The 60,948-nt window shown below is 49.0% G+C and overlaps 1 protein-coding gene and 1 pseudogene across 2 annotated transcripts; both read left to right on the forward strand.

Moving 5' to 3' along the window:
• The first annotated feature begins 8,618 nt into the window (after nucleotides 1-8,618).
• On the forward strand, nucleotides 8,619-14,292 carry LOC101388606 (cytochrome P450 2D14-like). Its single transcript, XM_004437929.3, has 9 exons — nucleotides 8,619-8,807; nucleotides 9,508-9,679; nucleotides 10,315-10,467; nucleotides 10,558-10,718; nucleotides 11,072-11,248; nucleotides 11,427-11,568; nucleotides 11,797-11,984; nucleotides 12,454-12,595; nucleotides 12,697-14,292. The coding sequence occupies exons 1-9, from the start codon at nucleotides 8,619-8,621 to the stop codon at nucleotides 12,873-12,875; spliced, it is 1,503 nt and encodes a 500-aa protein (XP_004437986.2). The 3' UTR covers nucleotides 12,876-14,292.
• A 15,666-nt stretch (nucleotides 14,293-29,958) lies between these two features.
• LOC101392566 (cytochrome P450 2D14-like) lies at nucleotides 29,959-60,571 on the forward strand (annotated as a pseudogene). Its single transcript, XR_015556348.1, has 9 exons — nucleotides 29,959-30,147; nucleotides 57,538-57,709; nucleotides 58,335-58,486; nucleotides 58,577-58,737; nucleotides 59,103-59,279; nucleotides 59,438-59,579; nucleotides 59,806-59,920; nucleotides 59,979-60,204; nucleotides 60,306-60,571. The product of XR_015556348.1 is annotated as a cytochrome P450 2D14-like (transcript).
• Nucleotides 60,572-60,948: the final 377 nt, after the last annotated feature.

The raw sequence follows: 60,948 nt of genomic DNA on the forward strand, positions 1-60,948 counted from the left end.
CACTAACCACACAGTTTAAAGGGAGAAGCTGGGGCATGAGGTGTCCACAGGGGCTTTGAAAAGCTCTAGCACATTCCTAGGAATCTGGGGGCCATGCACATGTGTAGGACTGTGTGCAGCTGTGTGCAGGCTCAGGAAAGACCTGGTGAGAGGGTGGCCCTTAGCTCTCCCCTCTGACTGACCTTGCAGTTCTGTGCAAACAGGAAGTGAAGGTTGACGTAAAGTTCTAAACTCTAAAGCCAGTGCCTGGCTGACACTTGATAGTATGTCCCAACACACACAGAGAGCATCTCTGTGTAGCAAAGACTGGGAGAGTTATAGCTTCCAGGCATTTAAGGGAATTTCTAACTAATCTCTAGCTGATCACCAAGCTAGTAGAGACTTCAGCGGCCACACAGAACAAGGAATAGAGACTTTATAGAATTAGTTCAGAAAAGTCACTAAACAAAGAAACAACTACAATGACAACAAAAACCAAAACACAAACCCTGGGTATAATGAGAATCTGATTTCTGGAGTTGCCACATTATCTGATTTGAAATGTCCAGTTTTCAACCAAAAATTACAAGACTTCAGAGGAACCAGAACATATGGCCCATTCACGGGAAAAAGCAATCAATGGAAACTGTCCCTGATCTTGGGGTTTCTGGAAACAGAATGCATATCAGCTAATTCAATATGATCACAGAACTGAGAGAAACCATGTCTAAAGAACTAAAGGAAACTGGGACTATGATGTGTCACCAATTAAAGAACAGCTGTAATGAGACAGAAATTATAAACAGACCCAAGTGGAAATTCTGGAGTTGAAAAGTAGAGTAACTGAAATGAAAGTTCACTACAGGAACTCAAGAGCAGAGTTGAACAAGCAGGTGAACATGAGGACAGTCAGCTGAGATGATCCAGGCTGGAAAAGAAACAAGGATGAAGAACAATGAGCAGAGATTCAGAAACCTATGGGGCTCCATCAAGCATACCACACACACGTAATGAGAGTCCTAGCAGAAGAAGAGAGAGACAAAGGACTAGAAGGAATATTGAAAAAATATTGAAAACAGAACACTCCCCAAATTTGATGAAAAAAATTAATCTGCACATCCAAGAAGCTCAGTGAACTCCAAGTAGGATAAAATCAGAGACCTACACCTACACGCATCAAAATCAAAACACAAAGAGAGCTGCTTCTTGCTTTGAAAGTAGCAAGAAAGATGGGAGATGCTCCTCATCGTGAACAAAGGCTCCATCCTCAATAACACTGACGTCAGATTCTAACCAGAAACCACAGAGGTCAGAAAGCAGTGGGATGTCAGTATCCCTCAGGAAGTGACTGGAGTATGTCACAGGCTTGGGAAAGGGCCTCTGGGCTCCACCAATTGTTCAGTCAGGGGATATGGGGAGCCCACCGAACAACCCTGTTGGCCCCGACACCCAGATTTAAACCTGCCATGGCCACACCACAGCCTGGGAATCTGGGCTGTGCTGCAAGCTGGGTGAGGACCCTGAGCCCCGTAGGGAGTAGCCTCCACCAGAAGAAGCCCTGCCCAGTCATCCCCGGGCCTCCATGAGAAGCAGGTGCTGGGTGTGAGTGTGTGTGTGTGTGTGTGTGAGAGAGAGAGAGAGAGAGAATCTGTGCGCCTGAGTTTACTGTGAGTTTGTGTGTTCATGTGAGTGTTGCCTGAGTGGGAGTGGCTTTGTGCATGCAGATTTCTGTGTGTGTGGGTCTGCGTGTGTGTGTGTGTGTGTGTGTGTGAGCATGAGGGTAAGAATCTGCGAATGGATCAGTGGTTTGTGTGTGATTAGGTGTGTCTGTATCTGTGCATGTCAATTGTGCAGTGTGAGGTGAATGGGATAAATGGAGACCCTCAGCCCCCTCTGTCTCCCTGCCACTCCCTGCAGGCCTGGTTCCTCTCATCATCAAGCAAGTGTCAATGACCTCCCAAGGGAAGGTGTCTCAGGAGGAGGCAGGTGAGGTAGAAGAGCTCAAGGACATGTTCTGGAGATGAGGCTGTCACCATATGAGGAGGTGAGAGGCCTAATGTGACAGGTGGGTGAGTGGGTCAAGTCCAAAGACCCCTGGTTCTTCCTCAGAACCTCTATAATGCTGAGGACACAGGCTGGGGCTCCGGACATCTCTATTACCCCCACGCCCACCCAGGGTAAGCAACTGGAAAGGGGGGAGGGACAGTACTTCTATGGCCACACCTGCGCTGATTTTCCCTAGCCCGTCCCTACACCCTCTGGCAGGACAGTCTTCCCGTCAGGTTGGCTCAGGGCAGAGGGCAAGGGCCAGTCTCAGTTCTCTTTATGAAAAGGACCCAGGCTGGTCCAACCCTCAGAGTTGGTGAGAGTGCCCTGCCTGGCCTGCTCCTATGTGCTTGGTGTGATGAGCGGTGCCAGTGTGTCCAGAGGAGCCCAGTGCCCACTGAGGAAGCCATGAGCTGCTGACCAGGGACACACTGGGGCCTCTGGCGATGGCCGTGGCCATCTTCCTGCTCCTCATAGATCTGATGTACCTGCACCAACGCTGGGCCCCATGCTACCCACCAGACCCCATGCCCCTGCCTGGGCTGGGCAACCTGCTGTAGGTGGACTTCCAAGACACAGTTTCCTGCTTTACTTGGGTGAGGAAGGTAGGGGGCAGTGGGCACAGAGGTCCTGGGGACCCCATCTAGCAGCAGACAGAGGGTGGTGGGTGAAGCCACAGGCTGGACAGGGAGCTGGGTGGAAAGGAGGCGGCAGGTTTGAGAGGTCTCCTGGGGGAGGGCATCTGTGCAGGGCCTGAGGACAGTTTGAATTTTCCAATCAAAGGTCAGAGAGGGCAAAGTCCTGGAGGGGGGTGGGACTTGGCAGTGGGTTCGGGATGCAGTGGGACAGTTATGTGAGCCTGAGTCCCTTCTGAGGACATTAGGAGGAAAGGTCTTGAGATTGCGGGAAGGTCTTCAGGTTGGGGGTGGGGGTGGGGGGAGGAGTCTGGTCATCAGCCCCACTGAAATCAGGAAATTGAGGGTGAGAAGGGACAGTGACCAGGTTAAAATCTCTTGTTGCTGTGATACCTTGGACCTCACTTCTCACCTTGGTCAACCTCAGTTTCTTCATCTGTAAAATGGGATGCTAACTTGGCCTATTGACAATGTTGGTGTCCTCTGCAAAGTGATAGCTCAGTGGTCTGATACAACATGAGGTCCTCAACCATAGAGGATGTGACCCCCAGGGTCACTGAGGCCAGATAAAGTCCTTGCACCTGCTCACTGCTGGAGGCCCAGGGGTTCCCCAAGACTAGCGCCAGGAGACTAGGGCCGGCAGTCTGGAAGGGGCCAGGCTTGACCAATGCCCTGGACCCCAAGCCTGCAGCTGGGGTGCCGCTTACAGAGGTGTTCAGCCTGCAGCTGGCCTGGACACCGGTGGTCGTGCTCAACATGCTGGCGGCCATGGGCAAGCCGCTGGTGTACCACAGCGAGGACTTGCCCACTGCTCTTAGGTTCTCACACTTGGCCTGGGGGCAGCACCCAAGGCAGCGGAGCAGGAGCAGACCACAGCCAGGCAGGGACTGGGCCCACAGCGACCCAAGACGAGGCGAGGCCTAGCCCTCCCGGGTCTCATAGGTGGGGCAGAGAAAGGCTAGGGAGTGGTGGGCCCAGAGCATGAGGAAGGAGCCTGTACCAGGGCTGAGGCAGGAGGAGTCTGAGCATGGCAGAGGACCTGGCCTGTATGGAAAGGGAGCAGGACTGTGTGAGAAATGACAAGGGGCTGGGCTGGGACCTGTCTGCACTTAGAAGGGAGGTTAAAGTAGGCGGGACTCGGGATAGGGGAGGACAAGTCATGGGAATTGACAAGGTGTGGGCCTGACCCAAGGGGGACAGGGCAGTCTGAGCAGGTTCAAAAGGTGGGGCCTGTGTCAGAGTGGGCAGGACTGGGAGAGCAGGACAGGGGAGGGCCGGGACCCACATTCACACATCATTATCACACAGAGTCAATTGTATACATTAGGGTTCACTCTTGGTGTTGTACATTCTATGAGTTTGGACAAATGTACACTGACATGTATCCACCATTATAGGATCGTACAGAGAAGTTTCACTGCCCTGAAAATCCTGTGTCTGTCTATTCATCCCTCCCTCCCCTCAGCCCCTGGCAAACACTGATCTCTTTTGCTGTCTCCACAGTTTTGCCTTTTCCAGAATGTCATATAGGTGGAATCATACAGCATGTAGCTTTTCCAGATTGCCTTCTTTCACTAGGTATTAGGGACTTAAGGTTCATTCGTGCCTTTTCATGGATTGATAGCCCTTTTCTTTTTAGTGCTGAAGAATATTCCATTGTCACCTATTCACCCACTGAAAGACATCTTGGTTGCTTCTCAGTTTGGGCAGTTAAACATCATTGTGCAAGTTTTTGCCTGGACATCAGTTCTCAACCCCTTTGAGTCAATATCAAGGAGTGTGATTATTGGATCACATGGTAAGAATGTTTATTTCAGTTATGAACCCCCAAACTGACTTCCAAAGTGGCTGTGCCATTGTCCATTCTCACCAGCAATGTATGAGACTTCCTGCTGCTCCACACCCTCACCAGCATTCGGTGTTCTCAGTGTTCTGTATTTGACCAATCTAATAGGTGTATAGGGGAGAGGTATTTTTTTAATAATTTTTAAATCGTGGTAAAACAAACACAAAACTTGCCATCTCAACCAGTAAGTATACAGTTCAGTAGTGTTGAGTACATTCACGTTGTTGTGCAAGGGGCCTCCAGACTTTTTCCCCTCGCCAAGCCCAAGCCCTGTACCCAGAAACCAACTCCGGGAGGCGGGCCTTGCCCAGCTCCCCCTCTCCTTTCGCTGCTCGGCCGCGGCCTCCTGCGACCCCGGTGCCCCCCTGAGGAACTGCAGCCACGGCCGCCCAGCCGGGGCCTCCACCTGGATCCTAGCGCTGCGCTGCGCGCGTCCGCACTGCGAGTCAGGTGAGACGGCCTGGCCCGCGACACCACAAGTGGACGCAGTTTCCACTCTTCCTTTCTGTCCCCAGGGAGGAGCGGGAATTGGGGGGTTTCCTCCGCGGGCGCTCCATGCCGCGGGGGGAGGAGCAAGGTGAGCAAAATGCCACCAAGTTTCCCAGCGCCCTGGCTGGGGCTCAGCTTCCTACCTGCTTTCTAGGGCTTTCTCTCAGGGGTTGCTCTGCATCGCCTCGGGGATCGGGGGACACGTCTCGGTGTTTGGGGGACCAGGGCCATAGGCTTCCTTCTCCGCCATCATGCTCACGTCATCCCTGAACTTTAAGTCTCAGGTCGCAGTGTCCAGAGGAGGTTTCCCTGCTGGGTGAACACTTGTGACATGTGTGGTCCCTGGGGGCGCTCACCCCTCCACCCCAGCAGCTTCACCAGAGCAGAAGCACAGCTAGGGCAGGCTGAGTGTGTTTCTAAAATAAGAAATCTCAGTAATTTACATGTAGAGCAGTAGCTCAGAGCATGTGTTTTGAGATGGACCTGCATGTTGCTCTGTGACTTTGACCTCCTGACCTGACCCCTGAGACTCAGTGTCCTCCATGCCCTGGGGACCATAGGACCACCTGCCCTACAGGGCTGTGGGGAGGACACGTGGAGTGAGCAGCAGAGCCTGGCACGTGAGTGCCTGATCAATGGAAGCTGCAATTGCACAATGATAGCAAAGGCCATGGGCCTCACGGTTGTACTGTGTGCTCGTTGTACTCACGAGGTTTCCTCAAGGCCGCACCACCCTGGAAACAGGCCCATAGTATCAGGGGGCTCTGCCTGAATTATAGGTGTGTCCGTGCCCTTCAAATCCATGGGAGGGTGTGATACATCCAAAACAAAGGATGGATAAAGACAGTCTATCCAGGGCCACTGTGTGACCAACACTCCAACGATCCTGGCCCCCCACCCCCCACCCCCTGCTGATACCACCTGATTCTCTGACAGTCCTGGGTAGAGAGTTGCTGCCCACAGGACAGGACATTCAACTGAGGCCAATGAGAGGCCGCAGGTTAGATCCAGGAAGTCTTCAGGGTGCCTGTGGGTCTTGGTCTCCTGGTCTGTTGAGTGGCCTCAATACTGGTCTCCCTGCCTCCTGGGGTCCTAGGGACTCAGTTCCCCACAGCCAGGTCCTCAGCCAGACTTGCAAAGCCGCCTCCCTCCCACTCCCCTCACCCCGCTGCACAGGAATTTGCAGCAGCCCTTTGGTCCTGGTGCCGGGTCACCGTGGCTTGCAGTGCCAAGCCAGCGAAAGTCCTCCAGAAAGTGTTCCCAGAAAGTCCTGCTCCAGCCTGGGGCAGTATCCCCACGACCCTCAAAGCCATCGCCTCACTGCTGGCCTGGTATGTCAGCTCTGTGCCTTCCAACTCCTCCTCTTGGTCATGAGCACGTTGGAGCAGGGGCCCACAATCGTCTTCCCGCCAGGCTGTGAGTGCCCAGCCCAGCACCCAGCACATGGTCTGGCCAGCAGGGCTGGAACAGCATCCAAGGCCTGACCAAGACAAAATGCAGGGAAGGCTGGGTAAACTGAGGAAGGCCCCGCTGGGCCCCAGCAAGCTACACCCTCTGGCGCTGGGCCTGGCAGGAGAGTGGGGATGTGGGTATTCAGAAGGGGAGAACAGTTTTCAGAAGTCAACCAGGAATTGCAAAGGTTGAAAGCCAAAACCAAGAGGCCACAGTCCTGGGGAGCCATCTCTGGGTGGGGGATGTCCAGAGGCACCCTGGGAAGAAGTTGGTCCTCTTACTGTTGGGGGGTGAGTGAGGGAGAGAACTGGGGGGACATGGTGGAGAGTGCCTCCTGCAGGTCCTGCTTCAGCTGGGGAGAGAATACTCTAGCTGTTTCCAGAATGAGAGCTTGCCTCACGCACCCCTGGGATGGGTGAGGGGGCCTGACCCCTACTCAGGAAATGCCCCTTCCCCACCCTCTGGGCGCCTGCCCCTTCCCATTTGAGTGGGTTTTAGCCTCAGAGTTCCCATCAGCTTCACTGATTTAAAAACTCAGCCTTGAATCCCACCCCTTTTCTTGTTGAAGAAGGAGGGTGCTGAGGCTGGTGGGAGCAGCCCTGAGGGGGTGAGAGGCAGAGCAAGAGGGAGGGCCTGGGAGCCACAATTCCAGCTGGGAGGTGGCACACACTGGCACAGGGTGGTTCCAAGGTTTGCATCTTTCCTTGAGGGACCAGAGAGTCAGGGTTGGAAGGGATGGCACTGGAGCAGGGGGGACCTGGCCCAGGGAGAGGGAGAGGGCCAGTTAAGGGGGAGACCTGAGAATCCATCCTTGTGGTCCTCAGCAGGCCTGTGAGGGTGTAAAGAAATTACATCATCCCCACTTGCTTTCCATCCTCCTGTCTTCTAGAAAGAGTTTGAGCAGCTGATGTTCAAGGACAAATGATAATGAGGAGGAGGAAGCAGGCTCCCTCCTCTGGGGACGGAGTCACATCCTATGCTAAGCCACCCTAGTACCCTGAGCTTCCTGGCAGCTCAGTCAACAAGGGCGAGTGGGGCCCACCCCACATTTATCTGAGTCAGGAAAGTGGACACAGGCACGAGGAGACTCATCACCCGGGTGGCCTCAAGAGCTAGGAGGTCAAAGGCCAATTTGTAGCAAACTTAAGAAGGGGTTTTGCGATCATTGAACTACCTGGTTGGGTGACTAGGGAGCTCTGAAAACAACCTTGCTGCCTCCCCATCCCCAGATTCAAACACGCATTGGTCGCGACTAGATGGAAACCAAGGAAGCTGAGACAGCAGCCAGCCAGGTGACGTGGGGAGAGGAGTGGTGGGCTCCGGGCAAGCACAGAGAACTAGGTGCCTGGTTAGGGGTCTGCGTGTGCACGCGCGTGTGTGTGTGTGTGTGTGAGCGCTCACGCAAGTGGTACATGAATGTGTGTGTGGTTTTGTGGGTGTGTCAATGTGTGTGTGCATGTGCTGTGTGTCAGTCTGCGATCATGTGGGTAGCGTCTGAATGTGTGAGTGGTTTGTGAGTGTGTGATCTGTGTCTGTGTGTGTTGACTGTACTAGTGTGAAGTGACTGTACTAGTGTGAAGTGAGGGACACAGAGAAATTTAATCATCCCTCCTCCCAAACCCCCACCATTTGTGGTCCCTCTGATTGTTGTGACCTCCATACAGCAACTGTCAGTACAAACCTGGGAGGTGAAGGTCACTCAGGAGGAGGCATGTGGGAAGGCAAGAATGTGTTCTGGGGATGAGGCTGTGACCACATTAGGGAATGTGAGGCTAATGTGACAGGTAGGGGGAGGATCAAGTCCAAAGACCCCTGGTCATTCCTTGGAGCTGGTACAATGCTGGGAGTCAGGGTGAGGGTGGGGACTTCCCTTTTCTCTACCCCCGACCCTGGGTAATCACGTGGAGAGGGCAGCAGGGACAGGACTTCTGTGGCCACCCCTGCCCTGAGGTTCCCTGGCCCCTCCCTGCACCCTCTGGCAGCACAGTCATCCCAACAGGCAGGATCAGGGCAGAGGGCAAAGGCCAGTCTCATCTCCCTTTACAAAGACGGTCCAGGCTGGTCAAACCCTCAGAGTTGGTGAGAGTGCCCTGCTTGGCCTGGTCCTAGGTGCCTGGTGTGGTGAGGGGTGCCTGTGTGTCCAGAGGAGCCCAGTGCCCACTGAGTCAGCCATGGAGCTGCTTACCGGGGAGACACTGGGATCCCTGGCCGTGGCCATGGCCATCTTCCTGCTCCTGGTGGACCTGATGCACCGGCGCCAACGCTGGGCCCCACGCTACCCACCAGGCCCCATGCCCCTGCCTGGGCTGGGCAACCTGCTGCAGGTGGACTCCCAGGACACCCTTTGCTTCTTTACTCGGGTGAGGAAGGTGGGGGGGGTCAGCAAAGAGGTCCTGGGGACCCCACCTAGCAGCAGACAGTGGGTGGTGGTGAAGCCACAGGCTGGACAGGGAGCTGGGGGGAATGAGGAGGCAGGTTTGAGAGGCCTCCTGGGGGAGGGCATCTGTGCAGGGCCTGGAGGACAGTCTGAATTTTCCAATCAAAGGTCAGAGAGGGCAAAGGCCTGGAGGGGATGGGACTTGGCAGCAGGTTTGGGATGCAGTGGGACAGGGCTTAAGTTATGTGAGCCTGAGTCCTTTCTGAGGACATCAGGAAGAAAGGTCTTGAATTTGGGGGAGGGGAGTGTGGTCATGAGCCCCTTTTAAACCAGGAGATCAAGGTTGAGAAGGGATGGTGACCAGGGTCAAATCTTTTGCTGCTGTGAGACCTTGGGCCTCACTGCTCACCTCTGTGAACCTCAGTTTCTTCACCTGTAAAACGGGATGCTAACCTGACCTTCTGACAAGTTTGGTGACCTCTGCCAAGTCATAGCTAGGTGATCTGATACAATGTGAGGTCCTGGACCATAAAAGACATGACCCTCAGGGTCACGAGGCCAGACCAAGTCCTTGCACTTACTGCTGGCAGCCCAGGGCTCAACCAAGGGTAGCACCAGGAGACTGGGGCCTGCAACCTGGCAGGAGCCAGACTTCACCAACACCCTTGACCCTCGGTCTGCAGTTGCAACGCCGCTTCGGGGACGTGTTCAGCCTGCAGCTGGCCTGGACCCCCGTGGTCGTGCTCAACGGGCTGGTGGCCATGCACCAAGCACTGGTCCACCACAGCGAGGACACCTCCGACCGCCCCCCTGAGCCCATCTTGGAGCACCTGGGTTTCGCGCCCCAAGCAGAAGGTAAGCGGAAGAGGGCGGACCGCGGTTCAGCGGCTAATGGGCCCGCAGTGACCCGAGACCTGCAGGGCCAAGCGGAGGCAGGGTAGCGGACCTGCGGTGCAGGGAAGAGTCACCGAATTTGAAGGGGCAGCAGGTGGGGGAAGGAGCCTGTGCCAAGGCTGGGGAGGTGGATGTGGACGGGGCCTTACTGGGAGTGGGCGGGCCCCGGGCCACTGTGAGCAGGAAAAGGGTGCCTGGGTGGCGGGAAGGAGGAGGACCAAAACAGTGTGGGCGGGGCAGGGGGCGGGGCAGGAGGCGGGCCGGGACCTTCCCTGAACCCGGGAAGGGGTTCACAGGGGGCAGAGCGAAGCATGGGCCAAGACTTACCCCCCGTAGGGAGAGCAGGAGAGAGCTGTGGGCCAGCAGAGGGTGGAACCTGTCCCCAGCCGGATCGGGGTGTAAAGTGGCCTAGCCTTGGCGGGAAGGAGAACGAGGTTAGACTGGGCGGAACAGGCTAGAGGCTATGGGAACAGGGGCGGGGGGCGGGGCATGTCTCTGGCGTAGACTGAAGGGCAGGGGAGCCCTTGAGCTAAGTGTGCACGCAGAAGCGGGGCCCAGGCACACCCGAGCCATACCCACGTCCGCCTCGCCCCCAGGGGTGGTCTTTGCCCGCTATGGACCCAGGTGGAGGGAGCAGCGGCGCTTCTCCGTGTCCACCCTGCGCAACTTCGGCCTGGGCAAGAAGTCACTGGAGCAGTGGGTGACCGAGGAGGCCTCGTGCCTCTGTTCCGCCTTCGCAGACCAGGCCGGTGAGTGCGGGGCTGAGGGACAGGAGACAGGGATGGAGGCTGGGAAGAGGAGATGGAGGCGACCCCCTGACCTGCACCGTCCCCTCCCAGGACGCCCCTTTAGCCCCAACGCCCTCCTGAATAAAGCGGTGAGCAACGTGATCGCCTCCCTAACCTTCGGGCGCCGCTTCGAGTACAACGACCCGCGTTTCCTCAAGATATTGGACCGAACACTGGACTTACAGAAGGAGAGTTCCCGCTTCCTGCGCCAGGTGCGGGGTCGAGGGGTCCAAGGAGCTCTGCAGGGGAGCTCCATGGAGGAGACCTCCGCCCTGCAATGGGCCTCCGCGGAGGTGGATTTGTCTAGAGGAGTGTTGGGTCAGCCAGCGACAGGAGAGGGCTAAGGGACCTGTACCTGCTTCACTGGAAGCCACCAGAGCCCATGAGATGTAGATTTTAGGTTTATCCTTTTGACGCCCAGGCCAGGAGAGAAGGTCAAGGTCTAAATTAGTGGAGGAACTGAGTCAGTGATGGGGACCCACTGGAGGGTGCTGGGAACTGACTGGTTGAGGTGAACACCTGAGCACAGGGAGGACCCAGGGCCCCACATCTGTGGCCCACACAGGTGCTGAACGCCGTTCCCGTGCTCCTGCACATCCCGGGGCTGGTCGACAAGGCCTTTCCGGGGCAGAGGGCCTTCATGGCCCTGCTGGATGAGCTGGTTGCAGAGCACAGGATGACCCGGGACCCGGCCCAGCCTCCCCGAGACCTGACTGATGCCTTCCTGGACGAGGTAGAGAAGGTGAACTTTCAGGGATAAGGACAGAGGGGGTGAGTTGAGGGCCCATGAGGTGACCCCGGGCAAAATGGGGCCTGTGTATCACCCAGTGTTCAGCACTCGGGCTGATGGGTGCAGAGTGGGAGGCCATTTGGGTGCCTCCTCCTTCTGCCCCAGAGCCCAACCTCTCTGCATGGCCCAGGCGAAGGGGAACCCCGAGAGCAGCTTCAATGATGAGAACCTGCACAGGGTGGTGTCTGACCTGTTCTCTGCCGGGATGGTGACCACCTCGACCACGTTGGCCTGGGCCCTCCTGCTCATGATCCTGCATCCGGACGTGCAGCGTGAGCCCAGCCTGGGCGCCTGGTGGGATGGGCCAGGGAGGAGAGGGACAGGCTGGGGACCCTGAGCATGATTTTGCCACCAGGAGCTCTGAGCTGAGGTTGAGCTCTGGCTCAGAGGTCAGAGTGACGTCCTCCCCAACGTGGGCACAGACCCTGCACAGGAGTCAGGAGGAGGTCAGGGTCCAGCCCCCTGGGGTCTGACCACTGTGGGGACGCTTGTCTGTGCAGGCCGTGTCCAACAGGAGATCGATGAGGTGATAGGGCAGGCGCGGCAACCGGAGATGGGGGACCAGGCCCACATGCCCTTCACCATGGCTGTGGTCCATGAGGTGCAGCGCTTTGGGGACATTATCCCGCTGGGCGTGCCCCACATGACATCTCGCGACATTGAAGTGCAGGGCTTCCTCATCCCCAAGGTAGGCCTGCGGCCCTCCTCACCCCAGCTCAGCTCCACCTGCCACCTGGAGCCCCAACATGGCCATTGCCAGGTGTGACCAGGACTGGAACCCAGGCCACCTAATCCTCATTTCCACAGGCAGCAACTGTCCAGCCTGGGTGGGTGTGGGGGTGAAGCAGAGGCAGGGCCGGCCCTGTCCATTCAGAGCCCCCAGTGGGGGAGGGCCATAGGACAAACTCAAATGTGCTGCAGTGTGTTGGAGGTGCCCTGCATGCAGGGACAGGTGGCGGTCAGGGCACATATGGGAGGCCATTCACCTGGGCTGAACATGGGGACGGGGAGGGTGCAGGGAAGCTTCTTTGGCTGAGATTAACTTGAAAGAGTCCAGTTGTGCACCAGGCAGAGAGTGTGGCCCATGCATGTTTGGTGGCGTGGTTCCAGGCACCCTGCCAGCCCAGACCCCACCCATGTCAGGCATCTCGTACCAGGGGACGAAACTCATCACTAACCTGTCCTCGGTGCTGAAGGACAAAACCGTCTGGAAGAAGCCCTTCCGCTTCCACCCCGAGCACTTCCTGGACGCCCAGGGCCGCTTCGTCAAGCAGGAGGCCTTCATGCCCTTCTCAGCAGGTGCCTGTGGGGAGCCTGGCTCGCTGCCCCCTCCTGAGGGAGTCTTGGAGGTGTGGACCCCACTCCCCCAGGCTCACTGACCCCCCCATACCCACCCACAGGCCGCCGCTCGTGCCTCGGGGAGCCCCTGGCCCGCATGGAGCTCTTCCTCTTCTTCACCTGCCTCCTGCAGCGCTTCAGCTTCTCGGTGCCCGCTGGGCAGCCCCGCCCCAGCGACCACGGTGTCTTTGGCATCCTGGTTAGTCCTTTCCCCTACCAGCTCTGTGCTGTGCCCCGCTAGAGGGGGACACCAAGCCCCCAACCTACTCCTCACAGAGGCCTTGATTTACAGTAAACCAGCGTGATGGCTCCAACCTGGCTTGAGTCTCACCTGGCTCCTCTTACCAGCCTCTGGCAGTGATACAGCCTCAGTAGCCTCCCCAGAGCCAGCTCCTACTCCTCCCTGATCTAGCCTTACCTGGCATTTGACCCCATTTCAGAGACAGGTATACTGAGGCTTAGAAGGTGACAGTTTACCGCCCCCCCCCATCACCCATGTAGACCCAACACTGGCTGCCCTGGTGTTGTAAGAGGTTCGGTGGTTTTGACCAGAGATCTAAAAAGGAACTTTCTAACCCAAACGAATGGACTGAGTGCACACTTTATTATATAGGGAAGGGTAAAGGCGAATAGATATGGAGAGTACAGAAAGTAGCTATATACAAAGAAACATCAGACTGGGTACTTATAACATCCAAATAAGTCAATAAAAAGAGGAAACAACATCAGATCGATCGAGAGAGAAACATCAGATCTGGTACTTACAACATCCACGCCCTTACACACCGGGGAGAGTCCCTTTAAGTGACATGGCTAGGCGGGAGTGCCGATCGAAAGACGTCCTGGGCAAGGCGTCCCCCCGACAGGCAAGACTCTCATTAGGCCTCGGTTTCCAGCAGCTTACATAGCATAAGTAATTTCCAGAGTAAGCATTTTGGTGTTCTCATGCACAAATGGTTATCAGTTGTGTACGTGCATTGAGCTCCTTGGTTATCGCCCTAGCCCAGCACAGATGGCCAGTCTGTCCCGTGCTACGACGCCAAAAGAGTCTTGTAATCTTACAAATTGCAACTATATCTGTGGGAGAAGGGCCAGTTCCCACCACACAGAAAGCCGCTTTATATTTCTTTGTGTGCTGGTGGCTGTAGGATCACGGAACAGCCAAACATGGCTGTACTCATGTCAAGACACCTGGTTGGTGACTAAGTCCATGTAGAAGCCTTGACTCCTGGGTGTCAGGAAGCGGGAGGAGTGTGAATGGGCTTCTGATAGGAGTCAGCCCGATCCCTGGCTGGATGAGCACCCTCAGGTTCAGGGATTCACTACAAGGACTCACAGGAGTCAGAAAAGCTGTTACACTCACGGTTATGGTCTTTCCAGAGAAAGAGTCCAGATAGAATCAGCAGTGGTCAAAGGCACATAGGTAGAGTTCAGGAAGAGAGGGCACAAGCTTCCAGCAGTCTTTCCGGTGGATTCGTGCCGACAGTGCTCAGTTCTCCCAGCAATGATGTGTGACACAGCAGAGAGTAGTGCTCACCAGGGAAGCTCACCCAAGTCTGGGTGTCCAGGGATTCTGTTGGGGGTCAGTCACTCAGACTCAGAGAGCCACATGGCTGACCTCAGTTACTCAGTCTCCAGCGCCTCTCAAGGTCAAACAGTGTGGCCCAAGGCCCCTGCCATCAATCACATTGTTGGCAGAAACTGTGTGTTGTGACCCCAGGCCCCAGGTACAGAGACACTCCTGTCAGGCAGGTGATCCCAAGGGTTTAGGGGATGTTTCCCCAGAGCTTGTCGAGGCCCACGCTTTTTTTTTTTGGAATGTGCAGGGATTGAAAACCCCAAACCTACTAAGTAAACTTTTTACTGCACAGGCCACCCCCCTGGCTTGGGCTCGTACAGCAAAATGGTCTTATTTGTTTGAGTATCTACATTTTGTATATTTTTGTGTGTGAGTAAACACACACAACATAAAATTTGCCATCTCCATCATTTTTGAGTCTACAGTTCAATGCTATTAAGTTCTCATGTTGTGTGCAACCATCACACTATCCATCTCCAGAACTCTTTCATCTTGCAAAACTGAAACCCTGTCCCCATTAAACAATAACTCCCCATCCCCCCTTCCCGTAGCCCCTGGCAACCACCGTTCTACTCTCTGTCTCTATGAATTTGAATACTCTAGGGATCTCATATGAGGGGAATCACACAGTATTTGTTGTTTTGTGACTGACTTATTTCACTTAGCATGATGTCTTCGGGATTCATCGATGTTGTAGCATGGGTCAGAATTTCCTTGCTTTTTTAAGCTGAATAATATTCCACTGTATGTATAGACCACATTTTGCTTATCTCTTCATCTGTCGATGGACACTTGGGTTGCTTCTATCTCTCAGCTATTGTGAATATGCTATTATGAACATAGGGTACAAATATCTCTTTGAGGCTCTGCATTCAAGTTGTGGATCTATAAACACCAGACTGTTTTCCACAGCAGTTACACTACTTTATTATCCCACCAGCAGTGCACAAGGGTTCTGATTCTCCACATCCTCGCCAACACTTACTATTTTCTGTTATTATGATGGTAGCCATCCTATGGGTGTGAGGTGGTATCTCATTGTGGTTTGGATTTGCATCTCCCAAAACGTAAGTGAGGTTGAACTTCTTTTCATGTGCTTATTTTCCATTTGTTTATCTTCTTTATAGAAATGTCTATTCAAGTCCTTTGCCCATTCTAAAATTGGGTTGTGTGTTCTGTTGTTATTGTTGTTGTTTTGAGTTTTAGGAGTTCTCTATATATTCTAGATATGAATCCCTTATCAGTTGGAATCATGCGCCACATAAGGACCTGTCAGTCAACAACAGACCACATGTAGGACAGTGGTCCCATAAGTTTAGTACCATATGGCCTACGTGTGTAGTAGACTATACCATCTAAGTTTGTGTAAATATGCTCTATGATCTTCAGACAATGACAAAATCGCCTAAGGACACATTTCTCAGAATGTGTTACTGTCCTTAAGCAACATAGGACTGCATATGATTTACAAATCTTTTTTCCCATCCTGTAGGTTCTATCAACAGGTTTTTACTTTGTTGATAGTATATTTTGGTGCACAAAATTTTTTTAATTTTCATGAAGTCCAATTTGTCTATTTGTTCTTTTGTTGCCAGGGCCTTTGGTTTCGTTTCTAAGAAATCACTGCCAAATCCAATGTTGAGAACCTTTGCTCCTATGTTTTCTTCTAAGAATTTTCTAGTTTTAGCTCTTACATTTAGAGCTTTGATCCATTTTGAATTAATTTTTGTATATGGTGCTAGGCGAAGATCCAACTTCATTCTTTTGCATTAAGATATCCAGATTTCCCAGCACCATTTGTTGAAAAGACTGTCCTTTCCCCATTGAATGGTCTTGGATCCATGTCAAAATCATTTGACTACATACAAGGGTTTGTTTCTGGGCCTTCTTTTCTCTTCCATTGGTCTATATGTCTGTCTTCATGCCACTACCACAGTGTGTTGATTACTGTAGCTTTGTAGTAAGTTTTGAAATCAGGAAGTATGAGTTTTATTCTTCTTTTTCAAGATTGTTTTGGTTATTTGGGGTCCCTTGAGATTCCATATGAATTTTAGGATTGATTTTTTTAGTTCTTTAAAGAAGCCATTGGGATTTTGATAGGGCTTGCATTAAATCTGTTGGTCACTTTAAATAGTCTTGACATCCTTATAACATTAAGTCTTCCAATCCATGAACATAGGATGTCTTTCCATTTACTTGTGTTCTCTTTGATTTCTCTCAGCAATGTTTTGTAATTTTCATGGTACAAGTATTTCACCTCTTTGGGTAAGTTAATTCCTACATATTTTATTCTTTTTGATGCTATTGTAAATCAAACTGTTTTCTTAATTTCATTATCACATTGTTCATCAAGAGCGTATAGAAATGCACTGATTTTTGTGCCTTGATTTTGTATTTTGCTACTTTGCTGAATTTTTTTTTTTGAGGTCTAAAATGGTTTTTTGTGGAATCTTTAGGTTTTTCTACATACAGGATCATATGGTCTGTCAACAGAGATAGGGTTACTTCTTCCTTTCCATTTGGGTGCCTTTTATTTCTTTTTCTTTCCTAATTTCTCTGGCTAAAACTTCCAGCACTATGTTGAGTGGAAGTGGCAAAAAAGGGCATCCTTTCTTTGTTCCTGACGTTAAAGGAAAACCTTTGAATTTTTCATCATTCAGTATCGTCTTTGTTGTGGGTTGTCATGTATGGCTTTTCTTATGTTGAGGTAGTTTCCTTCTAGTCCTAGTTTGTTGGGTGTTTTTAACATGAAAGAGTGTTGAATTTTCTCAGATGCTTTTTATGCATCAATTGAGATGATCATGTAGCTTTTCTTCTTCATTCTGTTAATTTGGTGTATAACATTGATCAATTTTCATATGTTGAATCATTCTTGGTTCCTATTAATAAACCGCACCTGCTCATAATCCTTTCCCACTTGTATAATCCTTTTAATATGCTGCTCATTTTGGTTTGCTGGTATTTTCTTGAGGACTTTTGCATCACTGTTCATAAGAGATATTGGTCTGTAGTTTTCCTTTCTTGTAGGGTCTTGTCTGACTTTGATAACAGGGTAATGCTGGCCTCCTAGAATGAGTTAGGAAGAGTTCCCTCCTCTTCAATTTCTTGGAAAAGTTTGAATAGGATTGGTGTTAGTTCTTCTTTAAATGTTGGGTGGAATTCAACAGTGAAGTCGTCAGGTCCAGGACATTTCTTTGTCAGAAGATTTTTGATTACTTATTCAATCTCCTTATTAATTAAAGGTCTATTCAAATTTTCTATTTATTTATGATTTAGTCTTGGTAGCTTTTGTGTTTCAGGAATTTGTCCATTTCATCAACAGGTTGTTCAATTTGTTGGCTTATAATTGTTCACAGTACAGTCTTATAATGCTTTTCTTTTTTCTGTAGAATCAATAGTAATGTCCCCACATCCATTTCTGACGTTAGTAATTTGAGTCTTCTCTCTTTTTTCTTTGTCCAATTGGCTAAAGGTTTCCCAGCTTTGTTGATCTTTTTGAAGAACCAACTGTTCATTTAATTGATATTCTCTGTTATTTATCTAGTCTCCATTTCATTTATCTCTGCTCTATAATATTTCCTACTAGCTTTGGATTTAGTTTCCTCTTCTTTTTCTAGTTCTTTAAGATGCAGAGTTAGGTCATTGATTTGCGATCTGTTTTAATGTAGGCATTGACAGTTCTGGACTTCCCTGTGAACAGGACTATTGCTAGATTCCATAAGTTTGGGTATATTGTGCTGTCATTTTCATTCATCTAAAGCTATTTTCTATTTTCTTTTATGATTTCTTCTTTGACCCGTTGGTTATTCGAGTTATTTAACTCACACTTAAATATTTGTGAGTTTTCCAGTTTTCCCTTTGCTATTGATTTCTAGGTTCTGGTGGATGAATATCCTGATCGTTCTCAAGCCAATTCAGCATGACTTGCATGTGCAGACAGTATATCAGCTGCTTAATCTGGAAAGTCCCACATGGCATTTAGAGGAGGGGAAGAATAATCCCCCTTCTCAGGTTGAAGGAAACTTTTCAGTAGTTTTCTGATTTTGCCCTTACCCTACTTGGACTATGTTTTTGGTGACCAGATCATAGAGGTGCCTTCTGTTGTCCCAGCATAATCCTCCCCTTGGAGCATCCCTGACACAACTTGCCATAACTTGGACCAGATGAAATCAAGCTTGGTGCAGTGTCAGCATCAAGCCCCACACTCTCCTCTATTTTCATTTTAGCTAATTACATACATCAATAGCCTTGGGATTGTGTATTAGCCTGTTTCATGGAGGTTTTTTGACATTTCCTTACATATTCAGTGAGCCAAACCCTCAGAGGTTAGCTTTATCATTTCCCAATTCCATAGGTAACTTTCACCTACAGTAACTGACCACAGTGCAGCTGCTGTGTCACACCAGGAGTGATGCAGAAACCATTCAGGAAAGAAGATTCATCAGCCATCAGCCCCCATTCTTCCTTTTCCTGAACTGTGCCTTCACCATATTCCCATGAGTCAGGGTTATTCTAGTGAATGCCACTGTTGAAGCCAACTGTGTCAGGGGTCCCCAAGACCATCCTAGGTTCAATGATTTGCTGGAGGACTCACAGACTTCAGAAATGCTGTTCTATTCATGGTTATCATCCTAGTCTGTTTGGGATGCTAGAACAAAGTACCATAGAATGAGTGGACTCTAAATAACAAACATTTATTTCTCACAGTTCTGGAGTCTGGGAAGTCCAAGATCAAGGCTCTGACAGACTTGCTGTCTGGTGAGGACCAGCTTTCTGGTTCGTAGAGGGTCACCTTTTCATTGTGTCTTGACCTAGTGGAAGGGTCAAGGGATCTCTCTGGGTTCTCTTTTATAAGGGCACCAATCCCATTCATGAGGACTCCATCCTTATGACCTAATCAGCTCCCAACAGCCTCCACTAACAAATACTATCACACTGGCGGTTAGGTATCAACATATGAATTTAGGGGGAACACAGACATTCCATCTATAGCAGCTATGGTTTATTACAGTGAAAGGATACAAATTAAATCAGCAAAGGTAAAAGACACATAGGACAGACAGAGAGACACAAGAAGAGCACAGTAGACGTTTCCATTTGTCCTCTTCCACGGGAGTCATAGGGACAGTGCTTAATTCACCACCAACGATGAGTGACACATGCACAGAATATTGCTAGTCATGGAAGCACAACAGAGCCTCAGTGTCCAGGGATTTTACTGGGGTTGGTGTCGTAGGCATGGAGCACCTGTGTGGCTGCCAAGATTAAGTCTGCAGCCCCTCCAGAGGCCAGACTGATACAGGGAGATGCAAGATCCTCACCACATGTCACATTGTTAGCATGAATGATCTGGCATGGCCTGAGGCCCCAAGAAAACAAAACATGGTTATCAGGCAGAATATTCCCAGAGCATAAAGGTCATCTCCTAGGAGCTGGTCAGGGACCAGTCACTGCTTTACAAGGCTCAGGTTGTGAACCCTCCAAAACTGCTGACTTTCCCTTTACTGCACAGGGATGCACTCGGCCTGGATGCCCCCATCCCAGGCCCGACTCCACCCACCCCACCAGAGGCGAGCATCTCAGCCAGCACCATCAAGTCTCCTGCCCCACTTCATCTACAACACCCCAATAGGTGGGGAACTCAGGGCACTGGGAAGCGATGTGCCAGGTTAACACCTAGCCTCAGTCCTCAGCTGCCAGAGCCCTCACTGGGAAGCCTGATGGCAGTCCAGTGGTGAGCCACCTCCATGAACCTCTCAGTCACCGCAAGATACAATGGTCCCCCTTTCCCGGTCTCTTAGGGATGTTCTGTCCAGGTGCCTCCCCAGTATGGGTTGCCTCATGGCCAGGCTGGAGCTGGAGGTGGACACTTGTCTGAGCTCCATCCCAAGCCAGTGTCCTCTTAGGGCTGCATCAGGCTGGACTATGTGGAGGCTTGGCCAGGGGCAAGGAATGCTCCCTGTGGGCTGCAGGCATGCCTTGGACCCATGTGACAGTGGGATGGCCGTAGGAGGAGATACCACATGGGGACCTTGGAGGAGGAAACTCTGGCTCTCCTCCTTGCTCTGCCACTACACTCTGTGACCCTGGGCCAGGTCCTCCCTGCCCTGGGCTTTGGTTTCCCCATCAGCCAATGAGATGGTATACCAGATGACCGCGAGGCCCTGTCTTCCTCTTCTGATTCTGGGGCTGTCATCTTGTTAGCCTGGAGCCACAGCTAAAGACAGGGACTGCCACCCTCCACCTGTCCCCACCCCCACAACTGACTGGCTCTGGAACAAGCATACAGGCAGTGCCCAAGGGTTTCTAATGACTGACTGCTTACTCGAGTCTTGGGCAGACCCCCTGGTGCATTTAGGTAACAGCTTGAGGACCACAGACACTGAGGGTGGAAGCACCCTTCCATCTAGGCCTAATTTTCCAGAGGAGCCCCAGCTAACAGCATCTGTGACAGGGGTTCCACCAGCGTCTTCCAAGTGCCCTCATGACAGGGAACTCCCACCTTTCAGCACTCAGAGCACTTGGTCTGTCCCTGGGCACTGAGTCAGAAAGCCAACCAATACTCAGCCTCTCCACAGTATCCACTGTCTTGTGGCAGGAGGGGGTGTTCCTGCAGCTTGTCGAGACAAGGAGTGTGGACGGGGCCACACTGGGTTTGTGAAGATGTGAGGCCCCTGAGTGGAGGCAAGTGGGCCTGCAGAAGCAGCAACTCTGTGGATTTATTGATACTTTGTCATTCGTGGTTCTGAGACTTGAGGATGTCAGAGGCTAGGAACCAGCCCAGCCACAAGCTTCCTCAGGAGATGGGGGACCCAGTCCTGGGAGCTTTCCTCCTTTCTCTTCATCTCAGAGGCCTCTGAAAAGCACAAGCAGGCATGCCCTGTGGGTCCCTTGTGGGGATGACCTTTCCCCAGGGCCAGGGGCCCACTGATGCCCAGGGGGCAGGTCAGCATTGATAAAAGGCTGGACACTCCTGCAGCCCAAATGGAGTGGCCTTGAGTTCCTGCCAACCAGGAAAGAAGCAGGAGGCAGAGGTGGCTCATTCAGTATGGTCGGGGCATCTGGCTATCTGGGCTTCTTCCCCACTCCGAGGGTGTGACTCCATTTTTTGATGTTTTATTTCTGACAGCTTTTAAGCATCACCTCTGTCTGCTCCTTTGTCCGTGAAACTGACCCAGTGATAATAAATCCTGCTGCTCTATCCTTTGGTCCCTACTAGAGTTTCAAATCACCAAGACTCTATCCCACACAACAGAGCCCTCATCCCAGCCCATCACCAAACCACAGTAAATATACAGGCCAGTCTCCTTTCCTGGCTCTCTCAAGCCACTCTGGACCTGCTTGAGAGGCCAGTCCTGCTCTGCTCAGAAATCTGACTGATGCAAGTAGTAAAGCTTTACATACCCTCTTAGTGTGGCAGGGGTGTAATCAGTCCACATCCAAATCAAAATTTGAGTGTGAGGGGTCTCTCCTGCTTTGCCAGGTGACCATAAAAGAAGGTAAAGACTTGCAGAGTTATAAAGAAGAAAGACGTCTCAGTTTTAGGAATTCAAGTAGCATTAGACTTCTCAACTCCAACCCTTGAGGTAGAAAACAGTGAGATTGGTCTTTAAAATTCTGCAGGAAAGTTATTTCCAATCTAGAATTCTACACCCAGCTGAACAATTAGTCAAGTATGAATGAAGAATTTTAAGACATCTACAGTCTTATAAACACCCCTCAGGAGAGCGGTAATATCAGCAAAAATGGCAGACCGCTGAAAATCAGCCACTCCAGAAGACCAATGAAAAAACTGGCAAAATGATCAGATACTTTATCCAAATCTCAGAATTAACCAAAAACTGACAGCTACTCAGGAGCATTTTTTCATGACAGATGGCTAAATCTGAGAGTGAACAGCAAGCTCTGTGGCATTTCCACTTCCCTGGTCCTATCCTCCACTCTGCAGCTCAGCAGGAGCCTTGAAAATAACCGCCCACACCCAGGGAAGCCTCTTGAGGGAGCACAAGACATGGTGCATTTTCAAAATATCATTCCCAAAGAATTGTCACTATTTTCCCTGGCTGGGGGTTCCCTGGAAGACCCCACATGCAGGGCTGTCTGTGTGACCTGAGAGCTCCCCTCGTAGAAACAGCCTTTTCTCAGGAGAGTTTGTTGAAGGTAATCAGAGGCCACTGTGGAAAATCAAAGCTGCGTGAGCAATGGGTAAGAGTTGGGCAAATGATACACTAACCACACATCTTAAAAGGAGAAGCTGGAGCATGAGGTGTCCACATGTGCTTTGAAAAGCTCTGACACATTCCTGGGAATCTAAGAGGCCATGCACGTGTGTAGGGCTGTGTGCAGCTGTCTGCATGCTCAGGAAAGTCCTAGAAGGGCACTGAGCTCTCCCCTCTGACTGACCTTGGGCATCTGTGCAAACAGGAATTGAGGGCTGAGGGAAAGTTGTAAATTTTAAAGCCAGTGCCTGGCTCAGGGGGGAAAGTTTGTCCCAATACACAGAGAGCACCTCTGTGCAGCAAAGACTGGGACAGTTATTGGTTCCAGACATTTAAGGAAATCTCAAATCATTAGCTGACCACCAAGATAACTGAGTAGAGACTTCAGTGACCACACACAACAAGGAAGAGAGACTGTATAGATTTAGTTCCATAATGTCACTAAGCAAAGAAACAACTACAACAACAACAAAAAACCACAACACAAAGACTTGGGAGCAAAGAGAATCTAATTTCGACAGTTGCCATATTATCTTATTTGAAACGTCCAGTCTTCAACCAAAAATTACAAGACATGTAAAGGAACAAGAAAGGATGGCCCATGTACAGGAAAATTGCAACCATGAAAACTCTCTGAAGGTGCAGTTGCTGGACAAAGCCTGCATATCAAATAATTCAATATGTTCACAGGACTAAAAGAAACCATGTCTAAAGAATGAAAGGAGGGCCGGCCCCCTGGCTTAGCGGTTAAGTGCGCACGCTCCGCTACTGGCAGCCGGGTTCGGATCCCGGGCGCACACCGACGCACCACTTCTCTGGCCATGCTGAGGCCGCGTCCCCCATACAGCAACTAGAAGGATGTGCAACTATGACATACAGCTATCTACAGGGACTTTGGGGAAAAAAGGAGGAGGATTGGCAATAGATGTTAGCTCAGAGCCGGTCTTACTCAGCAAAAAGAGGAGGATTAGCATGGATGTTAGCTCAGGGCTGATCTTCCCCACAAAAAAAAAAAAAGAACTAAAGGAAAGTGGGAGTATGATGTCTCACCAAAAAAGAATATCCATGATGAAACAGAAATTATAAAAAGGACCCAAGTAGAGATTCTGGAGTTTAAATATAAATTAACTGAAATGAAATGTCACTGCAGGAACTCAAGAGCCAATTTGAACAGGCAGAAAAAAAAAACAGCGAACATGAGGACAGCTCAGCTGAGCTGATCCAGGCTGAGGAACAGAAACAAGAATGAAGAACAATGAGAGAAGATTCAGAAGCTTGTGAGGTACCAGCAAGTATATAAGCATACATGTATTGGGAGTCCTAGCAGAAAAAGAAAGAGATAAGGACTAGAAGGAATATTGAAGAAATATTTAAAACTGAATACTCCCCAAATTTGATTTAAAAATATAATCTAGGTAGTCATGGCAGCCGTGGAGCAGGATAGGCTGGGAGTAGGAGACTAGGTGCAGGAGCTGGAGCCAAAGCCAAAGCCCAAGCCCTAGGGGGAGGAGGAGGAGGAGTGCTGAGTGGCAGCAACAAGAAGTGGCTGTGCTTGTCAGAGGTACCAGGGCCATATCCCACCACTCTTCTGGAGAGGAGAAGTGATGTCAGCATCATGGTGGAGTGAGCTCTTCCCTTAGTTTCTCCCCTCTAAGATACAATGAAAAGGACATTCATAAACCAGCAGAGGAGATCCACACAACACAATAGACGTCTGAGAGATCCACACAGCCATATGGTCTGAAGGTGGGTGTGCTGGACCCCCCGGAAGGCAGTGGAAGGCGGTAAGTGGATCTCTTTTCCCTCCCCAGCAGCAGCGATCTAGGGTGTGGGACCTCACACGACTCTGAGAGGAGTAGGGGGAAAAGGCAGCCCTCCCCAGGAGGGCTTTCCCTCTCGGAGTTGCCTCCCAGCCCGCAGGAACACTCCACACCAAATCAGCTAAGCAACCATGGGGGTGTCCCTGCCAAGCCATGCATCCCAGGTGGGCAGCCAGTGAGTGCAGAGCAGGAGCACAGGTGGGAAAGAAGGCAGCCCCTCTCCCCATTGTGCCTGGCACATCAATTCAACTGGTCAGCCAGGGCAGGGGATCCCCACAGAGCGCCTGCACCTACATGTGTAAAGCAGTGGTGGCCAGACACACAAAGCCCTATTGGCACAGCTTCAAATTGATGGCCACAACTGCCAGGGGTCATGGTTGGCTCAGAAAACACAGCTTCTGCCCACCCCCCGTGGTGGCAGGTAGAATCTATGACCAGATACTACCACTATGCAATGGCAAAAGTCTACCCCATCAAACAGCGTGAAGAAATGTATTAACACTCCAGACCAGAAGGAAAATGACAAGTACCCAGAAACTGATCCTGAAGACACAGAAATTTGTAACCTAAATGACAGAGAATTCAAAATAGTTATCATAAAGAAACTCAACAAGTTACAAGAAAACTCAGAAAGACAGTTCAATGAACTCAGGAATAAAAGTAATGAGCAGAGGGAATTCTTCACAACAGAGATTGAAACTATTAAAAAAAACACTCAGAAATGTTGGAGATGTAGAACACAATGAATGAGAATTTTTAAAAATCTGGAATCCTTAAAAAACAGAGCTGATATTATGTAGGACAGAATTAGGAATTAAAAGGACAGAAATATAGAAATGCTTCAGGTGGAGGAGGACAGAGAACCAAGACTAAAAAGAAATGAAAAAATTCTCTGAGAAATATCCAACTCAATTAGGAAATGCAGCATAAGAATTATAGATATTCCAGAGGGAGAAGAGAGGGAGAAAGAAGCAGAAAGCTTTATCCAAGAAATAATAGCTGAGAACTTCCCAAACCTGCAAAAGGAGCTGGAATTACAAGTAAATGAAGCTAATACAACTCCTAATTACATCAATGTAAAAAGACTTTCTCCAAGGCATATATTAGTAAAACTGGCAAAAGACAATGACAAAGAAAAAAATATTAAGGGCAGCAAGGCAGAAGAAAACAAAGGAAATTCCTAGAAAGGAATTCCTATCAGGCTGTCAGCAGAAACCTTACAGGCTAGGAGAGAGTGGAATGATATATTCAAAATACCAAAAGACAAAAACTTTCAGCCAAGAATACTTGATGCAGCAAAACTATCCTTCAGATACAAAGGAGAAATAAAAAGTTTCCCAGATAAACAAAAGCTGAGGGAATTCATCACCACAAGACCCCACACACACACACACACAAGAAATGATCAAGAAGGCCCTCATACCTGAGAAAAAAATAAAGGGTTTACAAAGCCTTTAGCAAGGAGATAAATAGACAGACAAAATCAGAAAACTGCAGGTCTCTATCAGAACAGGTTAGCAAACACTTAATTATAACTTTAAAGATAAAGGGAAGGAAAGCATCAAAAATAACTATAATCACTTCATTTTAATCACAAACTCACAGCACAAAACGGAATAAGTTGTGACAACAACAACTTAGATGGGGAAGAGGAAAGGGATGGCCCCTGCTTAGACTAAGGAGATAAGAGGCTATCAGAAAACGGACTATCTCATCTACGAGATCTTTTATACAAACCTCACGGAAACCACTAAACAAAAAATCAGAACAGAGACACAAATGATAAATAAAGAGAGAACTGAAAAAACCGTCACAGAGAATCACCAAACTGAATTGGGAGTTGGAAATACACAGGATAAGAAACAAGGGAAATACAGAACAACCAGAAAACAAGTGATAAAATGGTAGTATTAAGCCCTCATATATCAATAATCACCCTAAATGTCAATGGATTGAATTCTCCAACCAAAATACAGAGTGGCTGGATGGATTAAAAAACAAGACCCAACAACATGCTGCCTCCAGGAAACACATCTCAGCATTAACGACAAACACAGGCTCAGAGTGAAGGGATGGAGACAATACTCCAAGCTAAAGGTAAACCAAAGAAAGCATGTGTTGCCATATGCCATACGTATATCAGACAAAGCAGACTTCAAGATAAAAAAGACAATGAGAGACAAAGAAGAGCATTATATAATGATAAAAGGGACATTCCAACAAGAGGACATAACACTTATGAATATATCTGTACCTTACACAGGAGCACCACAGTATATAAAGCAACTATTAACAGACCTAAAGGGAGAAATTGACAGCAACACAATAATAGTAGGAGACCTCAACATCCCATTTACATCAATGGATAGATCATCCAGACAGAACGTCAACAAGGAAACAGTGGCCTTCAGCGAAATACACCTGTGCTCCCTGGGAAACTCTCCCCTACACCCCAGCAACTCCACCAGAGCAGAAGCCCAGCCAGGGCCGCTGAGTGTGTTTGTAAAATTATAAATCTCAGTAATTTCCACATAGAGCAGCAGCTCAGAGCATGCATTTTGAGATGGCCTCAATGCTGCTCGGTGACTTTGACCTCCTGACGTGACGCCTGAGACTCAGTCTCCTCCATGCCTTGGGGACCATGAAGCCACCTGCCTTACAGGGCTGTGAGGAGGACATGTGGAGTGAGCAGCAGAGCCTGGCACACAAGTCCCAGATCAATGGAAGCTGCAATTGCACAATGATGGCAAAGGCCATCGGCCTCATGATTGTACTGTGTGCTCATTGTACTCACGAGGTTTCCTCAAGGCTGTCGGGTCCTGGACAACAGACCCCTAGTATAAGGGGGCTCTGCTTGAATTACAGGTATGTCTGTCCCTGCCCTTCATATCTTCATTAGAGTGACTGCATGGGAGAGCATGACACATCCAAAAAAGAGGGTGGATGAAGACAGTTTATCTAGGGCCACTGTGTGACCAACACTCTGACCATCCTGCCCGCCTGCTAACACCACTTGATTCTCTGACAGTGCTGGGTGGAAAGTTGCTGCCCACAGGACAGGACATTCAACTGAGGCCAATGAGAGGCCACAGGCTGGATCCGGGAGCTCCACAAGGAGCCTGTGGTTCTTGCCCTCCCAGTCTATTGAGTGGCCTCAAAACTGGTCTCCCTGCCTCCTGGAGGCCCAGTGACTAGAGTTCCCACCAGTCCATTCCTTGGCCATACTTGCAAAGCTGCCTCCCTGCCACTGCCCCTCACCCCCTGCACAGGACTTCGAGGTGGCCCATTGGTCCCGGTGCCAGCTCACCTTGGTTTGCAATGCCAAGCCAGCCAAAGGAAGTCTTCCCAGAAAGTCCTGCTCTAGCCTGGGACAGTGTCCTCAGGGCCCTCAAAGCCATCCCCGCACTGCTGGCCTGGCCTGTCAGCTCTCTGTCTTCCCACTCCTCCTCTTGGTTGTGAGTACCTTGGAGCAGGGGCCCACCATCACCTTCTCCCCAGGCTGCAAGTGCCCAGTCCAGCACCCAGCACATGGTCTGATAGTGGGGGTGGAACAGAATCCAACGCCTGACCAAGGCAGGATGCAGGGAAGGCCAGGTAAACTGAGGAAGGTGCACTGGGCCCCAGCAAGCTAAACTGTCTGGCCCCAGGCCTGGCAGGAGAGTGGGGTTGTGAGAATTCAGAAAGGGAGAAGCAGCTTTCACAAGCCAAGCAGGAACTGCAAACATTGAAAGCCAATACCAAGAGGCTACAGCTCTGGGGAGCCATCTCTAGGTGGCCATCTCTGAGTTGGAGATGTCCAGAGGCACCCTGGGAAGAAGCTGATCCTCTTACTGTTGGGATTAAGTGAGGGAGAGAACTGGCAGGACACGGAGATGGGGAGTGCATCCTGCACGCCCTGCTTCAGTTGGGGGAGAGAATACTGTGTCCAGAATGAGACCTTGCTTCACATACCGCTGGCATGGGTTGAGGGGGCCTGACACCTACCCAGGAAATGTCCCTTCTCCACCCTCTGGGGACCTGAGCCTTCCCATTTGAGTGGGTTTTGGCCTGCAAGTTCTTATCAGCTTCACCAATGAAACAACAGCCTCAAATCCCATTCCTTTTCTTGTTGAAGAAGGAAGGTGCCGAGGCCGGCGGCAGTGGCCCAGCCATGGCATGGTGTGGTTACGCCCCTGCTTGGAGACTGATCCAGAGGCTGAGCAAAAGGGAGGGCAGGGTAGCCACAATTCCAGCCAGACAGTGGCAGGCCATGGTGCAGGGTGATGCTGAGGTTTGCATCTTTCCTTGAGGGACCACAGAGTCAGGGGTGGAAGGGATGGGGCTGGAGCAGGGGGGACCTGGCCCAGGGAGAGGGAGGAGGGTGGCAAAGGGGGAGGCCTGAGAATCCATTCCTTGTGGTCCTCAGCAGGCCTGTTGGGGTGTAAAGAAATTACATCATCCCACTTGCTTTCCATCCCCTTGTCTTCTAGAAAGAGTTGGAGCAGCTCATGTTCAAGGACAAAAGATAATGAGGAGGAGGAAGCAGGCCCCCTCCTCTGGGGACAGAGTCACATCCTCTACTAAGCCACCCTAGTACCCTGAGCTTCCTGGCAGCTCAGTCAACAAGGGCAAGTGCCCACCCCACATTTCTCCAAGACAGGAAAGTGGACAGAGGCACGAGGAGATTCATCACCGGGGTGGCGTCAAGAGCTAGGAGGCCCAAGGACCAGTTTGAAATCGACTTAGGAAGGGTCTCCTGGTCTTTGAACTGGCTGGTTGTGTGACTAGGGAGCTCTGAAAACAGCGCTGCTTCCTCTCCACCCCCAGATCCAAAAGTGCAATGGCCATGACCAGGTGGAAACCATGGAAGCTGAGCCAGCAGCCAGCCAGGTGAGGGTCCTCAGCATCACTGCCAGCAGCCTCCCAGCTGGGAGAAGAGGAGTCGAGTAGAGGCAGCCACTGAGAACAGTTGCCCTGGTGCTGGGTCTGCGTGTGTGTGTGTGTAAGTGGTGCATGTATTAATGTGTGTGTATACAGTTTTGTGGGTGTGTAAATCTGTGTGTGCATGTGCTGTGTGTCAGTATGTTAGCATGTGAGTAGCATCTGAATATGTGAGTGGTTTGTGAGTGTGTGATCTGTGTCTGTGTGTATTGAGTGTACTAGTGTGAAGTGACGGATACAGAGAACTCTATGCCCCCACCCCCCACCTGTGATCCCTCTGATCATTGTGACCTCCCTGAGAGTGCCAGTACAAACCTGGGAGGTGAAGGTCACTCAGGAGGAGGCAGATGAGATATGGGAAGGCGAGAATGTGTTCTGGGGATGAGGCTGTGACTGCATTAGGAAATGCGAGGCTAATGTGGCAGCTGGGTGGCAGGATCAAGTCCAAAGACCCCTGGTTCTTCCTCGGAGCCTGTGCAATGCTGGGGAGCCAGGCTGGCGGTAGGGCCTTCCCTTTTCTCCCCCTACCCTTGTTAAGTACCTGGAGAGGCCAGCCCTGCACTGACCTTCCCTTGCCCTTCCCTGCACCCTCTAGCAGCTAAGTCATGCCAACATGTAGGCTCAGGGCAGAGAGGAAAGGCCAGTCTCAGCTCCCTTTATAAAGAGGGTCCAGGCTGGTCTAGCCCTCAGGGTTGGTGAGTGTGCCCTGCCTGGCCTGGTCCTAGGTGCCTGGTGTGGTGAGGGGTGTCAGTGCACTCAGAGGAGCCCAGTGCCCACGAAGCAGCCATGGGGCTGCTGACCGGGGAGACACTGGGATCCCTGGCCGTGGCCATGGCCATCTTCCTGCTCCTGGTGGACCTGATGCACCGGCGCCAGTGCTGGGCCCCACGCTACCCACCAGGCCCCATGCCCCTGCCTGGGCTGGGCAACCTGCTGCAGGTGGACTTCCAGGACACAGTTTGCTGCTTTACTCAGGTGAGGAACGTGGGGGTGGGCACAGAGGTCCTGGGGACACCACTGAGCAGCAGATAGTGGGTGCTGGGTGAAGCCACAGGCTGGACAAGGAGCTGGGGGGAAAGGAGGAGGCAGGTTTGAGAGGCCTCCTGGGGGAGGGCATATGTGCAGGGTCTGGAGGGCAGTTTGAATTTTCCAATCAAAGGTCAGAGAGGGAAAAGGCCTGGAGGGAGGTGAAACTTGGCAGCGGGTTTGGGATCCAGTGGGACAGAGCTTAAGTTATGTGAGCCTGAGTCCCTTCTGATGACACCAGGAGGAAAGGTCTTGAGATTGGGGCAGAGGAGTCTGGACATGAGACCCATTTACATCAGGAAATTGAGGTTGAGAGGGACAGTGACCAGGTTCAAACTTTTGCTGCTGTGAGACCTTGGGCCTCACTGCTCACGTCTATGAACCTCTGTATCCTTACCTGTAAAACAGGATGCTAACCTGGTCTTCTGACAATGTTGATGACTTCTGCAAAATAATAACTGGGATGGTCTGATCCAACGTGAGGTCGTCAACCATAGATGTTGTGACCCCCGGTGTAACGAAGCCAGATAAAGTCCTTGCACCTGCTCGCTGCCGGCGGCTAAGGGGTCCCACAAGGCTAGTGCCAGGAGGCAGGGGCCAGCAACGTGGCCGGGGGCCAGACTTAACCATCGCCCTTGACCGTCGGTCTGCAGCTGCGGCACCACTTCGGCGACGTGTTCAGCCTGCAGCTGGCCTGGAAGCCGGTGGTAGTGCTGAACGGGCTGGCGGTCATGCGCGAGGCTCTGGCGTACCGCAGCGAGGACACCTCCGACCGCGCACCTGCACCCATCTTCAATCACCTGGGATTCAGGCCGCGCTCCGAGGGTAAGCGGAGGAGGAAGGGACCACACCCCGGCGGGGACTCGGCCCTCAGGGACCCGAGATCCGGCAGGGTCAAGCGGAGGCAGGGTGGTGGTCTTCTGGCCCAAGAAAGAGTCAGCAAATGTGAAAGGGCGGCAGGTGGAGGAAGGAGCCTTTGCCAAAGGTGGGGAGGTTGGCATGGGCGGGGCGAAGGGCGGGGCATTACAGAGAGTGGGCGGGGCCTTACAGGGGGTGGGCGGACCCCGGGCGGCTGAGAGTAAAAAGGGGATGTCGGAGAGGCAGGAACGAAGAGGACGGAGTCAGTGTGGGCGGGGCAGGAGGTGGGCCGAGACCTTCCCTGAACTGGAAGGGAGTCACGATGGGGAGAGCCAAGACTGGGGCCAAGAGCTGCCGGCTGTGAGTAGACCCCTCGAGCCGTGTGGGCGGAAAAAGGGTTGTACCTGACCCCAGCCGGAAGCGGGTGTAAAGTGGGCGGGATTGGGGGGGGTGGGAGCGATGTGGTTTGTGCAGTGGGAGCGGGTGCGGCGCCGTCACCAGAGGGGGCGGGACTGCCAGAGTATAGGGCAGGGGGCGAGCACTTCCTGGACGCCCAGGGCCACTTCGTCAAAGCAGGAGGCCTTCATGCCCTTCTCAGCAGGTGCCTGTGGGGAGCCTGGCTCGCTGCCCCCTCCTGAGGAAGTCTTGGTGCCCGGGCCCCCAGCCTCACTGGCCCCCCATACCCACCCACAGGCCGCCGCTCGTGCCTCGGGGAGCCCCTGGCCCGCATGGAGCTCTTCCTCTTCTTCACCTGCCTCCTGCAGCGCTTCAGCTTCTCGGTGCCCGCTGGGCAGCCCCGCCCCAGCGACTATGGTGTCTTTGGCTTCCTGGTGACCCCGTCCCCCTACCAGCTCTGTGCTGTGCCCCGCTAGAGGGGGACACCAAGCCCCAACCCCCTCCTCGGCCAGGGCCCTGATGTCCAATAAACCAGTATGATGGCTCCAACCTGGTTTGAGTCCCACCCAGGCCCCCTGACATGCTCCTGGCAGGGATGTGGCTTCAATAGACTCCCCAAGGCCAGCTCTTACCCCTCCCTGATCCAACCTTACCTGGCATTTGAACCCATTTGAGAGATGGGCATATTGAGGCTCACAAGGTGACAGCTTACCCCTAGTCACCAATGGACACTCAACACTAGCTACTCAAATTAGTGACAAAATCTATACATAGGTCCTGGCTCCTGCTGGGAGGAGCTAGAATAGGCTTCTGAGACACATCATTGAGGCCCTGGTGGGCATGGGAAGGGCCCCCACTCAGTCTGGATACCCACAGTTCAGGCCCAGTCATACCCAATGCACACCATGTGCCAGCAGCTCAGTTAGCACCATCTAGTCTGCTGCCTCACTTCATCTACGACACCCCAATAGGTGGGGAACTCAGGCCACTGGGAAGGGATGTGCCAGGTGAACACCCAGGCTTACTCCTCAGGTGCCAGCGCCCTCCCAGGGAAGCCTGATGGCAGTCCATGAGTGAGCACCTCCCTGAACCTCTCAGTCACTCCAAGTCCCAGCCCCTCAGGGACGCCCATGTCCAGGCCCCTGCCCAGTAGGAGTTGCTCACAGCAAGGCTGGAGGTGGAGGAGGACACTTCTCTAGGCTCTGACCCAGGGTACGGTCCTCAGAGTGGCTGGGTCAGGCCTGGCTCTCAGGAGGCTGGGCCATGGGCAGGAAATGAGCCTTGTGGGCTGTCGGCATGCCCCAGGGACAGGGGTGAGCCTTGGACCCCTGTGACAGTGGGATGACCAGAGGAGAAGGAGGTCACGTGGGGACCTTGGAGGAGCACACTATGGCTCTTGTCCTTGCTCTGCCATTCCAGTCTATGACCCTGTGCCAGTCTCTCCCTGCCCTGGGCCTCTGTTTTCCGTTCAGCCAGAGAGATGGTATACCAGATGGCCGCTGGGTCCTGTCTTCCTGCTCTGACTCTGTGGCTGTGACCTTGTTAGCCTGGAGCCCGGGCTGAGGGCAGGGACTGCCATCCTCCGCCTGTCCCCACCCCCACAATTGACTATCTCTGGACTGAGCACACAGGCAGTGCCCAAGGGTTTTTAATGACTGTTGCTTACCCGAGCCATGGGCAGAACCCCTGGTGCATTTAGGTAACAGCTTAGGGACCACCGACGCTCAGGGTGGAAGCAGCTTCTCCAGGCCTATTTTTCAAGAGGAGCTGCACCCAACATCATCCCTGACAGGGGTTCCATCAGTGTCTTCCAGGTGCCCTCATGACAGGGAGCTCCCAGCTCTCAGAACTCAGAGAACTTGGTCTGTTCCTGGGCACTGAGTCAGAAAGCCAGCCAGGGCCCCCTTCAGCCTCTCCGAAGTATCCACTGTCAAGTCAGGGCTCGGTGGCAGGAGGGGGGTGATCCTCTAGCTTGTCAAGACAGAGAGTGTGGATGGGGCCACACTGTGTTTGTGAAGATGTGAGGGCCCTGAGAGGAGGCAGGTGGGGCTGCAGAAGCAGCAACTCTGTGGATTTATTGATACTTTGTCATTTGTGGTTCAGAGTCTTGGAGATGTCAGAGGCTTGGAACCAGCCCAGCTACAGCTTCCTCAGGAGCTGGGGGACCCAGCCCCTGGGTCTTTCCTCCTTGCTCTTCACCTCAGAGGCCTCTGCAAAGCACAAGCAGGCATGGCCTGTGGGTCCCCTGCTGGGAGGACCTTTCCCCAGGTCCAGGGGACCCCTGATGCCAGGGGAGCAGGTCAGCATTGATAAAAGACTAGGTATTCCTCCAGTCCAAGGGGAGTGGTCTCAAGTTCCTGCCAACCAGGAAGGAAGCAGGAGGCAGGGGATGCTCATTCAGGAGGGTCAGGGCATTTGGCCACCAGGGGTCTTCCCTTCCCTCCCTGAGGCAGGAGCTTCTGAGAGGAGCTGGGCTATCTGTGACCTCTGCAGGGTCACTGAGATTAGCAAGGGGGCACTCCTGCGACAGCAGGATGGGGTCCACTGTCTTACCAGAAAGATGTACAGCAATCTCCTTTCGGACATTTTTACCTTCCTGGGAAGGAAGAAGGAGCACAATGGTGGGATGAGACGGGTTCTACATTGTGCTCATGGGGAAACTGAGACCTCACTTCACGAGAAATCAGAGGAGGCTAGGATTCAGACCCACTTTCTGCTCACTCCATGTTTACTGCCTCTCAGCTCCACACAGAGCTCCTTGCTCCAATGAGATGGCAGTTTGGGCCAGTGGTCTTGGGGGTGCCCCCCCAACCTCCTTCCCCACGGCCTCCCTGCCCTGCACTGCTCCCGGGCTTCTCACTAGGACCCATGCTGGGGATGTTCCAGTTGAGGCGCCAAGCTGCCTCACCTCCCAGCTTGGGGTCCCTGCCACCTCTTCGTCCTCAGCCACCTCCTTCCCAGCAGGAATGGGGCTGGCTGCTTCCTCCCCTGGGGACCTCACCTCCCCCTCATCCTGAGACAAGATGTCAGTCTCCTCCTTGGGGGCAGCATCATTCAGTCTTCCCATTGCTTTGGGGGTCATGGCCTGCAGGGAGGAACAAGAGGGCAGAATATAGGCAGAAGGGCCCTCAGAATGCCTCCTCCCTCCCCTCGTTCTCCGCACTTGGACTATGTATAGTTCTTTGCTTTTCCAGGGATGTACTTCCCTTCTCAGCTCCAGCTGTGGTACAGTTGCGAGTTTCCTGGAGGGGGCGCTGCCACTATCTCTGGGACTCGCTGCCATGAGCTGAGGTGTCCCTGGGTCTCATGGAGCTCTGACAGGAGACAGCCCTAGCCCTGGGCCCTTACAGGGGAGGCCTCACTTACCTCAGAGGCTTGCTTCTTCCCGCTCTTAACTCTGCGTCTCTACAGAGGGAAACAGGAGAGGTGACACATGGCTACAAGTGGGTGGGAGTCTTTCCGTGCCTGGCCCGTCCTCTCACTGTGCCTTCCAAGGGTGCCCAGGACAGCCCACCCCACTCCAGGGGAAGAGGGGACCCCAGCCCGTACCCACCTGAGTGATCACAGGGTAGCACTTATCCATCAGCCCCCACACTGGCCTTAAGGTCTCCCCTATGGGCTGCATGACAAGGAGAGAGAGGAGGGAGGGGAGGCTGAGGTGACATCTAAGGGCTCAGCTACGCACTAGCCCACCATCAATGCCTGCATCTGCAGACACTTAAGACTACCAGAGTTAAGGAAAACTTCAAACAAGCAGTAATTGATGTCTTTAGAAAGATAAAACTTTGCAGTCATAAAACAAGAATAGGCTCTAATATAGAAATATTCAAACAACGACCTCTAATTTGCGAAAAACAAAAATGTGATATGATAATGGGAATGAAAAATCTCAGCAAAGTGTAGAAGATAAAAGTTGAAAATATATTTCCCAGAAAGAACAGAGATAGATCAAGAGCCCCAGCAGCTAAATCACAGATCTTTCTGAAAGAGGGAACAGAGACTGGAGTGGCAGGGAGAAACACCAAATAAAAACATTGCTTTTTTATCAAGACAATTTCCCAAAGATGAGGGCAAATGAGTTTCCAGATGAGAAGGAATCACCAACCATCCAGGAAATGGATGAAAGAGACCCATCCCAGACTATGGCATAAATAATTTCAGAACACTGAGGACAAAGAAGAACCTGAAAACTTCCAGAGATGCAAAGAAAAACGTCTGTTTCAGGAATTCAACTTTCACCAGACTTTTCAACACCAACCTTCAAAGCCAGAAGACAATGAAGATCTTCAAAATCTGTGAGAAAATTATTTCTAGTCTAGAATTCTATACCTAGCCAAACTCTTAGTTGAGTATGAATTAAGACCTTTTCAGACATGTAATATCTCAAGATTAGCCCTCAGGAAGCAACTGGATGTTATGCTCTACCAAAATGAAAGAGTAACATGGGCTCCCACACATGAGAGAAGTGAAGTGGTCCCCAGAACAACGGTGAAGGGAGATCCCAGGACAGCTGAGCATCCCATCCAGATGGAAACAGGAGGACGGAGGGCTCCATGAGCTATATCTCCTTGAAAATGATCATACTGATAAATCAGCTAATTTGTCTAAATGTATTGCAAGGAGATTTATATTTTTGGCGGAGAGCTTGGATGAATTAATTATAGATAGAGAAAACTAAAATTTAAACAAAGAGGCAAAACCAAAATTATACACAAAGAAGGGTAATCGTAGTACACTACATGACTCAGCTAGGAATACTATTTACATTGTTTTAAAATGTAAACCTTCAATATTGGTCTAATAAAAATTATGACATAGTTATAGTCATGTGTCACTTAATGACGGGGATATGTTCTGAGAAATGCATCATTAGGCCATTTTGTCATTGTGCGAACATCATAGAGTGTACTTACACAAACCTAGATGGTATAGCCTACTACACACCCAGACTATATGGTACTATTCTTATGGGACCACTGTCGTGTCTGCAGTCAATCATTGATCGAAATGTCGTTATGTGATGCATGACTATGTTAGAGTAGCTAGAAAAAAAGAAAGTCAAGTGGCAGTGGATGTGGAACAACTGGAACCTCTCTTTCATTGCTGGTGAGAATGCAAAGTGGGTACCAGCCACTTTGGAGAAGTTTGACAGTTTTTTACAAAACTAAACATATACTTACCACATGACCCAACAATCCCACTGCTAGATATTTACCTAAGTGAAAAGAAAACCTATGTTCATACAAAACTTATACAGGAATATTTACAGTGGTTTTATTTGTAATTGCTAAAAACTAGAAACAATCCAAATGTCTCCTAACTGGTGAATGGACAAACTGTTGTACATCCAAACAATGGGTGACTACGCGGCAATAAGAAGAAACAAGTTATTGCTACACTCAACAATTGGATGGATCTCAGATTCATTGTGCTAAGTGAAAGAAATCAGACTCAAAAGTCTACATAGTGGGTGTTTTCACTTATATGACAATCTTGCAAAGGTAAAACTATAGGAACAGAAAACTGTTCACTGGATGCCAGGGCCTGGGAGTGGGGGAAGGGTTGACTACAGTGAGTACAAGGGATTTTTTGAAGTGATGGAACTGTTCTGTGTCTTGGTTGTGGTGGCGGTTACACAACTGTATACATTTCTCGAAACTCACAGAACTTTACACTAAAAAAGAATTTTACTCTATATAAATAATACCTTAATTTTAAAAAAATGAATAAAAGTGCCTACTGTGGGGGAGGGAGACTTAAAAGCCAAAATTATAAAAATCAGCAGAAATGATACTTAAAAATTTTAACAGTTGAAGATGTCATTACACAGATTCAAAAATTTACAACTCCAAAAACCAGAATATAACTGTGTTGGGAGGCTGGAGAGAGGTGAAATGTGTCCTGGAGGTGGCACTAAGTGTACAGTTGTTGCAAAAGCTAAATCCTCATGTTCCATTATAGGAATTCATTGGATAATGTTTAAATCTGAAAAATCAAGACAAAGCAGGATAGGCTTTCTATTTACAAACACAGAGGCAAAATCGAAGGCTACAGCTGGAAAAGTTGGAAGCTGGAAAGATTCCCCCCTGGGTTGCAGGAATCATGGGTGATGAGTGGTGGGTCAAAAGGCAGCTAGTTTTTTTGTTTCAAGTCTTAAAACTTTGACACATCAAATTATGTACATGCATATCTTTGACGACAGTATAACTTTTCAAAATGGAAATCTGCTTAATTTAAAAAAAAAAAAAAAAAGGAAGCAAAGTGGGACTCAGTGATCTTCAAGGCACCTGCCAACACGGGCCTTCTTAGCGGCTCCCCAGCCTCCGAACAGTCACTCCCACAGGTGCAGCCCACACTTCTCAGTGTTGCTGGGTCACAGATAACCTTGTCCCCACAGGAATCTCCTCTTTCCAATAGCACTGGATGGAGAGCAGGAGGCCTCCAGAGACCAGGTATGTTGTTCTGTCCTGTCACTTGCGGTAGCCTGGGTCTAGTCACTGTCCCTCTGGGAGCCTGTTTCCTCATCTTTAAAATGGGAGCTGCTGGTTGCCGTGAGGTTTAAGTGACGTAACAGATGGGCAGCATCTAATACAGCACGTGGCCCTCAGTGGGCATCCAGTCGGCATCCATTTGCGTTCTCATGACCAAGGGCTGGGAGTAGGGGCTTCTGCCATAGGTTCCTGCACCTGAGACATCAAAGAGGGTATGCAACACCAGGCAGGTGTCCTGCTCACCCTCACCCCATTCACACAGGAGTGTAGAACTACATTCCAAGGCTACTCACATCCGTTAGGGATCATCTGTTCCTTCAGGTGCAGTCTAGGCCACTGCCATGGAGCTCTGAGGTGACCACATAGTCAGCCCATGAGGGGTGGTCCTCTGTTTTGACACTTTGCCAGAAATACAGGGAATTTCCTGCAGAGCCCTCACGTTCACACACACACACACACACACACACACACACAGTTGGTTGACCATCTGAGGTCAAGGAGCATGACCCTTATTCGGGCTACAGTGAGACTGTCCCAGCCTCTAGGCCCTGACAGAGCTCCCTACCTGTGATGATTCCCCAGCAATCTCATGGTCAGGGGCTGTTTTCCCCACAGACCCATGAAAATAGTGGTACACCACTCCTGCAGGAAGGTGAAGGAAGACTTATTAAAACACTTAAAAGAGAGATGTAATTATTTTTAAACATCAATATTTATAATATTCCAGAAATCATATCCTTTTAAACTATTTAAGCCTGTGATGAAAGATATTAGGTATTGACTTAAAATGTGTGAGGGGATATATAGTTTTTCCAATGTATGCAAGCAAAAATTTAAAGATCACTACTGTAGGACGTTATTAGGTTGTGTGGGTTTTTTGGTTTGTTTGTGGGTTTTTTTTTAACATTGAGTTTAATTTCTTGCATTTTTATTTGTGAGGATGATTGGCCCTGTGCTAACATCTGTTGCCAATCTTGCACTTTTTTTTTCTCCCCAAAGCCCCAGTACATAGTTGCTTACCATAGTTGTAAAGCTGTAAGCTCTTCTGTGTGGGACGCCGCCTCAGCATGGCTGGATGATCGGTGAGTCAGTCCACACCCAGGATCTGAACTGGAAAACCCCGGGCCACCAAAGCAGAATGTGCGAACTTAACACTACGCACTGGGCCAGCCCATGTGGGGTTGTTTGTTTCTTTCGGGGGGAGGAAGTATGGGGTTTAGAGTTAGACATGGGTTCAAATCCCAGGTTCACTATGAAGGTTCAGAGGGAAGGAAGGGAGAAAGACGGCCAGCTTTGGCTCTGAGCAGAGTGGAGCCCCTGGGGAGCTAGGTACATGGCAACCTCAGGAGGAGGCCTCTGGGAGCCCTGGTGGCACCTGGAGACTGCGGTGCCTCTGAGGGGAGAACCAGTTTTATTCCCAACTCACCCCAGCACCCAGGCCCTTACCTGCAAGAATGGAGATCTGTACTACATACAGGGTCCTGTAGAGCCTGGAAGGAAAGCAGAGCTGAGTGGGAGGCTGGGGTCTCCCGGGCCATCACTGGTGGTCCTGGCTTTCCTCCCCAATCTGAGCCCCAGGGCCTACTCCACCAGGGCATGTCCAATCAACACTGTGGATGAATCAATCCATCAGCTGTAACAGGGCTCAGCCTGGGCTCCCTGCTGACTGGCCCTCATGACTCTGTGTGTCTGCCTACTTCAAAAGCCAGACTTGGAGCCTGGAACACACAAGGACCCCCTGACCCCCTCCTGTCTCCTTTCCTCCTTACATGGGTCCATTTTAGCTTCTGACTGAGCACTGGATTAGCCCTTCTCCCAGCAGCCCTCCAAAGCCCTCTCTACTCTGGACTGACAGATGCCACAACCAGATTAGAAATAATATCCCATGACTGAACCTCCTCTTCTGGGATCCCCTCCCTTGGGACAAGCAGAGCATCTTTGCACTACCAGGATGGTGGCTACCAGCCTACACGCACACACAGGCATGTCACACCTGCCAGGACCAGGCCCTCCATCCTGACCTTGAGACCCAGAGACACTGTAACAGTCAGGAAAAGGGGAATAGAAAACCCTGTTTTCCCTGCCTCTTGGGCCCAAGAAGCGGTCCCACTTTCTGGTCATTCCAGGCATGGTAACAGGGCCCAACCACACTTTACCTCTCTCTCTGGCAGCATAGACCAAACACCATATTCTAAGAAGAGAAGATGGGCCACAGTCAGTGCATCACATGGGCCCAGGACCCTGGTGTTCCTCTACCCCAATGGGCCAGAGGCGGCTTGGGAAATGGCAAGGACCTCACCGGCAGGGCTCAGCCAGGGAGGGCCCTGCTGGAGGTCAGACTCAGGATGGAGTGGGCTAGCACTAGGAGCGTGGAAAATGCTCAGGAATTTCTCCCAAGATCTCAGAGCCCCAAACAAAAGATGGTTTCAGTACCCTCAGAGCTAGAGAGGTAGATTCCAGGGAATCAGGATGGGAAAAGAGGGGTCGGATAGGATTAAGGGAAAAGGTATAGCTCTATTGAACATTTGGTGTAAGATGTCCCCAGGTGTAGGTGGCTAATTATAATAGTAAATAATCAGGATTAAAAACTGCTAACATTTTTAAGTATTTTCTGTGTTATGTAGCATTTTAGGAATAATTTTGGGAGTATTGGGAGAGATTCCCTAGCCTCTTCAAAATACACTCTGTGTCTGGAATCCCCCCATCAGAATTCCATACAAACTGACACCATTGTTAAGTCAAGGTCTCCAATGTGAGCTGGACCCTCGGTGCGGCCCACCAAGCCTCTATTTCCCAAGTCAGCTTCCCATCCTCCACAGGGATTATTTCAGAATCTCTCTTTAAACCTCTAACCTCACCTCTGCCTTCCTCACATTCAGCAGAGAACACAGGCACCATCAGATGGCAGTTCCCTTGACTTTCTGCCACCAAATCCATACCTTTTCTGCTTTCACAGGCCATTTCCTCTTCAGGGGAGCAGGCTGGCCTTCCCACTCTGAGGCTAGCCCCACTCCTTCCCTCAATATAATTCACCATATTAACAGACGAAAACAGAAAAACTATACAATTAATAGAAGCATAAAAATCATTAGACAAAATCAACATCTGTTTCTGAAAAAAACTTTCAGCAAACTAGGTCTAGCTGGGAACATCCTCAACCTAATGAAGGGCATCTATGAAAAACCTAGAGCTAACAATATACTCAATGGTAAAATACTGAATGCTTTCCCCCTAAGTTGAGGAATAAGGCAAGGATGTTTGCCCTCGTCACTTCTATACAACATTGCACTCCAAGTTTTAGACAGTGAACTAAGCCAAGAAAGAGAAGTAAAAGGAAACCAATTGGAAAGGGAGAAGTAAAATTGTCTTTATTTGCAAACAACATGATTGTGTATAAAATCTTATGAGGTCATCCAAAAAGCTACCAAAGTATAGTAAGGTTGAAAGATAACAAGATCAATATGTGAAAATCAATTATAGTTCTGTGAACCTAAAACCACTCTAAAAACTAAAGTCTATTAAAAAATCAATTATATTTCTATATAAAAGCAATGAAAAATTGGGAATTGAAATTTTAAAAAATACCATTTCTAATAGCATCAAAAATATGAAATACTGAGGGGAAAATCCGACAAAAGATGTGTGCAAGATCGTACACTAAAAACTATAAAACATTGCTGAGAGAAATTAAAGAAGATCTAAATATATGAAGAGATATTCCATGGTCATGGATCAGAAGATTTAACATTGTTAAGATGTCAATTCCACCCTCAAATTGATCTATATATTCAGTATAATAGCAATAAAAATTCCAGCAAATTTTGTTGTTGTTAAAATCAATATGGTATTTCTAAAGTTCATATGGAAATGCCAAGGACCTAGAATAGCCAAACAATTTTGAAAAAATAAAGTTGGACAGTAATCAAGACAGTATGAGATTGTTGATGTCAGGACAGATGGAACAGAATAGAGTCTAGATATAAACCCATATATTGTTAATTGATTTTAGACAAAGGTGCAAATATGATTCAGTGGAAGAAATATAGTCGTTTCAATAAATGGTCCTCAAATAATTGGATATTCATCTAGGAAAAAAATGGACTTCAATTCATATCTCGCACCATATACAAAAAGTTACTCAAAATTTATCATAGACCTAAGTGTAAAACCTAAAACAGTAAAACTTCTAGAAGAAAACATAGGAGAAAATCTTTGTGACCATGGATTATGCAAAGATATCTCAAATATAACATTCAAATCATGACCCATAAGAGAAAAAAATGGATAAAGTGGACTTCAACAAAATTAAAATCTTCTGTTCTTCAAAAGACATTGCTAAAAAATAGAAAGACAAGCCACAGACTAGAAGAAAATATTTGCAAATTATGTATCTAATAAAGAACTTGCCTAGAATATATAAAGAACTCCCAAAACTCAATAATAAGAAAACAACCACCTAATTTTTAGAATGGGTAAAGATTTGAACAGGTACTTCACCAAACAAGATAAACAGATTACAAATAAGCACATGAAAAGAGAATCAACATCATTGTTCATTAGGGAAATGCAAATTAAAACCATAATGAGACATTACTACACACGTATTAGATGGGATTCACGTGAAGCCAAAAGATGACTGGCTTCCCCTCTCCCCACCTGTGCCAGCAGACAAAAACAGATGCATCAACCACCAGGTGAGAGCAGTGAAGGTGAGACTCCTTGGCCAGAGAAGGGCTGGATGACTGGTAACACACAGCAGGAACGGGGACCCCCAGTGCCCAGAGTCTAACCACGAGTACCCCTTGCCTAGCAATGTCTTATCATGACCCTGCGTAGACTAATGGCACTCCACAGTAAATAAAATCATTCAAGGAGAGTCCAGCAGAGAATCTCAAATACAGACCTGAGCATTTAGCCAGAACTCACCAAACTTTTGAAGAAAACCAACACTCAGAAAGAGAGGCACCAAACTGTACAACAAACAAAACAACTAATGACTAAGGAAAAGAGTTAATAGAGAAAACCAAAGGAGACTTTTAAGTAAATATAATTAAAATCCTCAAAAAGATAAGAGAGAACATGGTACACGTCAAAAGTGAATTGTCTGTTAGGGAAAAGAAAAAATTAACTATTGTGGAAATGAAAATATAGCTGGTGAAATGTTGGCTTCCCATTACATTTAGGCCCTTTGAGGACTCCAAGTTTCAGCCATGAGGAAGTAGCTGGTATTGGATTTACACTCCCGCAATAAACAAATGTAAAAGAACAAAATATGTACAACCACAGCTATTTATAGGCATGGAGAGGAACCAATGCAGGGCTGTGATTCTTGAGAGGTGAGTCCTACATTCACCCAGGTTTTCTGCTGAGGATATTTTCCTCAGTGTGACCTGGAGAGGTGAAGCCAGGACAGAGAGCAGCACTCGTATTGGGTACAGGAGGCAGTGATTAGAGTTCAGGGGCTACTAGTGCGACTGGGATTTGAGAGGTAGGGAATCAAAGTGAAGGCAATCACAGGCAAGGAGCCTGAAAGATCTGCATAAAGATGTTCCTCAGATCCCCGGCCGCTAGGTTGAGCAGATAAGACAGCCCAGCAGACAATAGCTTCTGGGAGCTGAGAGCTGAGAGGGAAATTCCGAATTCCCCAGTGCTAGAATGACACTGGAGATTGGGCCTGGCCAGAGTAAAGAGATCTTGGTATACAATCCCTGCATTCAGTTGAGACTCCAGAAAAACACCACCCTAGGAGTAAGGACTACACCTAGAAGTCTGGGCAAAACTAAAAGAGTTCCAACTGATTCAAGCCTAAATTCAAGCCTCAAAGCCTGCCAAAACAAAACTTACTATTCCTTTAGAAAATTAATGTAATGCACAACATATCCATGTTGTATAGCTTACAATAAAAAGTTACTAAACTTGTAAAGAAGCAGGAAAAATTACCCGATAGTTAAGAGATAAAATAGTCAAAGCTAACCCAGGGATAATCTAGATATTGGCATTAGCAGCCCCAATATTCCCCACTTCCTAGTATTATCGCCCTGTGGAATGCCCTCCTTTTGAGTGTGGTCTGCATTTACTGACTCACTTCTAAAGAACAAATTTGGTAGAAGTGAGATGTCACTTCCAAAATAATATTACAAAAAGATAGTGGCTTCCATCTTGGATTCTCACTCTCACTCTCTGAACACTTGCCATGCAGGAAAACAGTTGCTATATAATGAGACAACCCTGTGGGGCGACCCACGTGATAAGGGACCAAGGCCTGCCAACAATCATGTGAGTGAGCTTGAACGTGGATACCATGTGACACCACCATCACCCCTGCATTGCACTCTCCTCCCCTACCCCAGTTCACCCTTCAGTGAGATCACAGCACCAGCTGACTGTTTGACTGCCACCTCATGGGGGACCTCGAGCCAGGGGCACTCAAATAATCAAACCACCTGGACTCCTGGCCCACAGAAACTGTGACATAATAAATGTTTGTTGTTTTAAGCTGCTTAATTTTGAGGTAATTTGTTCACAGCAATAGATAAAATAGACATTCTAGAATACAAAATACAGTATCTGACATTAAGAACTCACTGCATGGGTTGAACAGTAGACTGGACACAGCAGAAAATAGAATTCATGTGGGGAACAGGTACAAGATGCTCTGTGAGTAATAAATGCTCTGTTCCTGAACCAGAGGTCTTGTGTGTCTGTTAGGGTCTGAATATACATGCACACGCTATGTGTAAAACATGCTATGTTCCCTGTTTGGAAGACTCAACAGTAGAAAGATGTCATTTCTATATTCAATGCAATCTTAATCAAAATCCCATTCAGATCATTTTTTTTTAATTCTTTGTTTATTGCAGTAACATTGGTTTATAACATTGTATAAATTTCAGGTGTACATCATTATACTTCTATTTCTGCATAGACGACATCATGTTCACCACCCAAATACCAATTACAACCCATCACCACACACATGTGGTGAATTATCCCTTTCACCCTCCTCCCTCCCCCCTTCCCCTCTGGTAACTACCAATCCAATCTCTGTCTCTATGTGTTTGTTTGTTGTTGTTATTGTCTACTACTTAATGAGGGAAGTCATACAGTACTTGACCTTCTCCCTCTGACTTATTTCACTTTGCATAATACCCTCAATGTCCATCCACCTCGTCACAAATTGGTGGATTGCATCGTTTCTTATGGCTGAGTAGTATTCCATTGTGTATATATACCACATCTTCTTTATCCATTCGTCCCTTGATGGACACTTAGGTTGCTTCCAAGTATTGTGAATAACACTGCAATGAACACAGGGGTGCATGTATCTTTATGCATTGGTGTTTTCCAGTTCTTTGAATAAATACCCAGCAGTGGAATAGCTGGATCATATGGTAATTCTATCCTTAATTTTTTGAGGAATCTCCATACTGTTTTCCATAGTGGCTGCACCAGTTTGCACTTCCACCAGCAGTGTATGAGAGTCAACAAGGCCTGCTGCCCACAGGTCCACACACACAGTCAACACAGTCCTGCCCCATGTGTGCCCCCCGACCTCCCAAAGTGGATGCAGTCTCTCCACGGCGGGAGCCCCACACATTCCACCACCGCCCCACGCTCTCCACCTGCTCCTTGTTCACGCCCTGCCCCACTGAAGTGGGCTCAGTTGCCAGGCTGCAGAGAATCCAGTCACCAATCTATGCAGGCCCACAAGTTGCCTTAGGGCTTGTTGTTGGGTGGGGCCAGTCTCTAGGGTGGGCTGCCTGCCCTGGCTGAGCTGGATTAAATCGGTGCTCTAGTGGGTGTGGCAGACCCTGGGCTAGCAGGCCCCAGGGAGAACTCCAATGGCGTCTGTGTCAGCACGCCCACACTAGGCCACAACAATGGCCGCCGCCAATGTCCCAGTCCCTGGAGAGGTCTCACCTCTCACTGCAATGCACTCAGAGCCTATCAGGTGAGTCTCTTTTCACCAAAGCACTGGTCACCTTTCTTTCTGGTGATTTTAGGTTGCTTTCTGAAACGAGTGAGTTTGCGCGTGGGCCCTTTAAGAGCCGGTTTTAATTTCTTTGTGAACCAGCTTTTCTGGGGGTACTCCCCAATGTTTTAGCAGCAGGCAAAGTCAGATATTATGCCACTCGTCTCAATTGTGCTGGGTCCACAAAATGCCCACAGCGGGGGCGCACCAGTCTCAGGGCCCGGCTCATCCAGGGAGGGCTGCATACCTTTGGGCTGCTCCCTGGCAGCCGTGAAGTGCTGCTGCTTGTGAAGGCGGCGTTTTTTTCTCTCCAGAAGGGAGTTTCTGCCTCTTCCACCTCAATTAGGATTGTCGCTTGTTGCAGGAGTTCCTCTTATCCAGTTTTCAGTTCTGTCTCAGGGGTAATTTTTCCACAAGTAGTTGTAAATTGGCTGTGTCCACGGGAGGAGGTGAGTTCAGAGTCTGCTTACGCCGCCATCTTGACTTGGAACCAAGATAATGTTTTTTAAGTGACAAGCTGATTTTAAAATTGTTGCAGTTTTAAAAATGCACAAAATTGCCTAAAATATTTGAAAAATAAGACTTGTTCTAGGGATGTCAAAACATACCTAAACCATTAGAAATTAAAACTGTGTGGTATTGACAGAAATAGACAACTCAATGAAACGAAAATTGATCCATGTGTCTTTAGGCCCGTAGAAGATGATAAAGACATATTTTGATTGTGTGAGAGAAGATGTTAGGATAATTTATTATCCATGTAGAAAAAAAAAACTTTGATTCCTATTTACAACATTCAAATGCACAAAAACAATCTAGATGGATTAATGTAAAATGCTAAATGCTTTAAAACATCAAAATATTAATAAGAGAAAATATTTGTAATCTTAGGGTAGGAGAGACCTTCTTAAATATGACACAAATACTTATACTATATAAATATTCAAATTTCTATATGACAAAGCCATAAACAAAGTTGAAGCCAAACAAGAAATGGGGTAAGTATTTGAGGTACATATAGCAAAAGAGGTACATATAGCAAAAGATTAATATAGAGACTATAAAAAAGCAGTCCTACAAATCAAAAAGACAATGAAACAGAAAAAATGGGCAAAGAATGTGAATAAATATATATGGCCACATAAAAAGAAGCTCAATTCCATTGGTAATCATGAAAATTAAGTCAATACAAATGAAAATGAAAATACGACATGCCAGAATTAATGGGATACAGCAAAAGCGGTTCTAAGAGGGAAGTTTATAGCAATACAGGCCTATCTCAACAAACAAGAAAAATCTCAAATAAACAATCTAACAATGCACCTAAAGGAACTGGAAAAAGAAGAACAAACAAAGCCCAAAATCAGTAGAAGAAGGGAAATAATAAAAATCAAGCAGAAATAAATGAAATAGAGACTAAAAAAACAATAGAAAAAGTTAATAAAACCAAGAGCTGGTTCTTTGAAAAGATCAACAAAATTGACAAACTTTTAGCTAGACTCACCAAGAAAAAAAGAGAGAGGGCACAAATAAGTAAAATCAGAAATGAAAGAGGAGAAATTACAACAGACACCTCAGAAATACAAAAGATTATAAGAGAATACTATGAAAAGCTATATGCCAACAAATTCGACAATCTGGAAGAAATGGATAAATTCTTAGAATCATACAACTTTCCAAAACTGGATCAAGAAGAAATAGAGAATTTGAATAGACCAATCACCAGTAAGGAGATCGAAACAGTAATCACAAACACCCCCAAAAATAAAAGTCCAGGACCAGACGGCTTCTCTGGTGAATTCTACCAAACATTCAAAGAAGACTTAATACCTATCCTTTTCAAACTCTTCCAAAAAATTGAGGAGGGGGGAAGCTCCCTAACTCATTCTACGAAGCCAACATTACCCTGATACCAAAACCAGAAAAGGACAACACAAAAAAAGAAAATTACAGGCCAATATCACTGATGAACATAGATGCAAATATCCTCAACAAAATACTAGCAAATTGCATACAACAATATGTTAAAAAGATTATACACCATGATCAAGTGGGATTTATTCCAGGTATGCAGGGATGGTTCACCATTCGCAAATCAATCAACGTAATACACCACATTAATAAAATGAAGAATAAAAATCACATGATTGTCTCAATAGATGCAGAGAAAGCATTTGACAAGATACAGCATCCATTTATGATAAAAACTCTAAATAAAATGGGGATATAAGGAAAGTACCTCAACATAATAAAGGCCATACATGACAAACCCACAGCTAATATCATCCTCAATGGTGAAAAACTGAAAGCTATCCCTCTAAGAACAGGAACCAGACAAGGATGCCCACTCTCACCACTCCTATTTAACATAGTACTGGAAGTCCTAGCCAGAGCAATCAGACAAGAAAAAGAAATAAAAGGGATCCAAATTGGAAAGGAAGAAGTGAAACTGTCACTATTTGCAGATGACATGATTTTGTATATAGAAAACCCTAAAGAAACCACAAAAAACTTTTAGAAGTAATAAACGAATACGGTAACGTTGCAGGATACAAAATCAACATACAAAAATCAGTTACATTTCTATACACTAACAACGAAGTAGCAGAAAGAGAAATTAAGAATACAATCCCATTTACAATCGCAACAAAAAGAATAAAATACCTAGGAATAAACTTAACCAAAGAGGTGAAAGATCTGTACACCGAAAACTATAAAACATTTCTGAAAGAAATTGAAGAAGACACAAAGAAATGGAAAGATATTCCGTGCTCTTGGATTGGAAGAATTAACATATTTAAGATGTCCATACTTCCTAAAGCCATCTATAGATTCAATGCAATCCCTATCAAAGTTCCAACAACATTTTTCACAGAAATAGAACAAAGAATCCTAAAATTTATATGGAACAACAAAAGACCCAGAATAGCTAAAGGAATCCTGAGAAAAAAGAACAAAACTGGAGGTATCACACTCCCTGATTTCAAAATATACTACAAAGCTATAGTAACCAAAACAGCATGGTACTGGCACAAAAACAGACACACAGATCAATGGAATAGAATCGAAAGCCCAGAAATAAACCCACACATCTATGCACAGCTAATCTTTGACAAAGGAGCCAAGAACATACAATGGGGAAAAGAAAGTCTCTTCAACAAATGGTGTTGGGAAAACTGGATAGCCACATGCAAAAAAATGAAAGTAGACCCTTACCTTACACCATACACAAAAATTAACTCCAAATGGATTAAAGACTTGAATGTAAGACCTGAAACTGTGAAACTTCTAGAAGAAAACATAGGCAGTACGCTCTTCCACATCAGTCTTAGCAACATCTTTTCAAACACCACATCTGACCAGGCAAGAGAAACAATAGAAAAAATAAACAAATGGGACTACATCAAACTCAAAAGCTTCTGCACAGCAAAGGACACCATCAACAAAACGAAAAGACAACCTAACAATTGGGAGAAGATATTTGCAAACCATACATCTGATAAGGGCTTAATCTCCAAAATATATAAAGAACTCATGCATCTCAACAACAAAAAAACTACCAACCCAATTAAAAAATGGGCAAAAGACCTGAACAGACATTTCTCCAAAGAAGATATACAGATGGCCAACAGACACATGAAAAGATGTTCAAAATCACTAACTATCAGGGAAATGCAAATCAAAACTACAATGAGATATCATCTCACGCCTGTCAGAATGGCTATAATTAACAAGACAGGAAACAACATGTGTTGGAGAGGTTGTGGAGAGAATGGAACTCTCATACACTGCTGGTGGGAGTGCAAACTGGTGCAGCCACTATGGAAAACAGTATGGAGATTCCTCAAAAATCAAGTCTAGAACTACCATATGATCCAGCTATTCCACTGTTGGGTATTTATCCAAAGAACTTGAAAACACCAATTTGCAAAGGTACATGCACCCCTGTGTTCATTGCAGCCTTATTCACGATAGCCAAGACTTGGAAGCAACCTAAGTGCCCATCAAGGGACGAATGGATAAAGAAGCTGTGGTATATATACACAATGGAATACTACTCAGCCATAAGAAATGATGAAATCCAGCCATTTGTGACAACATGGATGGACATTGAGGGTATAATGCAAAGTGAAATAAGTCAGAGGGAGAAGGTCAAATACCGTATGATTTCCTTCATTAAGTAGTAGATAATAACAACAATAAACAAACACATAGGGACAGAGATTGGATTGGTGGTTACCAGAGGGGAAGGGGGGAGGGAGGAGGGTGAAAGGGATAATTCGGTACATGTGTGTGGTGATGGGTTGTAATTAGTATTTTGGTGGTGAACATGATGTAGTCCATGCAGAAATAGAAGTACAATGATGTACACCTGAAATTTTTACAATGTTATAAACCAGTGTTACTGCAATAAACAAAAAATTAAAAAAAAAAATAAAAAAAAAAATAAATAAATAAAAGAAATTGAAGAAGACACAAAGAAATGGAAAGATATTCCGTGCTCTTGGATTGGAAGAATTAACATATTTAAGATGTCCATACTTCCTAAAGCCATCTATAGATTCAATGCAATCCCTATCAAAGTTCCAACAACATTTTTCACAGAAATAGAACAAAGAATCCTAAAATTTATATGGAACAACAAAAGACCCAGAATAGCTAAAGGAATCCTGAGAAAAAAGAACAAAACTGGAGGTATCACACTCCCTGATTTCAAAATATACTACAAAGCTATAGTAACCAAAACAGCATGGTACTGGCACAAAAACAGACACACAGATCAATGGAATAGAATCGAAAGCCCAGAAATAAACCCACACATCTATGGACAGCTAATCTTTGACAAAGGAGCCAAGAACATACAATGGGGAAAAGAAAGTCTCTTCAACAAATGGTGTTGGGAAAACTGGATAGCCACATGCAAAAAAATGAAAGTAGACCCTTATCTTACACCATACACAAAAATTAACTCCAAGTGGATTAAAGACTTGAATGGAAGACCTGAAACTGTGAAACTTCTAGAAGAAAACATAGGCAGTACGCTCTTCGACATCGGTCTTAGCAACATCTTTTCAAACACCATGTCTGACCGGGCAAGAGGAACAATAGAAAAAATAAACAAATGGGACTACATCAAACTAAAAAGCTTCTGCACAGCAAAGGACACCATCAACAAAACGAAAAGACAACCTGACAATTGGGAGAAGATATTTGCAAACCATACATCTGATAAGGGCTTAATCTCCAAAATATGTAAAGAACTCATGCATCTCAACAACAAAAAAACTAACAACCCAATTAAAAAATAGGCAAAAGACCTGAACAGACATTTCTCCAAAGAAGATATACAGATGGCCAACAGGCACATGAAAAGATGTTCAAAATCATTAACTATCAGGGAAATGCAAATCAGAACTACAATGAGATATCACCTCACGCCCGTCAGAATGGCTATAATTAACAAGACAGGAAACAACATGTGTTGGAGAGGATGTGGAGAGAATGGAACTCTCATACACTGCTGGTGGGAGTGCAAACTGGTGCAGCCACTATGGAAAACAGTATGGAGATTCCTCAAAAAATCAAGTCTAGAACTACCTTATGATCCAGCTATCCCACTGCTGGGTGTTTATCCAAATGACTTGAAAACACCAATGTGTAAAGATACATTCACCCCTGTGTTCATTGCAGTGTTATTCACAATAGCCAAGACTTGGAAGCAACCTAAGTGTCCATCAAGGGACGAATGGATAAAGAAGATGTGGTATATATACACAATGGAATACTACTCAGCCATAAGAAACGATGAAATCCAGCCATTTGTGACAACATGGATAGACATTGAGGGTATTATGCAAAGTGAAATAAGTCATAGGGAGAGGGTCAAATACCGTATGATTTCCTTCATTAAGTAGTAGATAATAACAACAATAAACAAACACATAGAGACAGAGATTGGATTGGTGGTTACCAGAGGGGAAGGGGGGAGGGAGGAGGGTGAAAGGGATAATTCGCCACATGTGTGTGGTGATGGGTTGTAATTAGTATTTGGGTGGTGAACATGAGGTAATCTATGCAGAAATAGAAGTGTAATGATGTACACCTGAAATTTATACAATGTTATAAACCAATGTTACTGCAATAAACAAAAAATTAAGAAAAGAAAGAAAATTAAGTCAATAAAGAGGTATTATTTTTCTCCCTTTAAATTGACAAAAAATTGAAACTGATAATATTAAATGTTGAAGTGAGTGTGACAAACCAGTACTTTCAATCACCAATGAGAGGCTCCCTGCCATGCTTTCTGCTATCCGCACCCTTACAATTCACATCTCTGGACTGAGCACAAGGGCAGTGCCCAAGGGTTTCTAATGACTGTTGCTTACCTGAGTCTTGGGTAGACCTCCCAGTGCATTGAGGTAAGAGCATGGGGACCACAGACACTCAGGGCAGAAGTTGCCCCTCCACACCACTTTTGCCAGAGGAACGCCACCCAACAGCATCTGTGTCAGGGGTTTCACCAACATCTTCCAAGTGCCCTCATGACACAGATCTCCCAATTCCAGGATTCAGGGAACCTGGTCTGTCCGTTAGCACTGAGTAGGCAAGCCAGCCAGGGTCCCCTCAGCCTCTCCAGAGTATCCAAGGTCATGTCAGGTCTTGGTGGCAGGATGGAGTGTTTACAGTTTCTCAGTAGAGGCGGTGTGGATGGGTCCACACTGGGTTTGGGAAGATGTGAGGCCCCTGAGAGGAGGGAGGTGGGCCCAAAGAAGCAGCAATTCTGTGGATTTATTGGATATTTTGTCATTCGTGTGTCTGAGTCTTGGGGATGTCAGAGGCTGGGAACCAGCCAATCCAGAGCTTCTGTAGGAGCTGGGAGACCCAGCCATTGGGGCCTTCTTCCACCCTCTCAACCTCGGAGGCCTCTAAAAAGCACAAGCAGGCATGCAAGGTGGATCCTTTGCTGGGAGGACATTTACCCTGGGCCAGGGTACCACATGATGTCAGGGAAGCAGATCAGCATGATAAAACGCTAGGTATTCCTGCAGCCCAAGAGGAATGGCCTCACTTCCTCCCAACCAGGAAGGAAGCAGGAGGCAGGGGAGGCTCATTAAGGAAGGTTGGAGCATCTGGCTATCTGGGCTTGTTCCCCACTCCAAGGGGTGTGACTCTATTTTTTGATGTTTGACTTCTGACAGCCGTTAAGCATGTTCCCCTTCTCTTCCTTTGACCCCCACATCTGGATCAGCTGCTAATAAATCCTGGTGCTCTCTCTTTTGGTTCTACTAGAGTTTCAAACCACCAGACCTCCATCCTTACACATGAGCCCTGACTCCAGCCCATCACCTAACCACAGTAAATATCCTGACCAATCTCCTTTCCTGGCTCTACCAGGACATTTTGGACTTGCTTGAGAGGTCAGTCCTGCTCTGCCCAGAGACCTCAATGACGCAAGTAGTAGAACTTTTCATACCCTCTTGTTGTGGGAATGGTGTCATCAGTCCACATCCACATCAAATTTTGTGTCTGGGAGTTCTCTCCTGCTTTTGCAGTGTGACCGTAACAAGAACCTAAAGACTTGCAGGGTTATAAAGAAGAAAGAATTCTCAGTTTTAGAAATGCAACGATCATCAGACTTCTTAACACCAACTCATGAGGTAGAAGACAATGAGGAAGCTCTTTAAAATTTTGTGGGATAGTTATTTCCAATCTAGAATTCTATATCCAGCTGAACTATTACTCAAGTATGAATGGAGACATTTTGAGACATCTAAGCTCTCATAACACCTCTCAGGAGACAGTGACATCAGCAAAAATGATAGACCTATGAAAATTGGCCACTCTAGAAGAGAAATGAAAAAACGGGTAAAACGATAGACAACTTTTTCAGAAGTCTGAGAAATAACCAAAATCTCATGGCTACTCAGGAGCACTTTTTCAAGACAAATGACTGAATCTCAGAATGAACAGCAAGCTCTGAGGCATTTCCACTTGTCTGGTCCTCTCCTCCACTCTCCAGCTCAACAGGAGCCTTGAAAATAACCGCCCACACCCAGGGAAGCCTCCTGAGGGAGCACAGGGCATGGAGCATTTTCAAAGCCTCATTCCCAAAGAATTGTTGCTATTTCCCTGGCTGGGGGTTCCCTGGAGACCCCGTGTGCAGGGCTGTCTGTGTCACCCGAGAGCTCCCCTCATGCAAACAACCTTTTCCTCAGGAGAGTTTGTTGAAGGTAATCAGAGGCCACTGCGGAAAATTAAAGCTTCCTGAGGGAATGGATAACAGTTGGTGCAAATGATACACTAACCACACAGCTTAAAAGGAGAACCTGGGGCTTAAGGTGTCCACAGGGGCTTTGAAACCCTCTGACACATTCCTGGGCCATGCACGTGTGTAGGGCTGTGTGCAGCTGTGTGCATACTCAGGAAAGACCTGGTGGGGGTGGGCCTTATCTCTCACCTCTGACTGACCTGGAGGTTCTGTGAAAACAGGAAGTGAAGGCTGAAGGAAAGTTGTAAACTCTAAAGCCAGCGTGTGGCTGAGTGTTGAAAGTATGTCCCAACACACACAGAGAGCACCTCTGTGCAGCAAAGACTGGGAGAGTGATCAGTTCCAGGCATTTAAGGAAATTTCTAACCAATCTTCAGCTGACCACCAAGCTAACTGAGTATAGACTTCAGTTGCCACACACAACAAGGAATAGAGAATTTATAGAATTAGTTCAGAAAAGTCACTAAACAAAGAAACAACTACGATGACAACAAAAACCACAACACCAACCCTGGGGAGCAAAGAGAATCTGATTTCTGGAGTTACCACATTATCTGATTTGAAATGTCCAACTTTCAACCAAAAATTACAAGACATTCAAAGGAACTAGAATGTATGGCCTATTCACAGGAAAAAAGCAATCAACGGAAACTGTCCCTGATGTTGGAGCTGCTGGAAACAGACTGTATATCAGCTAATTCAATATGTTCACAGGACTAAAAGAAAACATGTCTAAATAACTACAGGGAAGTGGGAGAATGATGTGTCACCAACTAAAGAATGTCTGAAATGAGATAGAAATTATAGAAAGAAACCAAGGAGAAATTCTGGAGTTGAAAACTGCAATAACTGAAATGAAACTTCACTACAGGATCTCAGGAGCAGATTTGAACAGGCCAAAGAAAAGTCAGTGAACATGAGCACAGCTCAGCTGAGATGATCCAGGCTGAGGAACAGAAACAAGGATGAAGAATAATGAGCAGAGATTCAGAAACCTGTGGGGCACCATCAAGCATACTTCACACAAATAATGGGAGTCCAAGCAGAACAAGAGAGAGTTAAAGGACTAGAAGGAATATTGAAGAAATATTGAAAACTGAATACTCCCCAAATTTGATGAAAAACATTAATCTACACATCCAAGAAACTCAGTGAACCCCAAGTAGGCAAGTAGGATAAAATCAGAGATCTATAACTACACACATTACAATCAAAGCGTCAAAGACAAAGAGAGTTTTGAAAGCAACAAGAGAGATGCAAGACGTGCATCGTTATTACCCAAGGATCTGTCCTCAATAATATAAACATCATATTTGTAATCAGAAACCATAGAGGCCATAAAGGAGTAGGATGACAATATCCCTCAGGAAGTCACTGGAGGATGTCACAAGCTTGGGAAAGGGCCTCTGGGCTCCACCAGTTGCCCAGTCAGGGTAAATGGGGAGCTCAGAGAACAACCCTGTTGTCCCCCTGACACCCAGATTTAAACTTGCCACAGCTACACCAGAGTCTAGGAATCTGGGCTGTGCTGTAAGCCAGTGAGGACCCTGAGCCTCGCAGGGAGCAGCCTCCACCAGAAGAAGCCCCGCCCAGGCATCCAGGGCCCTCGCTGAGAACCAGGGCACTTGGTGCTGGGTCTGCATGTGTGTGTGTGAGAGAATCTGTGTGCCTGAGTGTAGTGTGACTTTCTGTGTTCATGTGAGTGTTGTCTGAGAGTGGCTGGCTTTGTGAGTGTGTAGATTTCTGTGTGGTGTTTCTGTGGGTGTGTATGCATGTATGAGCGTGAAGGTAAGAGTCTGGGAATAGATGAGTGATTTGTGTGTGATTAGGTGTGTCTGTGTCTGTGCATGACAAGTGGTCAGGGTGAGGTGAAGGGGACAAATGGAGACCCTCAGCCCCCTCTGTCTCCCTGCCACCCTCTACGGGGGTGGTTCCTTTCTTCGTCAGGCAAGTGCCAATGACCTCCCAGGTGAAGGCCTCTCAGGAGGAGGCAGGTGAGGTAGAGGAGCTCAAAAACATGTTGTCTCTCTGGAGACGAGATTGTGACCACATTAGGTAGTGTGAGGCTAATGTGACAGATGGGTGGGAAGATCAAGTCCAAAGACCCCTGGTTCTTCCTTGGAGCCTCTATAATGCTGAGGAGACAGGCTAGGGGTGGACACATCTCTATTACCCCCAACCCCACCCAGGGTAAGGACTTGAAGAGGGCGGAGGGACAGGACTTCTGTGGCCACCCCTGTGCTGACCTTCCCTAGCCCCTCACTGCACCCTCTGGCAGGACAGTCTTCCTGTCAGGTTGGCTTAGGGCAGAGGTCAAGGGCCAGTTTCAGCTCCCTTTATAAAGAGGACCCAGGCTTGTCAAGCCCTCAGGGCTGGTGCGAGTGCCCTCCCTTGCCTGGTCCTAGATGCCTGGTGTGGTGAGTGTGCCAGTGTATCCAGAGGAGCTGAGTGCCCACTGAGGAAGCCATGGGGCTGCTGACCGGGGAGACACTGGGGCCCCTGGCCGTGGCCGTGGCCATCTTCCTGCTCCTGGTGGACCTGATGCACCAGCACCAACGCTGGGCCCCACACTACCCACCAGGCCCCTTGACTCTGCCTAGGCTGGGCAACCTGCTGCAGGTGGACCTCTAGGACACTATGTCCTGCTTTATCCAGGTGAGGAAGATGGGGTGTGGGCGCAGAGGTCCTAGGGACCCCATGTAGCAGAGAAAGTGGGTGGTGATGAAGCCACAGGCTGGACAGGGAGCTGGGGGGAAAGGAGGAGGCAGGTTTGAGAGGCCTCCTGGGGGAGGGCATCTGTGCAGGGCCTGGAGGACAGTATGAATTTTCCAATCAAAGGTCGGAGAGGGCAAAGGCCTGGAGGGGGTGGGACTTGGCAGTGGGTTTGGGATGCAGTGGGACAGAGCTTAAGTTATGTGAGCCTGAGTCCCTTCTGAGGACATCAGGAGGAAAGGTCTTGAGATTGGGGGAGGGGAATCTGGTCGTGAGCCCCATTTAAATCAGGAAATCGAGGCTGAGAGGGGACAGTGACCAGGTTCAAATCTTTTGCTGCTCTGAGACCTTGGGCCTCACTGCTCACCTCTGTGAACCTCAGTTTCTTCACCTATAAAATGGGATGCTAATTTGGCCTTCTGACAATGTTCGTGACATTTGCAAAATCATAGCTAGGTGATCTGGTGCAACATGAGGTCCTCCACCATAAAGGATGTGACCCTCAGGGTCACGAGGCCAGATCAAACCCTTGCACTTACTGCTGGTGGTCCAGGGGTCAACCAAGGCTAGCACCAGGAGACTGGGGCCTGCAACCTGGCAGGGGCCAGACTTCACCAATGCCCTTGACCCTCGGCCTGCAGCTACGGCGCCGCTTTGGGGCCGTGTTCAGCCTGCAGATGGCCCGGACGCCCGTGGTCGTGCTGAGCGGGCTAGTGGCCATGCGCAAGGCGCTGGTGCACCACAGTGAGGACACCTCCAACCGCCCACCAGCACCCATCTTCGAACACCTGGGCTTCGGGCCACAAGCAGAAGGTAAGTGGAAGATGGGGCACCACGGTTCAGTGGTGACTGGGCCCGCAGTGACCTGAGACCCGCCAGGGCCTGACAGAAACAGGGTGGTGGACCTGCAGTGCAGAGAAGAGTTAGCAAATTTTAAGCGGTGGCAGGTGGAGGAAGGTGCCTGTGCCAAGGCTGGGGAGGTGGGTGTGTGCAGAGTGGAGGACAGGGCCTTATGGGGAATGGGCAGGAGACAGCACACTGTGAGCAGGAAGTGGATGTCCAGATGGCGGGAAGTAGGAGGACCAAAACAGTGTGAGCGAGGCAAAGGGCCGACAAGGGCCTTCAATAACCCTGGAAGGGGTTCACAGTGGGCCGAGCCAAGGGTGGGGCCAAGACTTACACCCAGTGGAGAGAGCTGTGGATGGGCAGAGAGTGGGACCTGTCCCTAGCCGGATGGGGGTGTAAAGTGGCCTGGCCTTGGCGGGAAGGAGAACGAGGTTAGAGTGGGGGGAACAGGCGCGAGGCTATGGGAACAGGGGTGGGATGCGGGGCATGTTGCCGGCTAAACGGAAGGGCAGGCAAGCCCTTGAGCTAAGTGTGCTCACAGAGGCAGGCCCAGGGCGCACCCGAGCCACACCCACTACCGCCCCACCGCTAGGGGTGGTCTTTGCCCGCTATGGACCCCGGTGGCCGGAGCAGCGGCACATCTCCGTGTCCACCCTGCGCAGCTTCAGCCTGGGCAGAAGTCACTGGAGCAGTGGGTGACCGAGGAGGCTTCGTGCCTCTGTGCCGCATTCGCCCACCAGGCCGGTGAGTGCTGGGCTGAGGGACAGGAGACAGGGATGGATGCTGGGAAGAGGAGATGGAGGCGACCCCCTGACCTGCACCGTCCCCTCCCAGGACGCCCCTTTAGCCCCAACGCCCTCCTGAACAAAGCGGTGAGTAACGCGATGGCCTCCCTGACCTTTGGGCACCGCTTCGAGTACAAGGATCTGTGCTTCCTCGAGATGTTGGACCGAACACAGGATTTGCTGAAGGAGGATTCCTGCTTCCTGCGCCAGGTGCGGGGTGGAGGGGGCCAAGTAGCCCCGTAGACAAGCTCTGTGGAGGAAGCCACCACCCTGCAATGGGCCTCCGCGGAGGAGGTGTGGCAAGAGGCATGTTGGGTCAGCTGGCCCCAGGAGAGCCTAAGGAACATGTACTTCCTTCACTGGAAGCCACCAGAACCCATAAGATGTAGATTTTATGTTTATTCTTTCGGGGCCCAGGCGAGGAGAGAGAGGCGAGGAGAGAGGGTCGAGGTCTGAACTTGGAGAGGAACCACATCAATGGTGGGGACACCCTGGAGGATGCTGGGAACTGACTGGCCGAGGTGTACACTTGAGCACGAGGAGGACCCAGGGCCCCACATCTGTGGCCCACACAGGTGCTGAATGCCATTTCCGTGCTCCTGCACATCCCCGAGCTGTTCGCCAAGCCCTTTCCAGGGCAGAGGGCCTTAATGGCCCTGCTAGATGAGCTGGTTGCAGAGTACAGGGTGACCCGGGACCCGGCCCAGCCTCCCTGAGACCTGACCGATGCCTTCCTGGATGAGGTGGAGAAGGTGAGCTGACAGGGACAGGGACAGGGTTGTGGGTTGAGCGCCCCATGAGGGGAGCCCAGGCAAAGTGGCAACTATACCTGGGCTGATGAGTGCAGACTGGGAGGCCATTTGGGGTTTCCTCCCTCTGCCCCTGAGCCCACCCTCTCTGCATGGCCCAGGCCAAGGGGAACCCCAAGAACAGCTTCAATGATGAGAACCTGCGCCTGGTGGTGACTGACATGTTCTCTGCCGGGATGGTGACCACCTCGACCACGCTGGCCTGGGCCCTCCTGCTCATGATCCTGCACCTAGAAGTGCAGCATGAGCCCAGCCTGGGGGCCCAGTGGGATGGGCCAGGGAGGAGAGGGACAGGCTGGGGCCCTGAGCTTGGTTGGCCACCAGGAGCTCTGAGCAGAGGCTGGGCCCTGACTCAGTGGTCAGAGGGACCTCCTCCTCCCCATGGGCACAGCCCCTGCACAGGAGTCAGGAGGAGGTTGGGGTCCAACCTCCTGGGTTCTGACCACTGTGGGGACGCTTGTCTGTCCAGGCCGTGTCCAACAGGAGATCAATGAGGTGATAGGGCAGGCGCGGTGACCAGAGATGAGGGACAAGGCCACATGCCCTTCACCATGGCCGTGGTCCATGAGGTGCAGCCCTTTGGTGCCAGGAAACTTCTTTGACTGAGAGTAACTTGAAAGAGTCCAGGTGTGTATCAGGCAGAGAGTGCGGCCCAAGCGAGTTTGGTCGCAGGGGTCCAGATGTCCCTCACCCCAGACGCCACTCATGCCAGGCATCTCCTGCCAGGGGACGACGCTCATCACCAACCTGTCCTCGGTCCTGCAGGATGAGACCGTCTGGAAGAAGCCCTTCCGATTCCACCCCGAGCACTTCCTGGACGCCCAGGGCCGCTTCGTCAAGCAGGAGGCCTTCATGCCCTTCTCAGCAGGTGCCTGTGGGGAGCCTGGCTCGCTGCCCCCTCCTGAGGGAGTCTTAGGGGCATGGAGCCCAGGCGCCCAGGCTCACTGACCCCCCCATACCCACCCACAGGCCGCCGCTCGTGCCTCGGGGAGCCCCTGGCCCGCATGGAGCTCTTCCTCTTCTTCACCTGCCTCCTGCAGCGCTTCAGCTTCTCGGTGCCCGCTGGGCAGCCCCGCCCCAGTCACCACAATGTCTTTGGACCCCTAGTGAACTCATCCCCCTACCAGCTCTGTGCTGTGCCCCACTAGAGGGGAACTCTAACCGCCCAACCTGCTCCTCAGTGGGGGTCCTGATGTCCAATAAACCAGTCTGAGGGCTCCAACCTGGCTTGAGTCCCACCTGATCCCCCTGATCAGTTCTTGGCAGTGATGAAGCATTTTTTGGCTCCACAGGGCCAGCTCCTACTCCTGCCTGATCCAGCCTTACTTGGCATTTGACCCCATTTGAGAAGCAGATATACTGAGGATCAGAAGATGACAGCTTACCCCCTAGTCTCTCATGGAGACCCAGCACTGGCTGCCCTGGTTGGTGACTAAGTCCATGTAGAAGTCTTGACTCCTGGGTGTCAGGGAGCAGGAGGAGTGTGAATGGGCTTCTGATAGGAATCAGCCCGATCCCTGGCTGGGTGAGCACCCTCAGGTTCAGGGATTCATTACAAGGACTCACAGGAGTCAGAAAAGCTGTTACACCTACGGTCACGGTCTTTCCAGAG

Source organism: Ceratotherium simum, chromosome 25, assembly GCF_057802395.1.
Source record: "Ceratotherium simum simum isolate JZ-2026a chromosome 25, ASM5780239v1, whole genome shotgun sequence".
NCBI classification, from domain to species: Eukaryota; Metazoa; Chordata; class Mammalia; order Perissodactyla; family Rhinocerotidae; genus Ceratotherium; species Ceratotherium simum.

Bases quoted from the DNA above. Each gene is read 5' to 3' on its own strand.
- LOC101388606 (XM_004437929.3), top strand. From the start codon at position 8,619: ATGGAGCTGCTTACCGGGGAGACACTGGGATCCCTGGCCGTGGCCATG. The intron at 9,680-10,314 runs GTAAGCGGAAGA...CCTCGCCCCCAG, and splicing joins TTTCGCGCCCCAAGCAGAAG to GGGTGGTCTTTGCCCGCTAT. The intron at 11,569-11,796 runs GTGAGCCCAGCC...TTGTCTGTGCAG, and splicing joins CCTGCATCCGGACGTGCAGC to GCCGTGTCCAACAGGAGATC.